The sequence below is a fragment of the Nothobranchius furzeri genome, chromosome 1, assembly GCF_043380555.1.
Source record: "Nothobranchius furzeri strain GRZ-AD chromosome 1, NfurGRZ-RIMD1, whole genome shotgun sequence".
Taxonomy (NCBI): Eukaryota; Metazoa; Chordata; class Actinopteri; order Cyprinodontiformes; family Nothobranchiidae; genus Nothobranchius; species Nothobranchius furzeri.
This window is the reverse complement of record NC_091741.1, coordinates 96,147,183-96,217,813: the sequence shown is the minus strand read 5'-3', so window position 1 is coordinate 96,217,813 and position 70,631 is coordinate 96,147,183. Positions and strand designations below refer to the sequence as shown.

General features: G+C 42.3%; 4 protein-coding genes across 11 annotated transcripts; all 4 read left to right on the top strand.

Moving 5' to 3' along the window:
* Positions 1–1,596: 1,596 nt before the first annotated feature.
* Positions 1,597–5,659, top strand: LOC139061562 (T-cell surface antigen CD2-like). Its single transcript, XM_070552141.1, has 4 exons — positions 1,597–1,801; positions 2,853–3,173; positions 3,307–3,564; positions 4,299–5,659. Exons 1-4 carry the CDS (start codon positions 1,753–1,755, stop codon positions 4,475–4,477), a joined length of 807 nt encoding a protein of 268 aa, XP_070408242.1. The 5' UTR covers positions 1,597–1,752; the 3' UTR covers positions 4,478–5,659.
* A 13,597-nt stretch (positions 5,660–19,256) lies between these two features.
* LOC107375226 (contactin-1) lies at positions 19,257–35,430 on the top strand. Of its 5 annotated transcripts, XM_070555458.1 has the most exons (6): positions 21,390–21,827; positions 22,115–22,232; positions 22,380–22,570; positions 23,475–23,633; positions 23,743–23,838; positions 26,774–28,584. In XM_070555458.1, the coding sequence occupies exons 2-6, from the start codon at positions 22,118–22,120 to the stop codon at positions 27,089–27,091; spliced, it is 879 nt and encodes a 292-aa protein (XP_070411559.1). In that variant the 5' UTR covers positions 21,390–21,827; positions 22,115–22,117; the 3' UTR covers positions 27,092–28,584. The 5 variants fall into 5 exon arrangements, with proteins under 5 accessions (XP_070411551.1, XP_070411566.1, XP_070411556.1 ...); XM_070555450.1 differs by lacking the exons at positions 21,390–21,827; positions 22,115–22,232; positions 22,380–22,570; ... (1 more) ...; positions 23,743–23,838; positions 26,774–28,584 and adding exons at positions 19,257–19,484; positions 29,391–29,711; positions 29,845–30,102; positions 30,175–30,378; positions 30,591–35,430; XM_070555455.1 differs by lacking the exons at positions 21,390–21,827; positions 22,115–22,232; positions 22,380–22,570; ... (1 more) ...; positions 23,743–23,838; positions 26,774–28,584 and adding exons at positions 19,262–19,484; positions 29,391–29,711; positions 29,845–30,102; positions 30,175–30,294; positions 30,591–35,430.
* Positions 35,431–46,192: 10,762 nt separating this feature from the next.
* Positions 46,193–49,989, top strand: LOC139072165 (T-cell surface antigen CD2-like). 3 transcript variants are annotated; one of them, XM_070555472.1, is made up of 5 exons: positions 46,193–46,853; positions 48,089–48,409; positions 48,543–48,800; positions 48,873–49,076; positions 49,289–49,989. In XM_070555472.1, exons 1-5 carry the CDS (start codon positions 46,793–46,795, stop codon positions 49,465–49,467), a joined length of 1,023 nt encoding a protein of 340 aa, XP_070411573.1. In that variant the 5' UTR covers positions 46,193–46,792; the 3' UTR covers positions 49,468–49,989. The 3 variants fall into 3 exon arrangements, with proteins under 3 accessions (XP_070411573.1, XP_070411582.1, XP_070411574.1); XM_070555473.1 differs by having other exon boundaries at positions 46,205–46,853; positions 48,873–48,992; XM_070555481.1 differs by lacking the exon at positions 48,873–49,076 and having other exon boundaries at positions 46,200–46,853.
* An 8,216-nt stretch (positions 49,990–58,205) lies between these two features.
* LOC129162832 (T-cell surface antigen CD2) lies at positions 58,206–61,854 on the top strand. Of its 2 annotated transcripts, XM_054739002.2 has the most exons (6): positions 58,206–58,402; positions 59,227–59,547; positions 59,681–59,938; positions 60,011–60,130; positions 60,327–60,431; positions 61,336–61,854. In XM_054739002.2, the coding sequence occupies exons 1-6, from the start codon at positions 58,336–58,338 to the stop codon at positions 61,518–61,520; spliced, it is 1,056 nt and encodes a 351-aa protein (XP_054594977.2). In that variant the 5' UTR covers positions 58,206–58,335; the 3' UTR covers positions 61,521–61,854. The 2 variants fall into 2 exon arrangements, with proteins under 2 accessions (XP_054594977.2, XP_054594978.2); XM_054739003.2 differs by lacking the exon at positions 60,011–60,130.
* The last annotated feature ends 8,777 nt before the right edge of the window (positions 61,855–70,631 follow it).

Genomic DNA, 70,631 nt, shown 5'->3' with positions numbered 1-70,631 from the left:
GGCCGGGTACTCCGACTCTTTGTTTTAACCGCCATGAAAGATCCTTCGAACCGTTCTTTGTCTCACCCTTCACCTAAGACCAATTTGTCATGGGAGACCCTACCAGGGGCACTAAGTGCCCCAGACAACATAGCTCCTAGGATCATTAGGGCACTCAAACTCCTCCACCACGATAAGGTGACGGTTCAAGGAGGAGTATCTATATCTATAAATCTATATCTATCTATCTATCTATCTATCTATCTATCTATCTATCTATCTATCTATATATATATATATATATATATATATATATATATATATATATATATATATATATATATATATATATATGTGTGTGTGTGTGTGTGTACATATATTTTTTTACCAGGTATAAACGGTTGTGATAACTTCCTGTCATCTGTCTGCATGTGTAATTCTGAGTCTGATCAGAATCAGGGACAGATTCACATGTTTACCAGCTGATCCAGTAAAACCATTCTAAAGGAAGTTCTGGTTGGCCTGCTGTTGAGGCTGTTAGGAGTGTCTTGAGGTGAAATATTCAGTTTTACATGTTTTCTTCATCCTGCTTTTGCTTTCTGACAGTTTTCCATTAGCCATGTGGTTGGAGTTTCTAGAAAACATTTCAGTGTCCTCTTTAATCTCTTTTGTTTTGGTCAATCATGACAGAAGTCATGCAGAAAAATATATTTGCTAAATTCAAAGAGAGAAAATGAATTGTTGCACAAAGCTGAATGGTTGCATCCTATAATTTAGATCAAAGTTCAGCAAACATGAAACATTTCCTGTATGTATGTAAAGTGTGTAACCCTCTCCGGCTCAAAATAAGTTTAGATAAAAGGATGAACAACTAAGTCCTTCAGGGGTACTTCTGAGTTTAAAACGCTCATGAAGTACGTATGTGGAGTAACCAGGTAGGTAGGTTTTAACGTTGCAAATTTGCAATGCCTGCCTCCAGAGGGTTAAGTAAGTATTTAAGTTCCTGATTAGCAGCAGTAACTCCTGCATGAGGTGAACATCTATGTGTGTTCACACAGAGCTGTTTCATGTGGTTTTAGCTGCAAATGATAAAAACTTTTAGTAAAGTTCCTCTTTAGAAGCTGAGCGTTTCTCACATCATCCTCCTTCATCTGTCTTCTGTTAGAGGAGATCACTCAGTACTGAACACTGGGAAGGAGGACTTCCAGAATATTCCATAAACCAGAGCAGCTTTTATTGACTCTGGCTTATTACATTTTACATTCAGTATAAATGTCCTGACCCTAAAGTCCTGCATCAGCAACAACAAGACCTGTTTAACAGCAGAGGAAACCTGAGTTCTGCTGTTGCTGCTAGTGAGGCTCAACGTTTCTCCACCTGATGTTTATGAAGGCCACAGTCAGTGATAAAAGTACCAGCTCAGTGGCCTAGTAAAAATCTGCAACGCCTGCCTCCAGAGAGTGAATGTGGTCCTGAGCACCATCTGAGGAAATTCAACAAACTCAGTTTCATGCTGTTATTGGTTCAACGTTTCTACAAAGGGATGTTCTGCCTACAGACTCTCAAAGACACTCTGCTAAACGTTTCCTATGTTAAATCACTTCCTTTGCTGTAGCCTGAGAAGTGAATACAGATGAAAACTGTCTGGTGAAGGTTTTCACACATTCTGCTCTGAGGCGGATCGCTAACAGGACCCGCTGCAGGTTGATCAGGCTAAAACATCCATGTTTGCTCTCAGAAATAATTCAGAACCAGTCTGAAAGCTGAGCAGACATGGAGGCTGGACTGCTGCTGCTGCTGATGATGATGGGGGTCTTTCAGGGTGAGATTTAAGCTGTTTCACATTTAACTTTCTTAACTTTGCGTTTAATGATTCATCAAGTTAAACTGTAAATTTAATGAAATATTTTGGGATCTTTTCTAACATAAAACAGGCTCCATGCATCATGTTATTTATTAAAATAATGTTCTTTTTAATTTTTGTGACTTTATCGTAAAATGTCTTTAGTGTAACTGCAGCCTGTCGCTCCTGTTAAAGGTTTGATATCTGGTATGTTCACTTTACTTGTGTAAAAACTAACCTAAGACCCACTAGGGATTGATTCTCACCAGTAGTACACCAGCAGGTGGAGCAGCTGGTCACTGCTCTCTACCGTCCTGTCAATGGTGTCATCTTTGTCCTTTTCCATCAGAATCTTGTGTTTGTTAAAGTGTGTGTGAATGGATGAATGACTGGTGTGTTGTAAAGTGTCTTGGGGGTTGTGGAACTCTAGCAGGCCATTTACCATTCATTAAGATTATTTCAAATAGTTATTCAGTCTCTAAATTTGGAAACTGATTTGTGTAAAATATTGTTTTTGACATCAGGATCGAACTCTACTCCAAATCTGGCCTCAGTCACAAGATATTATAGTCACTGAATGTGTTAACATACAGCATTTCATTTTCTTTTTAGTTTGGCTAGCCTATTATTATTACTATTATTATTATTATTATTACTATTATTATTATTATTATTATTATTATTATTAGTAGTAGTAGTAGTAGTAGTAGTAGTAGTAGTAGTAGTAGTAGTAGTAGTAGTAGTAGTAGTCATAGTAGTAGTAATGCCATTGCTATTGTTCCAGCATCATATCAGAAACTAACAGCAGCAGAAAGTTATGAACCTATTGTTGAACCCTAACTGGTATTTTAATCCTTATTGATCTGATGAATAAAAGGTTTATTTGGTCTAATAAAAATGTTAGTTTCAGCAAAATCAAGTTTCAGTATTAGATAAATGTGACCAGTGTGTTTCCTATCATTGTAAAAGTTAAATCACAAACAGATTCATTTTCTCATGAATTAAATATTTATTAATTTTTTATTTCCAGCTGTAGAAACTTTCTGTGACGGCAGACAGGATGGAGCTCAGTGTGTCGGAGCTTTAGGAGGAGCTGTGGATATCCAGCTGGTGGACAACGCTGCAGAGATACCCAGATTAGACTGGAAAAAGGATGGCTCGTTTATAGTCCTGTGGATAAGTAACAATAATAAAACTATCATAAGGGACAACAGAGTCACTTTTATTCCCAGTACTGGAACAGTTAGGATCAATAACCTGATCAGGCAAGACAGTGGACAATATGAACTTCAGAACTTTAATTCAAACAGAAGTTTAAAAGCAAACAGGACTCTACTGTTGTCTGTTGAAGGTAAACAACTTTTTAGACCTTTTGAAGTAAATCTTAAACTACTAATCTGCACATTTTCTTCTATTTTAGTAAACCAGATTAAAAAGCAACCATCTTCCTATAATAATATTCATTCATCCCATGATTCTCTCAGCTGGTGTGTCGTCTGTCCAGCTGGTCTCCGAGTGTTGGTCCCAGGGACAGATGCAGGTGTCCTGCTCCTCTGAGGAAGGGGACAGTCCTCAGTACAGCTGGACTCTGGATGGACACACACTGACAGACTCTGAGCTCTTCTCTGGAAATAGTCAGACTAACATCATCGTTCTGAGACAAAATATCTCGGGACGTCTGGTCTGTTCAGTCAGGAACCGAGTCAGTGAGTCCTCCAGAGAAAAGGACATATCTACCTGTGGTGAGTCACAGCATCATGGGGAAGAGTCTTGATTTATTTTAGACTGATAATTATCATTTTATTTGCTCCCAGTCTTCATTTTCATTAACTGCACTTCCAATGGGACTCACATATCTGAGTGGGTGTTTAGAGAAAATAACACTCTGTGTGTAGAACCAACACCAGCCCCTACAGCAGTAACACACACTGGGGGTAAGGAGACAGAGTTAAATTATTTATCCACTATTAACTCGTCCTCCAATCAAACTGACACTCAGGATCTTGTTTAAAGACCCACTTTTACACTTTGGCTTTTAGACAGTGACTCGTTAGTGTTTTATTGTGTTATTGTTTTAATGTGCTCTTATTATTCATGTTTTCTCTGCTTTTAATTGAGATTTTTATCCTTTGTTTTAGCTCCTTGTAATGGGTGTGTTTTGTTTTAGCCTGTGCAGCACTTTGGGCAGCTCCCATGCTGCATTTTAAATGTGCTATATAAATAAACTATGCTATGCTATGCTATGCTATCTCTTTTGGTTCTTTAGTAAGTGAAAGCTGACTCTGCTGCTAAGGGTTGAACTGGATTTATTAACTCAGTAAAAACTGAATGAGTTTTTGTAAAGGTGTTTAAGCTAGAAAACATTTTAACAGTAATTATAAAAGCTGAGTCTCAACATGGACTTGATTATTCCAAACCCCATAAACATGTTTCTATATATTTTTATGTAATTTGTTGTTATTGTGTCTCTGAACAGGGCCTCCTTCACCTTTACTCATATGTGGATTACGATTTCTCCTGGTTGTTCTCCTGCTCCTCAGCATCTGTCTCTATTTCACGTGGAGGAAAAAGAAAGATGAAAAAGATAAAAGTTCTGCAGACTCAGAGGATCGAGACAACTCTGTGATGATGGTTGAAATGAGTTCTGCTTCTTAAAGAGCAACAGTGTCTTTATGGGTGTGAGAAATGATGAGGCCAACATTTGTAGAACTATTGATTGTAATTAACTTTTCTTTTATCTTTTGCAAAATTCAGCAAGTTTTATGCAGAAAATTTGATGTGATCCAGAAACACCTAATAAAGGGTGGTTAGCCAAGCAGGACCTGCTTGTGGCTGTGTCCACGCTGTGTTTTATCAGTGCTAACGTGTGTTTGCTATGAGTACAGATTGTTCTGAGTTTAAAGGAGGACTTCTGCACAAATGAGCTTTAATTAATGAGGCTCCAGCTATTTGATTTTTTCTAGCGTGATAGAAGTGAATGATTTCACCTTATTGTAGTTTATTTTTTGCATTTCTATTTTTGCGTTTATTTTTACTTTAAAACTATTACTTGGGCAGCAGAAGCATCACTATAATAATAAAAAAGGCTGATTTGCTACCATGTTTAGTTTTGTATCTTTAAGACAGGAACTGCATCTTTTCGGTACATATTAAAAACCTGTCAGTGGTGACTCTGATGTCTTAAGTTTATTTTCTGTTTACTCTGAAATTTTAAAGGTAAAGTCCCATTAGTTGTCACACACACTGATGTGTGTGCAAAGTTTTTTCTCCACAGTTGACCCATCCCCTGGGGGGGCGGTGAGCTGCAGACACAGCTGCACTTGGGAACCATTTGGTGGTTTAACCCCCAATCCAACCGTTAATGCTGAGTGTCAAGCAGGGAGGGATTGGGTCCCATTTTTTAAAGTCTTTGGTGTGACCCGACCAGGAATCAAACCCTGATCTCCCAGTCCCAGGGCGGACACTCTACCACTAGGCCACTGAGCTGGTACTTTTAATAATAATAATAATACTAATACATTTTATTTCAACAGCGCCTTTCTGAACACTCAAGGACACTTTACAGAGATAAAATACACAACAAACAAGTACAGAACAGCTCCATAGGCATGCTCGCTCCCATCCGAGAAGGTTATGGCTGTTGGATCACCGCTGAAATGCAATGGGGTTAAAGCTCTGTCAAACTGAATCTTATTGAGCTGAGTATATTCTTCAAACAGCCTAATTGCATCCTCTCTGAGATGATCAGAGAGTGCTAAATCCCAGGTATCTTTAACCTGATTACCGGTGAGTCTTGCCTCCTGGAATGCTCTCCGCACCAGAATCGCTCCTTTCTGCATTGCGGGCGCTACCAAGCCGATTGGGTCATACATATTTGGCTGAGAAGCTCCCGCTGTGTCAGTGGGTTTGGCGTCTGATCTCTGACTTCACTTTGAGTAAGATTTTTCCCCAATCTCAATTTTTTCTTTCTTTTTGAAAAATTGATGCTGACCATCACTGACTGTGGCCTTCATAAACACCAGGTGGAGAAACGCTGAGCCTCACTAGCAGCAACAGCAGAACTCAGGTTTCCTCTGCTGTTAAACAGGTCTTGTTGTTGCTGGTGCAGGACTTTAGGGTCAGGACATTTATACTGAATGTAAAATGTATTAAACCCGAGTCAATAAAAGCTGCTCTGGTTTATGGAATATTCTGGAAGTCCTCCTTCCCAGTGTTCAGTACTGAGTGATCTCCTCTAACAGAAGACAGATGAAGGAGGATGATGTGAGAAACGCTCAGCTTCTAAAGAGGAACTTTACTAAAAATGTTTATCATTTGCAGCTAAAACCACATGAAACAGTTCTATACTTTATTGATGAAACTTCCTCTTATTTTTGAGTTTCTTCTTCTTTCCTCTGTGCTATAAATATTTCAAGAGAATAACTGAAGCTTTTACCGTCAGAACTTGTTCACTTCAGAAAAGGCAATACTCAATTTTAAGCTAAATATTCTTTTAAAATATTTACTTGGATTGAAACTAATATTCTGTTGTCCTTGAAATGCTGAGAGTAAAAGCAATTCATAAGAGTGTTTGTTGTAAGTTAGAAATAAAGATTGATTCAAAGAAAAGGAAAACCTTCTCAAGAAAATATGTAAATTTAAGTAAAAATACTGATAACAGCTTTAAGAGTTAGGACATGAAGCAGTGGAAGAAACATGAACAGCTGCTTTAGAATAACTCATAGACCCCCCCCCCCCCCTAATTTTTTTTCATTCGATGCACTTATAGATGTGCATCTCCTCCATGACAGATGACAATGACAGCAGCTTATGTCGTGTAATATTATGATGTAACACCCCTACATCACCATGTCATTATTTATTAAACACCAATTCAATCCTAAACATAACAATGTGAAACAAACTGAGCACAGCCCTTGAATAAACACCCCACGGCTCCACTATAGAAACATGTAGTCTGTAGTTCATTTGTGTCTGGTTAATCTGTCTGACTCGTTTAATTTCCTGTAGAGTCATGGGGAGCTGCCGTCTCAGCAGATTTCGGACTGGGACATAACAGGTTTCCTGCCCCTCACAGGAACACACCAAGGCAAAGAACACACTCACACACACAAGGGGACAACTTTACCTGACATGTATATTTTCTATTTCCTGGGAGGCAACTGGATCACCAAAACCCAGTTAAGCATGAACTAACTGCAGATGGATGAGGAAAAATCTAAGTTGTGTTTACTCTAAAATAATTTTGTCATTTATTTCCACTCATAACAAATTAAACAAACTCCTTTTGTCACCCCACAACACATTTGCTCCTTTTACAGCATATTTAGCTTCTTAGAGTTACATTCATGGCAGAATAACAGAGATGCACCTAAGCAGAGGTAGCAGGTATAGCTTTGCTGCTCTCTGCACTAAACTTGCATTTAACAGAAACTGGTTTAGTTAGAAAACTGTTTTTCACTTTAGAAGCATCATTTAAACATTTTAATCATGGAACCATCATGGTCTTCAAATCTAATGATTTTTCTTTCTTTTGGGAGAAATTAACTCATCCCTTTGAGACAGCATAAACCTGCATAAACCCTAACCTCGTTAGAAGCTTCTCCTCTATAGAAAAAGATGTGTCACTTGAATGCACCACGGCTGCTCCTTCAGAAGAGTTTAGATGAAACCAAAACCTAAGATGAAATCAAAAGATTCTATCAACTATATAATTAAAAGAAACATATTTGCCTTGCAGCAAGAAGGTCCTGGGTTCGCTACCCAGCCTGGGATCTTTCTGCATGGAGTTTGCATGTTCTCCCTGTGCATGCGTGGGTTCTCTCTAGTCCCGCTTCCTCCCACAGTCCAAAAACATGACTGTTAGGTTAATTGGTCTGTCTAAATTGTCCTTAGGTGTAAGTGTGTGTGCGTGTGTGCTTGATTGTTTGTCCTGTGTGTCTCTGTGCTGCCCTGCGATGGACTGGCTCTCTGTCCAGGGTGTACCCCGCCTGATTGCCCATTGACCACTGGAGAGAGGCACCCCCCCCCCCCCCCCCCCCCCCCGCAACCCTACGTGGACAAGCGGGTTCAGAAAATGGTTGGATGGATATTTGTCTCCAAAGCCAGAAGCGTGCAGCCACTGTGAGTGTGTGTGTGTTTGTCCGAACTGAGTTCAATCACTACATCAATCAACTGATGGCCATTAAATTAGGGTGATCAAACGTCCTCTTTTCCCAAGACATGTCCACTTTTCACTTTCTGTCTGGGGCGTCGGGGCTGGGTGGATGTGTGATTAGCATTAAAGATTGGCTACATACGTAACAAATGATCAACAATATGTGATAATTCCATATAAATATGAAATATCAATTTGACTGATCTTTAAATGTATAATCAGAAGATTATATTTTCTTTTGCTTATTCAGGGACCATAAACACTCTTCATATTAATTCAGACAGAGTCAAGCATATAGTTTATAAAAATTTATTTATTTCTATTTCCCAAAACTAATGATTATACAAGACAAGTGTAACAGAATGAAATAACTGTTTTTTCCCCTCCTCTGACACAGGACTAGTCTGCATGAGGTATGGTCTCAAGGTCTCATGCACTCGCTTCTAACCTGCTTATTTTCAGCTCAACAGAAGAAAGAAGAATGGACACTTTTCTTTTAATTAATCAAAGAACTCTATTTTAAAGCTAATCCAACCAAGCGTTAGTCAATAAAGATGTGACCGATCTGTGAAATCAAAATATTAATTACTTCATTATAATCCTATAGAATATAAAGGTACTATGACTTTAAATGTTCCAACAGGACTGATTTCACGTAGCGTTAAAAGACATGACACATTACTTTCACTGATCCAATCAGAATCTGACAGATGTGACAGAGGCGTGGTTTTGATGGTGTCTGGGAACTCTTCAACTTTTCATTCGACCATAAACCATAACATCTGAAGTATAAAACTATGCCACATCATCTGTTTTTATTTTATTTTTTTTTATTTTTTTTACCGTGTCCTGTCTGGTTATGAAGCAAACAGAATTGATGTCTGAATGCTGGTAACAAGCCTTACAGATTTACTCTCAGGTGGAGCATCAAAGCATCTGCTTTTAATGTCACGCCTGATACTTAAAACTTTATTGTTATTGTTTTTGAATGCTTTGTAATTCCGACCAGACACAGAGTCAGAGGTGAAAGAGAAAGGAAAAGACAAAAGGTGGGGAGAGAGGGGGAAGGGGGTGGGGCATCCACAAAAATAAACAATAATGAACAAGAGTCTGCTTGTAGACCTGCAGAAAGAGACAAGAAAAAAAAGCAAAAAAAAAAGGGACACAATAACAATACAACAAGATCAAGCTATCACTGCGTCAACTTGTTGAAGAAATATATAATCAACATTGTTTAACTGAACAATCACATGATAATAAATCACAGTTCATTAAGTGCAGTGGCGGCTGGTGAAAAATATTTTTGGTGGGGCTGTGCTATTTTTTTATTTTTAAACAAACTTGTGCTTTCTGAGCTTTGTGCACAACTTCACTATTTCCTGAATTAAGCACAGCTCTTTTATTTCCTGTCTTACATCATTGGACAAACTGATTAATCCAGGTGTGTCTGACTATTGGCACGCTGCCTTGCAGACCAAGGTTGAAAAATACTGCATTAAATTGCACATAAAATAACACGACCATAAATGGTAAATAGGCAATGCAAGAGGCAAGTAACAAAAACATTTTGTTTAATTTCAACATTTGAGTGAACACCAAAAATTATGAGCAGGTCACTGTTACAGTAATGGTAGTAAACACCACTTAGACAAAATGCCAGAAATTTACACTGTTAAATATTTCTGGAGTGTTGTGCCAAGGTCAACTTTATACAAAGATCAAGTGGATGCATTTGTGTGTGTGTGTGATACCTCATTTGTACAGAAATTTTGCCCTTCTGTCCTTCTGAGTGGCAAAGCTCTCGATTAGCTTTTTATTGAAGTCAGGAATGTTTGTGACAAGCTTTTTTTTCCATGGAGAGCATGGCGAGAGCATTCAGCCCATCCTGTGTCATGGTGTTCCTCAAGGAAAGTCTTAATCCTCTTTAAAGTAGAAAAGCACCTTTCTGATTCGGCTGTGGTCATGGGTGTGGTGACAAGAACCTTCTTTTGCATGGCTCAGGATGGTGTGAAAAACCTGTCATATGATAAATAAAAAACAACAGATAAGTACATAGGAAACACATTTATAGGAAATAATGTCATCAGTATCCTCTTACAAATGTCATATTTCCCAGTTTTTGGGACAATAAAACATTTCTGATTCTCAATCAGATGTTTTTACATTTGAGGTAAAAACATCTAATTGAGAATCAGAAATGTTTAATTGTCCCAAAAGCTGGGAAATTTGTTTGCTGCAGCAGAAGTGTAACAAGTAAAATGGAATCAGATTGATGTATGTACAAATTTACATGAAATACACATTTACGTGATTAAATATGTATAATAAGTATGTGTGTCGAAATTAGTTTTTACAGTTATTGCACATTAAACATGTTATTAAACAAATGTCCCGGTTTGTGGGACAACCAAGGATTTCTGATTCTGATTATCTTGTTCACAGAAATGTAATGTACAGCTTACCTCTGCACCCAGCTGCTGTTGTTCCCTGCATGGCAACGTTAGCTCTGCTGCCTAGCATGGCTAGCTTCACCGTGTTGTTGTCCATGTGTGCCCGGGATGACTCGTGTTTCTTCACCTTCTCAGAAAAATGTTTCATGTCTGTAACTCCTGACTCATCCATGCCTTATCTGTCCCAGCCGTTTTGAATAACAAACACGGAAAGCAAAATAACGCATTAGCGTGATTGCATCCAGCTAGCCAAGCCTTCCTGGTGTACCAATTTCGGGAGAAGCCTAGTGTGTACAGTTTACCTCTCTCCTTCTCCTGCTGGCTTATCTTTACGTCGGGCTGATCTGGTCCAAGCTCTTTGACATTAAGTTTTTCCACCATAGTTCTCCTCTCAACGGATACTGGAGGAGACCGAACTGAATTGAGTGGCTGCTGAGATCCGGTATCCATGCTGGTTGTAGGCTCACTGGCGGCGTCCATGTTACATCTGCGTCATGACCAAAAACGACTCTGCCGAGTTCTACCGGACACCAACGAATCCTTTGGCGGTAGCTCCATCGCCCATCATGCTTCTGAAACGTTCTGAAACAACGTCGACGCTGATTGGGTACATTCCCATTCCTACCCTTTGATATTCTTGTCAGCAATTGGACAGCTGGTCTCGTCCTGTTTGGGCGATTGAAAAACAGCACACAGCCTCCACCGCTCGGCAGAGCTCGGCAGAGACCGGCAGAGACCAATATATATATATATATATATGATTTATTTTTGTTACAAAACACACAATTAACTTAGAATATGTGATTATTGTTAATTTTATTTATTTATTTTTTAAAATAAAAATTAAAAACACGGAAAAACTGGGAGGGCGGCGCCCTATCGCCCTCTACTGGCCAGCCGCCACTGATTAAGTGCCCACCATAGCCTTAAGACCTGTGTTGAACGTGCCCAAGCCCATACTTTTGAGAGCACCATGTGAGCACCTGTGTGTGTACACGCGCTTGTTTATGTAAGGTTTCTCTATAGGAGCATCCAATAGAGAGTGTGAGGGACCACAGATCTGCCCCCTAAAGATGTGTAGGAGACGAGGGGAGCTCTGAGTCCCAGAAATCCAGTCGCTGCCCCAGAACACAAGAACCCCAAGGAGACTGCAACCAGAAAGGCCCCCATCCCCCTCGAGAGGCACAGAGGATCGCCCCGGGGGGGGGGGCACAACCAGCAGAGTCCCGGGAGATATCAGCGGCAAGCCCACAGGCCCGCCCGCAGCCTCCCACCCCCTAGCTGGCCAAGCCCAGGACCCAGCGACCCGGGACCCAGGGCGACCACCCCCGCCGGGGACCCAGCAGAGCCCAGGGACCCAGATCCCACCAGACAGCCACCGGGATTGATCAGGCAGACGCCAAAAATCTTAAACCCCCTGACCCGGGAGCCACAAACATTCAGGCAGACCAAGGCACCGCACTCCACACCAGGTGTGGCAGGGGGAGGGGAGACGAAGATCTATATCATCAAAAGAAGTCCCAGGAGAAGGGAGGTGTCAAAGGCCCCACCTGACATATGCAGTCATACACAAAGACAGTCACACACTCCCTCCCTCATGCTCACACATACACATACAACCAAAGACTTACAAAAATGCACCCCGGACACCCACTCATGCTCCCCATACACACCCTATTCACTCTGGTCCCAGTACTGCTGCACATGGGGTACAACCATTACCGGTTACCAGAGTTTGACCCTTTCTGCACGGGTGCTGATGAGCAGGCTCCCCCGCCCAATGCTGAGCACAGCAACCCACCACCCCAGGCCCCAACCAGATGGCCAGATCTCCCTCCTAGCCTCCAGCCCCAGGAAGCCAAGTGACAACAGAGGTGTGCTAAGACCCGTAGTCTCCCTCCGCCTGCTCCAATATAGTGTTAGTGTGTGTTGATGAGGTGTTTTCCATGGCTGTGGTGAGCGGGCAGTGTGGGCATTGTCTGGCCTGTGCCAGCTGATGCCACCGCACCACCCTTCTTGCACCCACAGCCCTTGGTGTCTAAGTGCAGTTTTCAATTGGAAGTGGGCACCGGCACTCGGGATGAGGCTGAGAAATTCCCCTGCCAACTGCCATTGAATGTGCTCACTCCCATGGCCCTAAGTGTGTGTTTGTGTGGAAAGTCGTTGGTGAAAATGTTTAAGGTGCAAATAAAATTGGGGGGGAAGGTTGCCACAGGAATGCAGAAATGGGGTCCATACCCACACTCCTTGACTTGTCCACCCCCCAAGGTCCTGTGTGCATGTTTGTGTGATGATGTGAGGGAGCAGGAGGAGAAAAATGTGCGGGGATAGGGAGGAATGGCTGGTTGGGCTTAGTCCTCCAGGGAGCTAGCTCCCCCACTGGCCCTAATAGGCACCTCTGTTGTCAAAATGCCACCCAGGGCATGGAGACCCCAGCCCATCTTGCCAGGACCCAAATTAGCTGCATTGCAGAGCTTCACGGAGTCCGAGGGCACCAACCCAGCCCCACCCCAGCAGAAAATCTACACCCATCCCTGCATTTGCACAACTTCCAGAATATATAAGACATAGGACATCCAGGTAAGGTTGGGTCCTCCCCCTCCTGGACCTCCCCCTCCCCTGTGATGGGACAGCAGAGGAGCCAACATCTACCTGAGGCCCCTGAACCCGGGCCAGACACTGTTGCATGTTCCTGCCTTCTTCTTGGCAGCATACATGTCAGGACCTGACCCCCAAGACCCCGCCCAGATCCCCACATGGGGCCGGCCACCCCTACACCCTGAGCCCCCAGGCCCCCGCCCAGGGCAATGCAGCTGCCAGGCAGCGACCCATGGCTGCCGCCAAGACCTCCAAGGGGCCCCACTCACAACCACCAGTAGTCCACCCCCCGAGGCAACCCAAGCACCTCCAGAGGGAGGCAACAGCCCCCCATTCCCAGACACCCCCAGTGAACCCACCTCCAGGGAACATCCAGATACTCCAAACTCTGACCCTCCACCCCCTCACCCACATCATACCGCAGGACAATATCAATGGTCCCCCATCATCGCTATGTGATGGAACCGATCAAAGGAGCCCATAGAGATTTATTTAAAGTGGAAGCAGAGGCTAAATCAAGTGTAATATGATCTGACAAAAGATTTCTATACTGGTTAATGCAGAGAGTTTCTCTATTTTTCCCAATTCAAGAGGATAGTTTTCTTAGCGATGCATATGGCAGTCAGAACCACGTGAACCAAAGATGTTTCAATCAGGACATCGTCCAGGTTTCCCAGTAAACAAAGAGAGGGGGAAGTTGGGATATGATATTTCAGACATTTTGACAGATCCTCTCATACTCTACCCCAAAATTCCTGGACAGGTGGACAGGACCACAGTGCGTGAATGTAATTGTCAGGAATTTTGTTTGTGCAGTCTGTACATGTGTCAGATGACACAAACCCCATCTTGAACATCCGATGACCTGTATAGTGTACTCTGTGTAGAATTTTGTACTGAATTAATTGTAAATTGGGGTGTCTGATCATTTAAAAGTTTTGAAACAAGTTTGGGACCAGAAGTTCTGGTCAAAGCTGACTGATAGATCCACCTCCCACTTTTCGATAGGGATTGCAATTCTATCGTCTATTTTGGACAATGTCTTATAAACTTTAGACAGTAGTTTGGGGGGTTTGAGATTATAGAAGTCTAATACCCTTGGTGGTGTTTGTAATTCTATTTTATTGAGCATATTTTTTTGTTTGACTACAGATTTAATTTGGTGATATTTTAAAAAGCTGTTCTTATCCATTCCAAATTGGGAGACTATTCGATTAAATGTGATAAAGTCCAATCCTTCATATATTTGTTCCAGGTATAGGATCCCTTTATTTTTCCAGTCCAGAAGGTTCATCATTTGGTTATTTTGCAAAAGATCAGGATTATTCCAGATAGGTGTGCATCTGCATGGTATTAGTGAGACGCATGCCAACGGATAAACTTAGATGCAAACAAGGATTCCAGCTTCCTGTCATGACCAGGAGATATCTCAAGACTAGATGGGTCATATTGGAGCTAAGCTATGACTTCCTGATTCCCAGAGGTCCATGTCCATCCCGACCTCGTGACCCCCTGGATCTGAACGGGGTTTTCATACAAGGGTGCGTAGACTTGGCACAGATTGCGTCAGATGGTTTTTATAAACAAATCTCTAGCTTATCAAACCATACAGCTAAATTGATTTTACAACCCAGACTCCACAAATTCTCAGATACTTAAGAAAGGTTTTGCTAAAACATCTAGCTTCCATTCCATCATTTCACACATCACATTAAATCACTTCATCTCAATTCCATCATTCTTACCTTGTCTTGTATAATCATTAGTTTAGGGAATTAGAAATAAATACAGTAAATCCTCTAATATTGGTCTGTATTCAATTAACTGCCGGGTATCATATTTTGGCCGGTGTCTGAGTCGGCAGAGGTGAATAATGGCCGGTATTTTATTGTGGCCGGGTGGAATGTGGTAACAAGCAAGTACCACAGGGGGGGCGGTTGTGTCATCCGTCTCACTTTTGATTTGCCAGTGACAGACCGCGATTTGGCAGGTGCGGAGACGAAGAGGAGGCGAAAATTTGATATCAAGTTCAAAGAGAATGTGCTGATTATGCTGCAGAACACTGGGGAGCAATAGGGGTTGTATGAACTAGTCGACTTCATTAACTTTTTGTTTGAATGCTGAAAAGCATTCAAACTATTGTTTTCCTGTTTCTCTTTATTGTTTGAATGCTGAAAAGCATTCAAACTATTGTTTTCCTGTTTTTCTTTATTCTTCTGCTTCTTATTCTGCTTCCGTGCACTTTTTGAACCTCTTCTTCTCCTTCAAATTTTGAGCTATTTCAACTATTTTATATCAAAAAGTTCAGCTCGTTAAGCTCTTTCCGGCTATTACTTTTGGCATTGATATCTTTCATATTTGTCAAGTTATTGAGCTTTTTCTGCGAAAAATTTCCCATTGAAATGAATGGGATTGGTCAATTTTCAGCAAATTCCTATCACTTTTTTGACCTCAAACTCTATTGGGTTCCTTTTAACTTAGAGACTTCATTCAAAGTTTAACAAACTCTCAAGACTTTCCTGTTTAACATATTAAAGAGGCTTTTTGATATCTTTTACGGTTTCTAAAATCGCAGGTAGAAGTTGAGGTACGACTTGAAATTTTCAGAAAAATTCACAAAAGTTATAATGGGGAGAGATGGGAGCAGTGACCCTCCCTTGCTCCATTCCCGGCGTTGTCCTGAGAGAACCGTAGGTCCGATTGAAATGAGACACACACTGGCTTACAGCTAACGAAGATACCTTCGATTTGAGCTATAATTCATGACTGTACTCAAAACATTGTGGCCGTACGGTTCATTTGTTTGAGAAAATTCAAATTTAAAAAAAGGTCTCTGCCCACTCTCACTTGAAAATTCCCCACTCTAAGTTTTGAACTTCACATCTTCTGTTAACAGCTCTTCACTGCGCCCAGACCGTTTGGACACCCAAAACAAATTATAACTCAAAAAGTAGGAATTTTTGTCAGCTTTTCAGAATGGGTTTCATTTTATCTGTAAGTGTTACCATTCTTTCGCTACAAGCCTCAGAAGGAGGAGAGAGCCAGATTCTCGCTCATTGAAACCCATGTTAAAGCAACAAAGATTTTCTCCTCAAAATGGCTTCAGACACCTAAACGTTTCTCGTCATAGCTTCTAGACAATTCATGGTAGGCAAATAAAAATCGGCACAGATGATCATCAAAGTCTTCTACCACTCACGCATTTTGAATTTTTCAAATCGGTGCAGTACTTTTCGAATGGTGATGAGAAGTTTGACAGGTCCAATTTCACTTCTGAAGGACAGATTTCAAGGGTTCTCTCATTAACAGGAGCATAAGCGGAGATCCCGGGGGGACGGGGGGGAAGCGTCCCCCCTCACACAAAGTTGCCCCCCCCCCCGCAAAAAAAAAGTTATTGTAAATGTATAAATGCTACCAGTAAACCTGTATTGTCTTCTAAAACCACAACGTAAAAGTTAGTCTGCAAATACAAAACAATGTGTTTTTAATTGTTGAGAAATTATAGTCGTCCCCCCCCCCCCCCCCCCCCCCCCCAATTTCTCAAGTTGGTACGGTCAGTCCACACTCGCTGTTTCCAACGGGCGGGGCTGCCGGCTTTGCCTCGCTCACAGCTTCAAAGCAGCCCGCAGGCTCACAGGAAGCGGGAATCAAAAAGCCAGCGGTTTCCAGCAGTAAGTCAATTATCTCACGCTTGTTCTACAAACTTAAATGTGTATGTCAAATGTGGTCATAAATGATGCAGGAAGATGAGAGACACAGGACAGGAAAATAGTTCAATAAAAACAAGAAAACAAAACAAAGTGTTGAAAAGTAAAATGTAGGTAGATTTATGTCCACTACACACATGTAATATTTATACATTTGATACAATTCAGATCACCTTCAAAACTCAGTCACACACCCAGGGCCGTTTCAAGACATTTTGGAGGCCAAGGCAAAATGACCCCCCCCCCCCCCCCCCCACACACACACACACACAAAATAACATACAAGGGAATTAAAGAGAATTTAAGGTGAAGCGCTTGCACATACTGTGTTATTGTGTGGTATGTTCTGTGTGTAGAAACACGTTCAATTTGATTGACCGTCAGAAGGTGGGAAAGTGCCCCGCTCCCACCCAGCCCCCGATTGGTTGAGAGAGGTCAGTCATCTTCTGGCTAAATGGAATTACACACCCACACAAGTGAAACATCAAATCGATCTGCTAGGCCTAAGCAATCCATCCATCCATCCATCCATCCATCAAACCAACCAACACACCAAACAACCAACCAACACACCAACCAACCAAACAACCAGCTCTATACACTTAAAACTCTATACACTTACAACTAGCAGCAATGCTGACATTTTAACACTAGTCAGAAGGCAGGAACCGCCCCCTCCTCCTCCATTGCTCTCTCATTGGCTGAGAGTTTTCAATCGTCTTCTGCCTAAAAGGAAATGTGCACCCACACGTATGGTACATCAATTCAACCTGCTTGGTCCCAGGAGTCTTGTATTAACTTGATATTGTGCTCTGCTTTCCATGGCAACGTGCTTAGCAACAACATTTAACAACATTTTAGACACACCTGTATCAACATACTTTAATATAGAAATGTTATTCAAAGTTTAAATGACTCATGTGTTATTGTACATAGCTTTATTAATGCAGACTTCTGTCATCTGTTACCATGGCAACACAAGGAACTACACATCAGTTTAACCAAGTCTCATAGGAATGAATATAAAAAGAAGAATATAGAGCCATTAACAGACTCCTGTTTTTGAATTGTTTGTACTTAAAACTAGAAATAGGTTCAATTTCATTGACCGTCAGAAGGTGGGAGAGTGCCCCGCTCCCTCCCAGCTCCCTTAATGGTTGAGAGAAGTCAATCATCTACTGGCTAGTTGAAATTACACACCGACGCATGTGAGACATCAAATTGATCGGCTTATATATATATATATATGTGTGTGTGTGTGTGTGTGTGTGTGTGTGTGTATATATATATTTTTTTCTTACCAGGTATAAACGGTTGTGATCACTTCCTGTCTTATCTGTATGCATGTGTAATTCTGAGTCTGATCAGAATCAGGGACAGATTCACATGTTCACCAGCTGATCCAGTAAAACCATTCTAAAGGAAGTTCTGGTTGGCCTGCTGTTGAGGCTGTTAGGAGTGTCTTGAGGTGAAATTTTCAGTTTTACATGTTTTCTTTATTCTACTTTTGCTTTCTGACAGTTTTCCATTAGCCATGTGGTTGAAGTTTCTAGAAAACATTTCAGAGTGTCCTCTTTAATCTCGTTTCTTTGGTCAATCATGACAGAAGTTATGCAGAAAAATATATTTGCTAAATTCAAAGAGAGAAAATGAATTGTTGCACAAAGCTGACTGGTTGCATCCTATAATTTAGATCAAAGTTCAGCAAACATGAAACATTTCCTGTATGTATGTAAAGTGTGTAACCCTCTCAGGCTCAAAATAAGTTTTGATAAAAGGATGAACAACTAAGTCCTTCAGGGGTACTTCTGAGTTTAAAATGCTCATGAAGTACCTATGTGGAGTAACCTGGTAGGTAGGTTTTAACGTTGCAAATCTGAAACGCCTGCCTCCAGAGGGTTAAGTAAGTATTTAAGTTCCTGATTAGCAGCAGTAACTCCTGCATGAGGTGAACATCTATGTGTGTTCACACAGAGCTGTTTCATGTGGTTTTAGCTGCAAATGATAAAAACTTTTAGTAAAGTTCCTCTTTAGAAGCTGAGCGTTTCTCACATCATCCTCCTTCATCTGTCTTTTGTTAAAGGAGATCACTCAGTACTGAACACTGGGAAGGAGGACTTCCAGAATATTCCATAAACCAGAGCAGCTTTTATTGACTCGGGTTGAATACATTTTACATTCAGTATAAATGTCCTGACCCTAAAGTCCTGCATCAGCAACAACAAGACCTGTTTAACAGCAGAGGAAACCTGAGTTCTGCTGTTGCTGCTAGTGAGGCTCAGCGTTTCTCCACCTGATGTTTATGAAGGCCACAGTCAGTGATAAAATTACCAGCTCAGTGGCCTAGTAAAAATCTGCAACGCCTGCCTCCAGAGGGTGAATGTGGTCCTGAGCATCATCTGAAGAAATTCAACAAACTCTGTTTCGTGCTATTATTGGTTCAACGTTTCTACAAAGGAACGTTCTGCCTACAGACTCTCAAAGACACTCTGCTAAACGTTTCCTATGTTAAACCACTTCCTTTGCTGTAGCCTGAGAAGTGAATACAGATGAAAACTGTCTGGTGAAGGTTTTCACACATTCTCCTCTGAGGCGGATCACTAACAGGACCCGCTGCAGGTTGATCAGGCTAAAACATCCATGTTTGCTCTCAGAAATAATTCAGAACCAGTCTGAAAGCTGAGCAGACATGGAGGCTGGACTGCTGCTGCTGCTGCTGCTGATGATGATGATGATGGGGGTCTTTCAGGGTGAGATTGAAGCTGTTTAACATTTAACTTTCTCAGCTTTGTGTTTAATGATTCAACAAGTTAAACTGTTAATTTAATGAAATATTTTGGGATCTTTTCTAAGATAAAACAGGCTCCATGCATCATGTTATTTATTAAAATAATGTTCTTTTTAATTTTTGTGACTTTATCATAAAATGTCTTTAGTGTAACTGCAGCCTGTCGCTCCTGTTAAAGGTTTGATATCTGGTATGTTCACTTTACTTGTGTAAAAACTAACCTAAGACCCACTAGGGATTGATTCTCACCAGTAGTACACCAGCAGGTAGAGCAGCTGGTCACTGCTCTCTGCCGTTCTCACTCTAAAAACCTCAACTACAGTTTTGTCATTATAACACATATTTCTAAGTTAACTGAGCATTTTTTTTCTAAAATAGTTTCACTGAATTAAAATATTAAGTTCACAAATTAGTTGTCCATTTAAACTCAATTTTTCAGTTGAGACAACTTTAGGTAATGAGTGGTGCATCCAGAGAAGCAACTAAGGGCCCCACACATGGTAAACTTTGTTGAAGTATTGGAAATCATGTAATTTATCCATGGGAATACAATGAATACTTACATTTATATCTTTGCATTTGTATATATTTGTGTTTTTATGTGTTTGTAAACATTTTAGTTTAACATGCCAATCTGGTGCCATTAATGTTAAACTGACTGTGTAAAGTAATCTAATAAACAATAATTCATCTTAAAAAAAAGTCAAGTTTCAAACATTGGCAGAAATTTGTTTTTAATAAATCTTAATAACATTAACTAAAGTACTTCAAAGCTTTTGAAAGTTTTTGTAACTTACACTCATACCAATTTTTAACTTCTTACTTTTAAAAAATAAAGCATAAATGTATTTTAATGATAAATGTGTTATTTCTTAGAGTTAAACTATGTATAATTTTACTCATTTTCTTAATGATGTGAATCTGCACCTAAAATAATTATCTTCTCACAAAGCGCTCTCAAAACATTTGATTTTTGTATAGCTTTATGTGTATTTGTATAATTAATCCCCCTTAATGATTGTTCACATAAATGTACTCCACTGAATAGCATATTTTGTTTGTTTTAACGTTGTTTAATCTATTCGTACTTTGTTACGTTATGGTTTTGAAATAAATCAATAAAAAACAACGGAAACAGTTTTGTTTTAGAGAGAAACGAAATGCGATTCGGACGCCCGATCGATAGGTGGCAGACAGTTCGAGAAATTCAAGAATTTAGAGACAGTCGTCATTTCCGGAAGCTGGGTTAGCGCGGGACAGAGCCGGTGTCGGTACCGGAGCGGAATTTGGACGAGAAGCACAGCACGTTGGTCTGAATGTTCCGCATGTATGCTGTTTGATCAGGTAAGCCTCTTTATGATATAAACGTTATTTTGCTGGTTGCCGCTCAAATGCCTTAAGTATTTAAACACATTGGTATATTGACAGAATTGGACTTTCGTACTGGTCGAGGCCAAGCTAGCAAAGGCTAATTCTTGTGTAAGTGAAAGTGTGTGCTTGCTCTGGCATTCTACCATCTAAGTCTACTCTATTTTTTTGACTGGGAAATGCTTTTATTTTATTTTTTTTTTAGTCCCCAGCGTCCAACTTCATTGGTATTTATCCTCATATATTTCGTTTTATGTCGCCATCTGTCGAGATTAACCGTTGTGCGCGCTCATTTTCCCTAGTGGATGGCGCCACACATTTTTGTGGAACACGGACATAAAAGTGTCTAGAGCCCTTTTCAGATAGACATTCTGGAACATTTGTGGACAATTCAATCCGGTTTTTAACCGGAACTGTGTTTTCAGACACACCACTTTTGTACCGGAACTTGTCCTTTCGGCTGCGTTCACACAGCAGGGAAAAGTTCTGACGGCGGCGGGGGGGGGGGGGGGGGGGGGGATCGGACTCATGTTAAGAAGAAGAAGAAAATATCATTTCTATAGCGCCTCTCAAGATAAAAATCACGAGGCGCTTAAGCATAATTCTGCGCACACGAAGACGCATAAGAGACCTGGATGATGAAGCTCAGTGGTTAAAGGAATCACTGAAGCGGTGTAAAGCGCGCCGTCGCGCGTCTAGATGGTACCGTTTTTCAGAATCATCAGTATTCTTGTTCATTCTTCAGCCAAGGTGTCTTTCTTGTGCAGAAAACTCATGTCACGGTACATTGAACATTCCAGATGCTATGAAGTATCTGAAACAACTGACATTGAAATTCTTGAGGAAGAAGATATTAATGATATCCATCCTCTTACGTCTTATGTTATTCAGGGAAAAGCTGTTGTCTCCCTGAAGAAGTTCCTCCTCCACCTTTAAGGTAATAATAATAATAATAATAGGGAACAAAAATGTAGTAATTGATTGTTTGAGATGGTGAAATGCTAATTGACTTATATTTGTTTAATGGCTTCCAGAGAAATTCACTTGTGCACACATTACCCACGAAATATTATATTGTTTGTATTAAAGCAGAGTTACATGACCAGTTGTCGTCTATTGAGCATAACTCTTTACTGGTACTCCTCTTGCAAACCTTCATGAATTTTTTTGTGACGTATTTTGTTATAATTTACTTTTTTTTTTCTTCTTTTTTTTGCGTTGCAGATCATGCTGTTTCGTGTCATTGTGTCACCAGACAACATCAGAAGGGTGGATATTTCGGAGAGCCTGTGTTCAGTAGAACATTTAAAGAACATTCTTCAAGAACGCCTTGAACTTGCAGGTGATATTTTGATTCAGTTTGAGGATCCTGATTTTGGGAATGAACTGTGCAATTTAACAGACATTAAAGAACTTTCTAAAGACAAAGCAGTACTGAAGATTCTGTATCAAGGAGCAATCCAACAAAGAGATGAATCTGCATCCTCAGTTTCTTCCACGCCATCTTTAAATGACTTACTTCCATCAACCAGCACAAGTCGGAGTTCAACCCTACATCTTACACAGCGAGACAGTGGAATGGAAAATACTTTTTCCATGAGGAGGAAGGAAATAGTGGGAAAACAACCCTTTGTCTCTGATGTGATGAATCGATGGCTTGCGCTGTTCTTTGAAGAACAGGTTTGCATTTTCCAATGTGTTGTATTTGATATTTTGAAGGAGCACTATGTAAGAATTCTACTGTCTAATAATCACAAAACAGTCTAGTGCCTTAATCATGGTGGAAACAGATTTCCTTTAAAGCCAGCTGGAAGGTTGTCAGACCTTTTCTTTCAAAACAAAAAGGGAGATGTAGTAAATATTTAGTAGAAGTTTGTAATGTTGCTGTGCCTCTGGCGAGCTAACGCTGCAGAACAGACATTTGTAATTTGGTACAGTCAAAAGCTACAAAGTTTTTTTTTTTAAACAAAATCAAGGAGTGACCCAGAAGCAGGCTAGAGGCTAACGTTGAGGTAACAATGCTAATAGTGTATAATAAGCAACTGTTATGCTCTAAAAATATTTCAAGCTACTTTTTAAATGACAGACAACTGAATTTTACAGTGAAATGTGTGTCAAATTAATCAGTTAATCAGTCAAAGTTTATTAGCGCACTGAGTCCAGAGTAAAAACAAAAATAATTCAATTATGGCATTTTACATCCTTTAATGAGTCGTTCATTAAAGGCAGCTAACAGCAAGAAGAAGGAAAAACAACACTTACTTTAATGCTGGATAAATATTACAGTAAATGCTCTACACCGTAAAACACCCAAGCGTGGTAACACCTGATATAATAATGTACGTCTATTATTTAAAATCTGGTGCTGATTTGTAACAGCCATGAAATTCAGAACAACAATGAGATAGTTAAAAATTTGCTTAGAAAAAAGTCCTGCAGTAACCACATTTTACCACTAGATGTTTGTCTTATGTTATTCTTACATAATGCACCTTTAATTATGTTTTCTGTTTAAGTGCAAAAATTGTGGTACATTTAGCATATTTTATGTGATAATGTTTTAATGAGCACTATTACCTCAAAGATATGTGCTGAGTTTTTTCGAGTTACCCGGGTGGAGCTGACGAAGACCTTCTTGTCATCTCTGGATGAACACTCTGCACAACTCATAAAGCTGTACAGATCGCGCTCTGGAAAACTTGACAAGGAGCTCAAGAACCTTCTAGATATATTTGATGAGAAGGTAAAGATGTCTATGAACTGTTATTTCTGATAAACATACTGTGGGAGACCAGCTTTAACTGAGATTTTTCTAATTACTTATTTAATTTTCTCATGTAACTGTCTTTCAGACGACCGATGTACTTGAATACAGAAAGTCTACAGCTCTTCGAGGTCTGCCTCTATATTTGAAGGAACAGTCTGATGGGTTTCTAAAAACGTGTATGGTAAGGTATAGTGCTATTGCTGTTTAGATATCCTTAAGAAAAGCCTAAGTCACTGTCTTGTCTCTATGTTCATGACCATTTACATTAGGAGATTCTCACTGAAGGCATCAAAACTATAAATGAACACATGTGGAGTTATGTACTTAACCAAAAAAGTGCAAAACCTAAAAAAACATGTTTTATAATTTATTTTCTTTCAAATAGCCATCCTTTGCTCTGATTACTGCTTGGCAAACTCTTGGCATTCTCTTGATGAGCTTCAAGAGGTAGTCCTTCCACACAGTTGGAAAACCATTTCAGCAATGGGTCATCTTTTCAGGTTTCTTTGTTTTCCTCCACAGCACCTAGATTACCACATAGTGCACCAGTAAAATGTGTTCAGACTGCAGTGCGCACATTTAACGAAGCTTCGAATAAGTAAATAAATAATCAAGGAATTTAACGAAAGGAATCATTTGAAGATTCGTTTCAGCCCTATTCTTGGCATCAAAATGTGTCTTTAAAATTCACTGACATCATATGTGAAATCCATGGCACAAAACAAGCGGAATTAGAAAAAAGCATTTTTAGTCCCGTTGACTTGCATTCATTTTTTCATTCTTCTGGTGAGCCATGATGTGTAAATGACTTAAGCCTAATTTATACTTTTTCGTCTGCGTCGGGACAGATGCATGCAATGCCATTATCCGTCCTTTTGAGGGCTCTCAGCTCACAAGGACAAAGTTGAGCTCTCTTTTTCTAAACATCTGTCTGACAAGACAGAACGCAAGCTTGTGATTGGTCAGGACACCACTGTCATCATTAGCGCCGTCATTATCCCCTCAAAAACAAAAAGAGAGCCTAACATATCTAGCTTGAAAAATACCTCATGGTAAAACTCTGCAAATATGAATGTTTTATACACCTGTGACTGGAGGAGTGAAAATATGTGCAGCAAGCATTTGATTTGTGAACGGAAACAATGGGAAATGTGAGTATAGAGGTGGAGGAGAATAAGACCCAAATTTGTCTGTGTTAAAAAGTCTCAGAAATACAAAAAACACAATAGTAACTGCACTACTTTGGGCCGGATACATCACAGGATACCACAGAACAGTGCTAAGCCCTCTGTTGTCTTGGCGAGGAATAGCTTTGCAACATTCCCTAGGAGAGGGAGAAGTTTAGGGGCAAAATATCTCTGTCCGTGCGTGCGTGTCTCTTCCTCGTGGAGCTGAGTATAAACCAGGCGTTCGGCTCTCAATGGCTTGTCTATATTGCACACACGCACACACACCACCCATTGTTTGGTTGTTTTCTGAACACATCATAATAAAGATTTGCTTTTACCGTTTTTGCTGACAAGTTTTAGCTAACACTATAGCCTTCCTCTGACTGGTGTCACTTCCTTAATTTATCTGTGGGCAGCGGAGGACTATGTTGCCCTCTGCTGCCCACACCCTCCTTGCTAATGCCAATTGGGGCTTGCATATTAGCATGGGCTCCATCCCTCTCCACTATACCCAGCCTGGCCGAGTTGATTACACACACATCCTTCGGAAGGCGTACATTACTGAGCATATAGATGGTCTCCGAAATTTGTGCGGAAATATCAGCAATCCATTAGCCTGGCCTGCCATACTCATCCTCTGATTAATTCTGCACAGAGAAAGAGTTTGGTAACTCACAGGCAGAGAGGCACATGAGGGGCGGGACTAGGCAGCTCAAAAATAACCAATCAGAAAAAAGACATAAATGCCAACTGTACAGCACGACGCCAGGGGCGGATGTAGGACTGAAGAAGATCCGGGGCTTAACACACACACGCACGTGTGCGCGCACACGCACGTGCGCGCGCACGCGTGACACGCACTAGTCAACATCATATATATATATATATGTCTTGTACCACATAATTTTTAATCTGAAGCTACATATTCAGCATTTTCAGGGCAGAGTATTGCTCCTGTTAGTGTTTAGTGTGAGATGATAGTAAATATTCCCTTTCTTTCTCCAACAACTTTACCTGATAGTAAGCTAACTTTAGGCAAACCAGCAGCACAACAAATATTTTCAAATAAGACTCACAAACCTGAGTCAACACCAGTATCATCAAAGCTGGGGTTCTGTCGTTGTACTTTTGGTCTAAAAAACGTCCTTATGTCATCTTCACTCATGCGTTTCAGGCAGAGAGTGTAGAAGAAGCCGGCTGCTGAAGGGCTTCTTCTTCAGTGGTGGAGGCCCAGGCAGGCTGTATACAAACTACTGCCAGCTGCTCCCTCTCTGTTGGACTTTGGTACTGCATGTTACTTCCGCGTTTGAGATCCGGGGCTTCAGCCCAAGTAGCCGGGCCTAACGCCGCCCCTGCACGACGCTGTAATTTTTTAGCTGTAGTAAAAAAAAATTAATTAAAGGCATCTGACAACGGCGTAAACATCTTTTAAATCTTTTTTTTTTTTTAGAAGAAATGCTTTCAGCGCTTCTACTTGTGGTTTTAAAGACATTCAAGTCATTTAGAACAGAGGAAAGAGCTGCCGGTATGAGAAACTGCGCGTCGCTATGTGTGATGTAGGGATGGGTACAGAATTCGGTACTTTTTAAGGCACCGACCGAATTCCACAGTACCGACCGAGCACCGATTCACTTCATTTGAAACGGTGCCTCGTTTCGGTACCCATCCTTCACAACGAGAACTTGCCTAGACAGCAATAGAGGGTGACTTTGTCCTTCGCTGCCAACCCAAAGCCAAACAAAAAAGTTATGAATCTTTCCAAATCTGCCTCTTTTATATACTACATTCAGAATTTCATGACAGAAATCTGCCTGATTTATTTTGTGGAATGTTTAGTTTTTTATTTTTAGGTATTTTTATCCAAAAATAATGGTTGATGTTCCTTTATTTTAAAATTAAAAGAAATTAATGTCTTTTTTTTTTTCTATTTCTTTGTTTTTTCTGTAGGATACTGACCCAGTGGATGTGGCTGTCCAAGGCATGGAACTTGGTATTCTCACGGTTGTCGAAGATGATGTTGCAACAGTTAACTCATTTCCAACAACAAGAAGCATCGCCCTGATTATTGAGGAGCAGATTGTCCTTGATGACATCAGCAGTTTCCCAACTGCATTTGCACTTCTCTTCGGCCTCATATATGCTCTTAACCTGGACTATCCAAAGAACTTGAGGTACACTTTTGAGGCCATTCAAAAGGTTTTCCTCAGTCTGGGAACCGACTGCTCAGCCAGAGTCCAGGCCCTAAAGAATAGTTTGCTGAAATAAAGATGGTGTTTTCTCCTACTCTGGTGAGTGCTGAGAAGGTAAGAGACGGCAAGTTGTTCTTCAATGTTAAACGTTGCTAAAGCATTGTTTAGAATGTTTTCATATAAAAATTTAATGAATGTTGAAATGGCTTGTTCAGGGGTGGTTATTTGTACATAATAAGTGTTCTCTCCTCTACGAGTTTCTTAATCTCCACCAGCCATACAGATTCTAAAGACTGGCAGGTGCCAAGCAGTCTTTTTTTTATTATTATGTTTTTTTGTGTGTAAGTTGTTTAACAAATGTTAAATGTTTCAAAAGCAGTATTTTAAATGCTTTTAAGTGAAGATTTTCTGAATGTTAAAATGGCTTCTTCAGGGATTACTGTTGTACAGAATTGTACAGCTTTTTCTAATACTTTTTTACATGTCAAAGTTATCCAAAACAATATTACAAGGTAGCCACTATACTGAGCTCTACAGAAGTTTATAACACTGTTATCAATTATTTTTCTTTGTACTTCAGAGTACAATATCCAGGATGAGATGAATATTTTTCAGTGTCATTGTTGTGGCATATTTTCGTTTATGGTAAGGATATATATATATCTTCCATGAAGTGCCTTTCATGTGCATTTCATGTTTTATTTTTCTGTAATCTCTTATGGAATTTTATTTTCCATTTTTTTATTTTATTACATTGTCCACAGAGGAAATTAACTACCATTGGAAGATTGATAAAAAGAATAACTTTTATTTTGATGTTGCAATGTTACAAATAAATGTTTCCCTACACAAGATGCTTTTGATGTGGTATGTTACTTCCAAGTTTCTATTTAAAGAATGGGCAGTTGAATAAACTTAAAAGGTAAGGCAGTCGAGTAAACTTAGAAAAGTAAGGCAACCAGCTGCACAGCTTTTTTGAGTAGACTCAACAAAGGGTTTTTTGTTGTGTGAACAAGAACTAAATTGTTAATTGAACTGTCATTCTGAAGTTGAACAAATCTAAAATTGCTCTTCAGCTCTACTTCTGTTTTTAAGTTGAAGCAACCCATGTTTTTAGTTAAAAGTACTGAAGAAAAATTTGAGACAACATGTTTACATATGTTGTCTCAACTTACCTGAATGAGTATATATGAGTTGAAGCCTTAAGTTTGACCAATTTAAAACTTTATGTCAAATGTACTCATATAAGTAAGTTAAGGCAACAAATGTAAACATGTTGTCTCAACTTTTTCTTCAGTACATTTAACTAAAAAACATGGGTTGCTTCAACTTAAAAACGAAAGGAAAGCTGAAGAGCTATTTTAAATTTGTTTAACTTAAGATTGATACTTCAGTTTACAGTTTAGTTCTTGTTCACACAACAAAAAAAACGTTTGTTGAGTCAACTCAAAAAAGCTGTGCAGCTGGTTGCCTTACTTTTTTAAGTTCGTTCAACTTTTTTTTTTTAGAGTGCTGTCAATGGTGTCATCTTTGTCCTTTTCCATCAGAATCTTGTGTTTGTTAACCCTCCCACTGTCCTAATGGGTGACCCCGCGAGGAAAGTTGACCAGTGAGCAGGGTTGATGGTTTATCCCTTGAGGTCCACATGGCAGGGATGAGGAGTGAGCACCACCTCACCCCTGCCACGTGGACCTCAAGGGATAAACCATCAACCCTGCTCACTGGTCAACTTTCCTCGCGGGGTCACCCATTAGGACAGTGGGAGGGTTAAAGTGTGTGTGAATGGATGAATGACTGGTGTGTTGTAAAGTGTCTTGGGGGTTGTAGAACTCTAGCAGGCCATTTACCGTTCATTAAGATTATTTCAAATAGTTATTCAGTCTCTAAATTTGGAAACTGATTTATGTAAAATATTGTTTTTGACATCAGGATCGAACTCTACTCCAAATCTGGCCTCAGTCACACGATATTATAGTCACTGAATGTGTTAACATACAGCATTTCATTTTCTTTTTAGTTTGGCAAGCCTACTATTATTATTATTATTATTATTATTATTATTATTATTAGTATTAGTAGTAGTAGTAGTAGTAGTCATAGTAGTATTAATGCCATTGCTATTGTTCCAGCATCATATCAGAAACTAACAGCAGCAGAAAGTTATTAACCTATTGTTGAACCCTAACTGGTATTTTAATCCTTATTGATCTGATGAATAAAATGTTTATTTGGTCTAATAAAAATGTTAGTTTCAGCAAAATCAAGTTTCAGTATCAAATAAATGTGACCAGTGTGTTTCCTATCATTGTAAAAGTTAAATCACAAACAGATTCATTTTCTCATGAATTAAATATTTATTAATTTTTTATTTCCAGCTGTAGAAACTTTCTGTGACGGCAGACAGGATGGAGCTCAGTGTGTCGGAGCTTTAGGAGGAGCTGTGGACATCCAGCTGGTGGACAACGCTGCAGAGATACCCAGATTATACTGGAAAAAGAATGGCTCGAAGATAGTCCAGTGGATAAGTAACAATACTAAAACTATCATAAGGGACAACAGAGTCACGTTTATTCCCAGTACTGGAACAGTTAGGCTCAATAACCTGATCAGGGATGACAGTGGACAATATGAACTTGGGGCCCTTGATTCAAACGGAAGTTTAACAGCATGGAGGACTCTACTGTTGTCTGTTGAAGGTAAACAACTTTTTAGACCTTTTGAAGTAAATCTTAAACTACTAATCTGCACATTTTCTTCTATTTTAGTAAACCAAATTAAAAAGCAACCATCTTCCTATAATAATATTCATTCATCCCATGATTCTCTCAGCTGGTGTGTCGTCTGTCCAGCTGGTCTCTGAGTGTTGGTCCCAGGGACAGATGCAGGTGTCCTGCTCCTCTGAGGAAGGGGACAGTCCTCAGTACAGCTGGACTCTGGATGGACACACACTGACAGACTCTGAGCTCTTCTCTGGAAATAGTCAGACTAACATCATCGTTCTGAGACAAAATATCTCAGGACGTCTGGTCTGTTCAGTCAGGAACCGAGTCAGTGAGTCCTCCAGAGAAAAGGACATATCTACCTGTGGTGAGTCACAGCATCATGGGGAAGAGTCTTGGTTTATTTTAGACTGATAATTATCATTTTATTTGCTCCCAGGCTTCATTTTCATTAACTGCACTTCCAATGGGACTCACATATCTGAGTGGGTGTTTAGAGAAAATAACACTCTGTGTGTAGAACCAACACCAGCCCCTACAGCAGTAACACACACTGGGGGTAAGGAGACAGAGTTAAATTATTCCTCCACTATTAACTCATCCTCCAATCAAACTGACACTCAGGATCTCCTTTGGTTCTTTAGTAAGTGAAAGCTGACTCTGCTGCTACGGGTTGAACTGGATTTATTAACTCAGTAAAAACTGAATGAGTTTTTGTAAAGGTGTTTAAGCTAGAAAACATTTTTAACAGTAATTATAAAAGCTGAGTCTCAACATGGACTTGATTATTCCAAACCCCATAAACATGTTTCTATATATTTTTATGTGATTTGTTGTTATTGTGTCTCTGAACAGGGCCTCCTTCACCTTTACTCATATGTGGATTACGATTTCTCCTGGTTGTTCTCCTGCTCCTCAGCATCTGTCTCTATTTCACTTGGAGGAAAAAGAAAGATGAAAAAGATAAAAGTTCTGCAGACTCAGAGGATCAAGACAACTCTGTGATGATGGTTGAAATGAGTTCTGCTTCTTAAAAAGCAACAGTGTCTTTATGGGTGTGAGAAATGATGAGGCCAACATTTGTAGAACTATTGATTGTAATTAACTTTTCTTTTTTCTTTTGCAAAATTCAGCAAGATTTATGCAGAAAATTTGATGTGATCCAGAAACATCTAATAAAGGGTGGTTAGCCAAGCAGGACCTGCTTGTGGCTGTGTCCACGCTGTGTTTTATCAGTGCTAACGTGTGTTTGCTATGAGTAAAGATTGTTCTGAGTTTAAAGAAGGACGTCTGCACAAATGAGCTTTAATTAATGAGGCTCCAGCTATTTTATTTTTTCTAGCGTGATAGAAGTGAATGATTTCACCTTATTGTAGTTTATTTTTTGCATTTCTATTTTTGCATTTATTTTTACTTTAAAACTATTACTTGGGCAGCAGAAGCATCGATTTGCATGACTATAATAATAAAAAAGGCTGATTTGCTGCCATGTTTAGTTTTGTATCTTTAAGACAGGAACTGTAGCTTTTCGGTACATATTAAAAACCTGTCAGTGGTGACTCTGATGTCTTAAGTTTATTTTCTGTTTACTCTGATATTTTAAAGGTAAAGTCCCATTAGTTGTCACACACACTGATGTGTGTGCGAAGTTTTTTATCCACAGTTGACCCATTCCCTGGGGGGGGGGGGGGGGGGGGGGGGTGAGCTGCAGACACAGCTGCACTTGGGAACCATTTGGTGGTTTAACCCCCCAATCCAACCCCTTAATGCTGAGTGTCAAGCAGGGAGGGATTGGGTCCCTTTTTTTAAAGTCTTTGGTGTGACCCGACCAGGAATCAAACCCTGATCTCCCAGTCCCAGGGCGGACACTCTACCACTAGGCCACTGAGCTGGTACTTTTATCACTGACTGTGGCCTTCATAAACATCAGGTGGAGAAACGCTGAGCCTCACTAGCAGCAACAGCAGAACTCAGGTTTCCTCTGCTGTTAAACAGGTCTTGTTGTTGCTGATGCAGGACTTTAGGGTCAGGACATTTATACTGAATGTAAAATGTATTAAACCCGAGTCAATAAAAGCTGCTTCTTTCAACCCACCTCTGGTTTATGGAATATTCTGGTAGTCCTCCTTCCCAGTGTTCAGTACTGAGTGATCTCCTCTAACAGAAGACAGATGAAGGAGGATGATGTGAGAAACACTCAGCTTCTAAAGAGGAACTTTACTAAAAGTGTTTATCATTTGCAGCTAAAACCACATGAAACAGCTCTATACTTTATTGATGAAACTTCCTCTTATTTTTGGGTTTCTTCTTCTTTCCTCTGTGCTATAAATATTTCAAGAGAATAACTGAAGCTTTTACCGTCAGTAACTTGTTCACTTCAGAAAAGGCAATACTCAATTGTAAGCTAAATGTTCTTTTAAAATATTTACTTGGATTGAAACTAATTTTCTGTTGTCATTGAAATGCTGAGAGTAAAAACAATTCATAAGACTGTTTGTTGTAAGTTAAAAATAAAGATTGATTCAGAGAAAAGGAAAACCTTCACAAGAAAATATGTAAATTTAAGTGAAAATACTAATAACAGCTTTAAGAGTTAGGACACGAAGCAGTGGAAGAAACATGAACAGCTGCTTTAGTATAACTCACAGACCCCCCCCCCCCCCTAAATTTTTTTCATTCGATGCACTTATAGAAGTGCATCTCCTCCATGACAGATGACAATGACAGCAGCTTATGTCGTGTAATATTATGATGCAACACCCCTACATCACCATGTCATTATTTATTAAACACCAATTCAATCCTAAACGTAACAATGTGAAACAAACTGAGCACAGCCCTTGAATAAACACCCCACGGCTCCACTATAGAAACATGTAGTCTGTAGTTCATTTGTGTCTGGTTAATCTGTCTGACTCGTTTAATTTCCTGTAAAGTCATGGGGAGCTGCCGTCTCAGCAGATTTCGTACTAGGACATAACAGGTTTCCTGTCCATCACAGGAACACACCAAGGCAAAGAAGACACGCAACCATTCACACACTCACACACACAAGGGGACAACTTGACCTGACATGTATATTTTCTATTTCCTGGGAGGCAACTGGATGACCAAAACCCAGTTAAGCATGAACTAACTGCAGGTGGATGAGGAAAAATCTAAGTTGTGTTTACTCTAAAATAATTTTGTCATTTATTTCCACTCATAACAAATTATACAAACTCCTTTTGTCACCCCACAACACATTTGTTCCTTTTACAGCATATTTAGCCTCTTAGAGTTACATTCATGGCAGAATAACAGAGATGCACCTAAGCAGAGGTAGCAGGTATAGCTTTGCTGCTCTCTGCACTAATCTTGCATTTAACAGAAACTGGTTTAGTTGGAAAACTGTTTTTCACTTTAGAAGCATAATTTTAAACATTTTAATCATGGAACCATCATGGTCTTCAAATCTAATGATTTTCTTTCTTTTGGGAGAAATTAACTCATCCCTTTGAGACAGCATAAACCTGCATAAACCCTAACCTCGTCAGAAGCTTCTCCTCTATAGAAAAAGATGTGTCACTTGAATGCACCACGGCTGCTCCTTCAGAAGAGTTTAGATGAAACCAAAACCTAAGACGAAATCAAAAGATTCTATCAACTATATAATTAAAAGAAACATATTTGCCTTGAGGCAAGAAGATCCTGGGTTCACTTCCCAGCCTGGGATCTTTCTGCATGGAGTTTGCATGAAGTGTGCAGCCGCTGTGTGTGTGTGTGTTTGTCCGAACGGAGTTCAATCACTACATCAATCAACCGATGGCCATTAAATTAGGGTGATCAAACGTCCTCTTTTCCCAAGAAATGTCCACTTTTCACTTTCTGTCTGGGGAGTCGGGGCTGGGTGGATGTGTGATTAGCAATAAAGATTGGCTACATATGTAACAAATGATCAACAAGATGTGATAATTCCATATAAATATGAAATATCAATCTGACTGATCTTTAAATGTATAATCAGAAGATTATATTTTCTTTTGCTTATTCAGGGACCATAAACACTCTTCATATTAATTCAGACAGAGTCAAGCATATAGTTTATAAAAATGTATTTATTTTTATTTCCCTAAACTAATGATTATACAAGACAAGTGTAACAGAATGAAATAACTGTTTTTCCCCCTCCTCTGACACAGGACTAGTCTGCATGAGATATGGTCTCAAGGTCTCATGCATTCGCTTCTAAACTGCTTATTTTCAGCTCAACAGAAGAACGAAGAATGGACACTTTTCTTTTAATTAATCAAATAACTCTATTTTAAAGCTAATCCAACCAAGTGTTAGTCAATAAATAAGATGTGACCGATCTGTGAAATCAAAATATTAATTACTTTATTATAATCCTATAGAATATAAAGGTACTATGACTTTAAATGTTCCAACAGGACTGATTTTACGTAGCGTTATAAGACATGACACATTACTTTCACTGATCCAATCAGAATCTGACAGATTTGCCCGAAGCGGGCAAAAACGTGATTCATCAAGAGGATCGCTGTCGTCTTCGCCGTGTCATCAGGTGCTGGCAAACATTCAACCCATTTGGTGAATGCACAGGTGACAGTCAACATATATCTACTTCCCCTGGTGGATTTGGTCAGAGGCCCCACCCAATCGAATTGCAAGTCCGACCATGGAGTGGTCGGCCCTCTTTCCTGTAGGGGGAGCTCTGTGCGTAGGGTTGGACCGCTGGAACTGACAACAAACCAAGCAACGCTCAACGTGGTCCGAGATGCCACGACGCATCCCCGGCCAATAAGCAACCTGGCTCAGGGCACCGAACGTGGCCTTGACACCTCTGTGACCGGCCGAGGGAGAGTCATGAGCCTGCGACATCATGCCTCTCCTTAGCGGCTTTGGTGTAACAAGGACAGGTGGGAAAGGAGGCTTGGCGGCGTGCATCAGCAGCCCTTCGACCATCCTCAGCGTGGACCACACGCGAAAGAGAGACCGAAGCTCAGGAACGGAGTCAAGCTCGATGGAAGTCAGTAGCTGGGTCTTAGGATCAGAAATGTACTTGATCATCCTGCTGATAGCAGGGTCCCGGGATTGAAGACTGACAAGATCGGTACCCGAATAGGCAGGTCTAACGGACACCGCACCTTTAGTTGGTTCCGAGGAGGACGCGTTAGCGGCCTGAGCTCGAGTAACAGCACACACCTGGGGTTGATCAGGGAAAGGCCACAACCGTCCCTCAAGCCACCTGGGGTCGAAAAACCACATGGGACCATCGGTCGCGCCCCGTTTGGCCAAAGAGTCTGCAAGATCGTTCAACTCCTTTTCTGGACCGGGTGCGCGAGAGTGACCTTTGACTTTACGCCAGTAAACGTGCATGTCAAGTGCAGTCACCAGAATGTCACATGCCCTGAAGAGGGTCTGATGTTTGACGGGCTTCCAGTTAGAGGTCTGGAACCCGTTACTCTTCCAAGATGGTAGATGACATATGAAACTGAGACGTGTGTAGTCCGAGTCAGTGCAAATCACCAGTTCACAGAAGCCACGGTCCCTAGCGCTGCGTAGCACAATCACGATCCCCGCTACTTCAGCAAACTGTGAGGTCCTCTCACCCATAGAGTAACATTGGGACTCCCTCTGGTCACCGTCTACCCAGACGACACCTATGCCCGCTCTAGGTGCAGGACCGTGCCGAAAAGCTGCCATCTACGTACACGGTCAGCAAATCCGCACAGAATGACTGGTCGTAGTAGTGGTGGTTGTGGTTTAGAAGAGTCTGAGAGGGGCTGGCTGGCGGGACTGACGCGATGGCGTCGTCCGAGCAGTGTTGGCACGCAGCCAAACCCATGCCAAGAGGGCTACGTCGGTTCTGGGCGTAGCGCACCTCGATGTCGAAGCTTTGAAGAGCCAGCAGCCATGACGCGATCCGCGCATTGGTCACCACACCACCTCTGATGCACTGACTGTTAAGGAAGGTCACTGGCTGGTGCTGTGTCTCAATGATGATTTTCTGGCCGCCAATGTAGTTCACAAAGTACTTAACTGCCCACATGGTGGAAAGCAAAGCTTTTTCACAGTCTGAGTACTTCAACTCAGGCCCAGACAAGATCTTACTAGCATAGGCTACCACACGCCTGTCGCAGTCATGAACTTGGTAGAGACTAGCACTCAAACAGTGAGCCGAGAACCCAACCTCAAGGTGGAACTCCTTGTCACAGTCGGGGAGCGCCAAGCACGGAGCCGAGCACATCGCGGCCTTCAGGTCATCCATGGCCTGCTGGTGCTGCTCTGCCCACTCGAATGCCACATCCTTCTTCAACAAACTAGTCAGAGGTCGTGCTATGTCAGCGTAATGTTCCACGAACTGACGCGAGTAGTTGCAGACCCCCAAGAAGCTCCGAAGTTCGGAGACGTTTGTCGGAGGTGTGATGGTGGCAATGCCCTGAATTCTGCCAAGTTGAGGCTGCACTCCCTGTGGTCCCACCAGGAGGCCAACGTACTGAACTTGCGACCTGCACCATTGTCCTTTGACGAGAGAGATCTTTGCACCTGCCGCCGCGAGCTGACCCATGACATGGTCCAGCTCAGACAGGTGGTCATCTAATGTACGCTTACGAATAAGAATGTCGTCGACAGATGAGGGTCCCTCGCTCTCGAGCATCGGGGCAGGCTTTGTTCAAGAAGATGTTGAACTCAGCAGGTGAGTTGGAATAACCAAAAGGACACCGAGTGAAGGTGTACTGCCAGTTGGCAAAGGATAAGGCAAGTTTGTGATGGTCCGATTCGTGGACGGGAATCGTCCAAAATCCGGACGCAATGTCAAGTGTGGAAAAGTACTTAGCATCTTTCACTCTTGGAAGCTCCTGCTCTAGGCGTGCCATAGGCCACCTAGACAAGGGAACCTGTTTGTTGAGTTGCCGGTAGTCAATGGTTAGTCGCCACTTACCATTAGGCTTCTGTACCGGCCACAACGGAGCCGAGTAGGTGCTGTTGCAGGGTCGAATGATCCCGTTAGCCAAGAGGCTGTCAATGATTTCCTGGACTGGTCCTTGGGACGCCAGGGGAATCTTGTATTGCCGCACAAAGGTCGGCGGTACATCTGGCCTTGTAGGAATCCGGACTTCATGGATAGTGGTTAGACCACAGTCCAAGGAGTCAAGTGAAAGAAAATCCTTGTACTTTAGCAAAAGTTGTCGTAGTTTGTCTCGCTCGACCTCGTTGGTGAGAGCATCAGCTTGGTCTATTACATTCTCAATCTGGGACAGAACTTCAGGGGGCTTTCCGGGTGGCTTTGAGCGTGGTGGTGAGCCCGTAGTCGCGGCCTCACCCGAAAGACTTGCCACAGAGTAGCGGAAGTCCGTGTCAGGCGGCGGTTTGTACGGCTTAGGCTTTCTCACACGCGCAAACAGTTGTCCAGACTTGTAGCTAATTTTAGAGTTAAGGCGTTGGAGACAGTCCAACCCTATGAGCATGGGAATGGTCATATTTTCATCGATGTACACGGGGTGTTTTAAGGACATGGCTCCTATCGAGATTTTCACCTCAGTCTTCGAAGACGCAGTCGCTGGAGCACCACTGAAATCAGTGAAAATCATCGAGACTGGAATGAGTGTGGGGGGTGAGAGGCCCTCCCCCCTTTTTTCGCACATGCTGTTGCAAAAACCTCCGCTCATGAGCGTAATGTCCGAACCTGTGTCTAGCAACGCGACACAGCGATGTCCCTGATGTACAGTGACCTCTACTGCGGGCCTACCAGACCCCTTCCTCACGACCAGAGGTGCGAGCAAAACTTTGTCAGCTACGGCGATAGCGGTACCGGGGCCGTCGTCCATGGGTGCATCGCCTAACATCGCCATGGATGGAACGACCGGTGAGGTGTTGTTGTTTTCCTTTGAGGTGTTGTTGTTTTCCTGTGAGTCAGAACCTGTGAAAACATCAGCCTGCAGCATCTTCGTCGCATCTGGCGGCTTCTCGGCCAAACACGGGGTCGCTGCCCGTGTCGCCTGAAAATCACGCACAGAATGTTTGACGCCCTTGACGTCCTGCTGAAGAGCGCAGATCATGTTCATCATGTTCCTCATCTCAGTCATCATCGGTAGGAAAGCGCTCTGCATCGCCGCCTGAAGTTGTGACGGAAATTGCATTGTTTCCTCTGAGCCCATCTTCCAATTAGTAATTTGTTCTTTAATTTACTAATTTTTCAGAAACACCCTTACCTGTAGACCTATTAGAGGATTAGTTACAGGGAAGCTTGGCTTTTGAATGAATATTTGGGGCAAAATCGTGTAGTAATGCCAAAAATATCATTCTCTTTTGACCTACCCAAGATGGCCGGTCGAGCTACGTGCCAGGTTACCTAAGATGGCGGATTGTTGCGCATGCGCTGTCCGTCACTCAGCGTTTATCCCCGTAGCAGAATCACGATTCTACACACCGGAGCGTTTTACAAGAAGCACCGCTAATGTAACCAACTGTACTTTGTACCGGAAGGTTTGGCGGATTTTAGGACGCAGAATCGCTGCGTCGGAACGGTTTGACAGCTTATCGGGACGCGTTCCCGTGTCTAAACCGAGGTGGCTAGGCAGCTCTTCGGCTAAGCTAGCGAGTGTCCGGAGCGACCAGGACAAAATTGCCCGATTAACCAAACGTGCCTTAGCGACGAGGTAATTAGGGACTTTAGCGTCTGCCCTCTGGGGTGCAGATGCGCTCTTCGGTGTCTAACGTCAGCTTATAGCGAATAATATTAGCAAGTTAAGCTAACTATTATGCTTGCGAGGTTACCGGTAATGGACAGACGCGGATCAGACGTCTGCCGAACGGAAGTAACTTCCGACGGGGATAAATCTATCTCCGATTTCACAAATATGTGCGCACAGTGTCACAAACACAGCGACAAATAATAAAACAGACAGTTTTCAACGTACCAAGACAGGAAAAATATACCTTCATATGTAGGCCTCAAAATGGCCGCTAGTGCACGTCAGCTTTAAGGTGTTTTGATGAAACAGCGCCTCCTGTGGAGGGTGATGAATGGGCAACCCCCTTCAAGATAAAAGCTCTGCCTCAAGCTGAATGTGAAAAGCTCACTTTTTTGTTTTTGTTTCGAACTCACACTGAACGAAATCCCAAATATGTCTCAAAATCGGCACAAAGTGTAATAAACTGTGCAGATATCAGGCTAGGCTCGCCAAAATGTAGTGATCTGTAGTTTGTATATTTATACACTGTAATTAGATCTAAATATTATAATCAGAAGTGGTTGTTTTTATCATCAGGGAGTTTACTTAAACACTCTGTATTGACTGAGAGACAAGAAAAGAGAGAGTTGGGATCGTTTAAGAATCTTTAATTTCTATAATTATAAATTCTTACAATCTACCAGGACTAATTCTGTGATGGATGCATATGGATCTGAATGTTATCATGTTGGTGTGTGTGTGTGTGTGGGTTCAGGATCTCTAGGCTGACGTAGCGAATCTGGTTGTTATGACTAGGCTACCACAAGGCTTCAGAAGCTGATGACATGAGCAGCCATTTTGCCGTAACCACGTACCATGTGGAGCCTCCCGTGTTCGATCAGGAAATGCCAGGTCCTCGGACCTTCAGATGTGCTGGAGCTGGTGAAACAGCGGTCGCAGCACTACAAAGCCCGTCTGCGGGTCGACTCCGGTAGCAGCGGCAGGCGTCAGCGAGTTCAGCTCTTATTTTGAAGGGACGTCGTCTTGTTGTTCAAACGACGGAAATCTCCAGCTTGACAGTTGTCAGCTTAAAGTAGAAAGTGCATCTGGCCAGGCTGCACCTCTCTTTTGCGGTGATGGATCGAGAGCTGGTTGAAAACTACGTTGAGAGTATGATGTAACTCCTTTGGAACTCAGATCGAACAGAGCTGAGGTTAAAATGGAACTGAATATAAAATGGCGTTGCCTTGTTTTATATCCCCTAGTTGTTAACAAATCTTAGTAAACCGGATTGGACAACTTCATTAAACAACCCAGATTCTGCCCTACGACAGACGAAAGTTCTGATTGGTTGAGAACAATGTGTCATGCGTTTCCATGTTAATGTAGATCAGTCTGTCTGGTGCAGTCCTGTTTATTCATTAAACGCATAACTCATGACATCTTTATTTCACAGATCATTCACCTGATTATTATTGATCAACATATGCTTTGATTAGCTTTATCACAAATAAAGTACTTTGATTAATTAATGGAAAGCGTTCTTCTCTTCTTCTGTCTCTTCTCCTGGAATGTAAACATACTGAAACCAGCATCCGACCTTGGCGATTCCTACACGTTGTTACTGTGTGCAGGGGCAGCTGTTAAGGGCAGACAATAGGATCTTAATAGCGCTACAGAGGCGTGGTTTTGATGGTGTCTGGGAACTCTTCAACTTTTCATTCGACCATAAACCATAACATCCGAAGTATAAAACTATGCCACGTCATCTCTTTTTATTTTATTTTTTTATTTTTTTTACCGTGTCCTGTCCGGCTGTGAAGCAAACAGTATTGATGTCTGAATGCTGGTAACAAGCCTTACAGATTTACTCTCAGGTGGAGCATCAAAGCATCTGCTTTTAATGTCACGCCTGATACTTAAAAACTTTATTGTTATTGTTTTTGAATGCTTTGTAATTCCGACCAGACACAGAGTCAGAGGTGAAAGAGAAAGGAAAAGACAAAAGGTGGGGAGAGAGGGGGGAAGGGGGTTGGGGGTCCACAAAAATAAACAATAATGAACAAGAGTCTGCTTGTAAACCTGCAGAAAGAGACAAGAAAAAAAGAAAAAAAAGGGACACAACAACAATACAACAAGATCAAGCTATCACTGCGTTAACTTGTTGAAGAAATATATAATCAACATTGTTTAACTGAACAATCACACGATAATAAATCACAGTGCATTAAGTGCCCACCATAGTCTTAAGACCTGTGTTGAACGTGCCCAAGCCCATACTTTTGAGAGCACCATGTGAGCACCTGTGTGTGTACACGCGCTTGTTTATGTAAGGTTTCTTTATAGGAGTGTCCAATAGAGAGTGTGAGGGGCCACAGATCTGCCCCCTAAAGATGCGTAGGAGACGGGGGGGAGCTCCAAGTCCCAGAGATCTAGGCGCTGCCCCAGAACACAGGAACCCCAAGGAGACTGCAACCAGAAAGGCCCCCGTCCCACTCGAGAGGCACAGAGAATCGTCCCGGGGGGCCACAACCAGCAGAGTCCCTGGAGATATCAGCGGCAAGCCCAGAGGCCCGCCCACAGCCTCCCACCCCCTAGCTGGCCAAGCCCGGGACCCAGCGACCCGGGACCCAGCGACCCGGGACCCGGGGCGACCACCCCCGCCGGGGAGCCAGCAGAGCCCAGGGACCCAGACCCCACCAGACAGCCACCGGGATTGATCAGGCAGACGCCAAAAATCTTAAATCCCCTGACCGGGGAGCCACGAACATTCAGGCAGACCAAGACACCACACTCCACACCAGGTGTGGCAGGGGGAGGGGAGACAAAGATCTATATCATCAAAAGAAGTCCCAGGAGAAGGGAGGTGTCAAAGGCCCCACCTGACATATGCAGTCATACACAAACACAGTCACACACTCCCTCCCTCATGCTCACACATACACATACAACCAAAGACTTACAAAAATGCACCCCGGACACCCACTCATGCTCCCCATACACACCCTATTCACTCTGGTCCCGGTACTGCTGCACATGGGGTACAACCATTACCGGTTACCAGAGTTTGACCCTTTCTGCACGGGTGCTGATGAGCAGGCTCCCCCGCCCAATGCTGAGCACAGCAACCCACCACCCCAGGCCCCAACCAGATGGCCAGATCTCCCTCCTAGCCTCCAGCCCCAAAGAGACTGCAACCAGAAAGGCCCCCATCCCCCTCGAGAGGCACAGAGGATGCGGCAGCATACATGTCAGGACCTGACCCCTAAGGCCCCGCCCAGATCCCCACATGGGGCCGGCCACCCCCACACCCCGAGCCCCCAGGCCCCCACCCAGACCTGCCAAGGGTCAATGCAGCTGCCAGGCAGCGACCCATGGCTGCCGACAAGACCTCCAAGGGGCCCCACTCACAACCACCGACAACAGAGGTGTGCTAAGACCCGTAGTCTCCCTCCGCCTGCTCCAATATAGTTTTAGTGTGTGTGTTGATGAGGTGTTTTCCATGGCTGTGGTGAGTGGGCAGTGCGGGCATTGTCTGGCCTATGCCAGCTGATGCCACCGCACCACCCCACTTGCACTCACAGCCCTTGGTGTTTAAGTGCAGTTTAAATTGGAAGTGGGCACCGGCACTCGGGATGAGGCTGAGAAATCCCCCTGCCAACTGCCGTTGAATGTGCTCACTCCCATGGCCCTAAGTGTGTGTTTGCGTGGAAAGTCGTTGGTGGAAATGTTTAAGGTGCAAATAAAATTGGGGGGCAGGTTGCCACAGGAATGCAGAAATGGGGTCCATACCCACACTCCTTGACTTGTCCACCCCCCAAGGTCCTATGTGCATGTTTGTGTGATGATATGAGGGAGCAGGAGGAGAAAAATATGCGGGGATAGGGAGGAATGGCTGGTTGGGCTTTGCCTTCCAGGGAGCCAGCTCCCCCACTGGCCCCAATAGGAACCTCTGTTGTCAAAATGCCACCCAGGGCATGGAGACCCCAGCCCATCTTGCCAGGACCCAAAGTAGCTGCATTGCAGAGCTTCACGGAGTCCGAGGGCACCAACCCAGCCCCACCCCATTAAAAAATCTACACCCATCCCTGCATTTGCACAACTTCCAGAATATATAAGACATAGGACATCCAGGTAAGGTTGGGTCCTCCCCCTCCTGGACCTCCCCCTCCCCTGTGATGGGACAGCAGAGGAGCCAACATCTACCTGAGGCCCCTGAACCCAGGCCAGGCACTGTTGCATGTTCCTTCCTTCTTCCCGGCAGCATACATGTCAGGACCTGACCCCCAAGGCCCCGTCCAGATCCCCACATGGAGCCGGCCACCCCCACACCCCGAGCCCCTAGTCCCCCACCCAGACCCGCCCAGGGTCAATGCAGCTGCCAGGCAGCGACCCATGGCTGCCGCCAAGACCTCCAAGGGGCCCCACTCACAACCACCAGTAGTCCACCCCCCGAGGCAACCCAAGCACCTCCAGAGGGGGGCAACAGCCCCCCAGTCCCAGACACACCCAGTGAACCCACCTCCAGGGAACATCCAGATACTCCAAACTCAGACCTTCCACCCCCTCACCCACATCATCCCGCAGGACAATATCAATGGTCCCCCATCATCGCTATGTATTGGAACCGATCAAAGGAGCCCATAGAGATTGATTTAAAGTGGAAGCAGAGGCTAAATCAAGTGTAATATGATCTGACAAAAGATTTCTATACTGGTTAATGCAAAGAGTTTCTCTATTTTTCCAATTCAAGAGGACAGTTTTCTTAGCGATGCATATGGCAGTCAGAACCACGTGAACCAAAGATGTTTCAATCGGGACATCGTCCAGGTTTCCCAGTAAACAAAGAGAGGGGGCGGTTGGGATATGACATTTCAGACACTTTGACAGATCTTCACATACTCTACCCCAAAATTCCTGGACAGGTGGACAGGACCACAGTGCGTGAATGTAATTGTCAGGAACGTTGTTTGTGCAGTGTGTACAAGTGTCAGATGACACAAACCCCATCTTGAACATCCGATGACCTGTATAGTGTACTCTGTGTAGAATTTTGTACTGAATTAATTGTAAATTGGGGTGTTTGATCATTTAAAAGTTTTTAACAAGTTTGGGACCAGAAGTTCTTGTCAAAGCTGATAGATCCTCCCATTTTTCGATAGGGATTGCAATTCTATCGTCTATTTTGGACAATGTCTTACAAACTTTAGACAGTAGTTTGGGGGGTTTGAGATTATAGAAGTCTAATACCCTTGGTGGTGTTTGTAATTCTATTTTATTGAGCTTAATTTTTTGTTTGACTTCAGATTTAATTTGGTGATGTTCTAATAAGCTGTTCTTATCCATTCCAAATTGGGAGACTATTGGATTAAATGTGATAAAGTCCAATCCTTCATATATTTGTTCCAGGTATAGGATCCCTTTATTTTTCCAGTCCGGAACGTTCATCATTTTATTCTTTTGCAAAAGATCAGGATTATTGCAGATAGGTGTGCATCTGCATGGTATTAGTGAGACGCATGCCAACGAATAGCCTTAGATGCAAACAAGCATTCCAGCTTCCTGTCATGACCAGGAGATATCTCAAGACTAGATGGGTCGTATTGGAGCTAAGCTATGACTTCCTGATTCCTAGAGGTCCATGTCCATCCTGACCTCGTGACCCCCTGGATCTGAATGGGGGTTTTCATACAAGGGTGCGTAGACTTGGCACAGATTGCGTCAGATGGTTTTTATAAACAAATCTCTAGCTTATCAAACCAGACAGCCAAATTGATTTTACAACCCAGACTCCACAAACTCTCAGATACTTAAGAAAGGTTTTGCTAAAACATCTAGCTTCCATTCCATCATTTCACACATCACATTAAATCACTTCATATACATTCCATCATTCATACCTTGTCTTGTATAATCATTAGTTTAGGGAAATAGAAATAAATACCGTAAATCCTCTAATATTGGTCTGTATTCAATTAACTGCCGGGTATCATATTTTGGCCGGTGTCGGAGTCGGCGGAGGTGAATAATGGCCGGTATTTTATTGTGGCCAGGTGGAATGTGGTAACAAGCCAGTAACACGGGGGTGGGGTGGGGGGGGGGTGGGGAGGGTGGGGGGTGCGGGTGGGGGTTGTGTCATCCGTCTCACTTTTGATTTGCCAGTGACAGACCACGATTTGGCAGGTGCGGAGACGAAGAGGAGGCGAAAATTTGATATCAAGTTCAAAGAGAACGTGCTGATCATGCTGCAGAACACTGGGGAGCAATAGGGGTTGTATGAACTAGTCGACTTCACTATAGTGACTTTTTATAACTGTCATCAACTAGTCGCTGTCACATGATAATGACCAGCAAGATGCAGCCCTCGGAAAAGACAGCAGCCTGCAGTCAGCAGGTGACAAGCTCCTGCGCATCGGGGGGGGCAACTCGATGTGCCAGAGCGTCGGTACTGACACCCGCCGTAAAACGGACATTTAACCAAATAGTGACCTTTTCCCTCTTGCAATTTAACCTTCCCCTCACCCCATCCTAACCTTAACCAACTTGCGCATGCAAAGCTCTGATAGTTGACGCGCTCCAGACATCTGCGTCCTGAGCACGGCCACGGTAACATTATCAAATTAGGTGTTGCCACTTCAAAAACTAATTTAACACGCGATTGTTCATGTCGGCTCATTTCCTTTTATGTTTTCTGTCTTTTATTTGCGCCTGATGCATTTTGCTGCTGTGGAGAAACTCAAAAACAAGAGGAAGTTTCATCAATAAAGTGTATCTATCTATCTATATCTATAAATCTATATCTATCTATCTATCTATCTATCTATCTATCTATCTATCTATCTATCTATCTATCTATCTATCTATCTATCTATCTATCTATCTATCTATCTATCTATCTATCTATCTATCTATATATATATATATATATATATATATAAATATATATATATATATGTGTGTGTGTGTGTGTGTGTGTACATATATTTTTTTACCAGGTATAAACGGTTGTGATAACTTCCTGTCATCTGTCTGCATGTGTAATTCTGAGTCTGATCAGAATCAGGGACAGATTCACATGTTTACCAGCTGATCCAGTAAAACCATTCTAAAGGAAGTTCTGGTTGGCCTGCTGTTGAGGCTGTTAGGAGTGTCTTGAGGTGAAATATTCAGTTTTACATGTTTTCTTCATCCTGCTTTTGCTTTCTGACAGTTTTCCATTAGCCATGTGGTTGAAGTTTCTAGAAAACATTTCAGAATGTCCTCTTTAATCTCGTTTCTTTTGGTCAATCATGACAGAAGTTATGCAGAAAAATATATTTGCTAAATTCAAAGAGAGAAAATGAATTGTTGCACAAAGCTGAATGGTTGCATCCTATAATTTAGATCAAAGTTCAGCAAACATGAAACATTTCCTGTATGTATGTAAAGTGTGTAACCCTCTCAGGCTCAAAATAAGTTTTGATAAAAGGATGAACAACTAAGTCCTTCAGGGGTACTTCTGAGTTTAAAACGCTCATGAAGTACGTATGTGGAGTAACCAGGTAGGTAGGTTTTAACGTTGCAAATCTGAAACGCCTGCCTCCAGAGGGTTAAGTAAGTATTTAAGTTCCTGATTAGCAGCAGTAACTCCTGCATGAGGTGAACATCTATGTGTGTTCACACAGAGCTGTTTCATGTGTTTTTAGCTGCAAATGATAAAAACTTTTAGTAAAGTTCCTCTTTAGAAGCTGAGCGTTTCTCACATCATCCTCCTTCATCTGTCTTCTGTTAGAGGAGATCACTCAGTACAGAACACTGGGAAGGAGGACTTCCAGAATATTCCATAAACCAGAGCAGCTTTTATTGACTCGGGTTGAATACATTTTACATTCAGTATAAATGTCCTGACCCTAAAGTCCTGCATCAGCAACAACAAGACCTGTTTAACAGCAGAGGAAACCTGAGTTCTGCTGTTGCTGCTAGTGAGGCTCAGCGTTTCTCCACCTGATGTTTATGAAGGCCACAGTCAGTGATAAAAGTACCATCTCAGTGGCCTAGTAAAAATCTGCAACGCCTGCCTCCAGAGGGTGAATGGGGTCCTGAGCATCATCTGAGGAAATTCAACAAACTCTGTTTCGTGCTATTATTGATTCAACGTTTCTACAAAGGGATGTTCTGCCTACAGACTCTCAAAGACACTCTGCTAAAAGTTTCCTATGTTAAATCACTTCCTTTGCTGTAGCCTGTGAAGTGAATACAGATGAAAACTGTCTGGTGAAGGTTTTCACACGTTCTCCTCTGAGGCGGATCACTAACAGGACCCGCTGCAGGTTGATCAGGCTAAAACATCCATGTTTGCTCTCAGAAATAATTCAGAACCAGTCTGAAAGCTGAGCAGACATGGAGGCTGGACTGCTGCTGCTGCTGCTGATGATGATGATGATGATGGGGGTCTTTCAGGGTGAGATTGAAGCTGTTTAACATTTAACTTTCTCAGCTTTGTGTTTAATGATTCAACAAGTTAAACTGTTAATTTAATGAAATATTTTGGGATCTTTTCTAAGATAAAACAGGCTCCATGCATCATGTTATTTATTAAAATAATGTTCTTTTTAATTTTTGTGACTTTATCGTAAAATGTCTTTAGTGTAACTGCAGCCTGTCGCTCCTGTTAAAGGTTTTATATCTGGTATGTTCACTTTACTTGTGTAAAAACTAACCTAAGACCCACTAGGGATTGATTCTCACCAGTAGTACACCAGCAGGTAGAGCAGCTCGTCACTGCTCTCTACCGTCCTGTCAATGGTGTCATCTTTGTCCTTTTCCATCAGAATCTTGTGTTTGTTAACCCTCCCACTGTCCTAATGGGTGACCCCGCGAGGAAAGTTGACCAGTGAACAGGGTTGATGGTTTATCCCTTGAGGTCCACGTGGCAGGGATGAGGAGTGAGCACCACCTCACCCCTGCCACGTGGACCTCAAGGGATAAACCATCAACCCTGCTCACTGGTCAACTTTCCTCGCGGGGTCACCCATTAGGACAGTGGGAGGGTTAAAGTGTGTGTGAATGGATGAATGACTGGTGTTTTGTAAAGTGTCTTGGGGGTTGTAGAACTCTAGCAGGCCATTTACCGTTCATTAAGATTTTTTCAAATAGTTATTCAGTCTCTAAATTTGGAAACTGATTTATGTAAAATATTGTTTTTGACATCAGGATCGAACTCTACTCCAAATCTGGCCTCAGTCACAAGATATTATAGTCACTGAATGTGTTAACATACAGCATTTCATTTTCTTTTTAGTTTGGCAAGCCTACTACTATTATTATTATTATTATTATTATTATTATTATTAGTAGTAGTAGTAGTAGTAGTAGTAGTAGTAGTAGTAGTAGTAGTAGTAGTAGTAGTAGTAGTCATAGTAGTATTAATGCCATTGCTATTGTTCCAGCATCATATCAGAAACTAACAGCAGCAGAAAGTTATTAACCTATTGTTGAACCCTAACTGGTATTTTAATCCTTATTGATCTGATGAATAAAAGGTTTATTTGGTCTAATAAAAATGTTAGTTTCAGCAAAATCAAGTTTCAGTATCAAATAAATGTGACCAGTGTGTTTCCTATCATTGTAAAAGTTAAATCACAAACAGATTCATTTTCTCATGAATGAAATATTTATTATTTTTTTTATTTCCAGCTGTAGAAACTTTCTGTGACGGCAGACAGGATGGAGCTCAATGTGTCGGAGCTTTAGGAGGAGCTGTGGACATCCAGCTGGTGGACAACGCTGCAGAGATACCCAGATTATACTGGAAAAAGAATGGCTCGAAGATAGTCCAGTGGATAAGTAACAATACTAAAACTATCATAAGGGACAACAGAGTCACGTTTATTCCCAGTACTGGAACAGTTAGGATCAATAACCTGATCAGGGATGACAGTGGACAATATAAACTTGGGGCCCTTGATTCAAACGCAAGTTTAACAGCATGGAGGACTCTACTGTTGTCTGTTGAAGGTAAACAACTTTTTAGACCTTTTGAAGTAAATCTTAAACTACTAATCTGCACATTTTCTTCTATTTTAGTAAACCAGATTAAAAAGCAACCATCTTCCTATAATAACATTCATTCATCCCATGATTCTCACAGCTGGTGTGTCGTCTGTCCAGCTGGTCTCTGAGTGTTGGTCCCAGGGACAGATGCAGGTGTCCTGCTCCTCTGAGGAAGGGGACAGTCCTCAGTACAGCTGGACTCTGGATGGACGCACACTGACAGACTCTGAGCTCTTCTCTGGAAATAGTCAGACTAACATCATCGTTCTGAGACAAAATATCTCAGGACGTCTGGTCTGTTCAGTCAGGAACCGAGTCAGTGAGTCCTCCAGAGAAAAGGACATATCTACCTGTGGTGAGTCACAGCATCATGGGGAAGAGTCTTGGTTTATTTTAGACTGATAATTATCATTTTATTTGCTCCCAGGCTTCATTTTCATTAACTGCACTTCCAATGGGACTCTCATATCTGAGTGGGTGTTTAGAGAAAATAACACTCTGTGTGTAGAACCAACACCAGCCCCTACAGCAGTAACACACACTGGGGGTAAGGAGACAGAGTTAAATTATTCCTCCACTATTAACTCGTCCTCCAATCAAACTGACACTCAGGATCTCCTTTGGTTCTTTAGTAAGTGAAAGCTGACTCTGCTGCTAAGGGTTGAACTGGATTTATTAACTCAGTAAAAACTGAAAGAGTTTTTGTAAAGGTGTTTAAGCTAGAAAACATTTTTAACAGTAATTATAAAAGCTGAGTCTCAACATGGACTTGATTATTCCAAACCCCATAAACATGTTTCTATATATTTTTATGTGATTTGTTGTTATTGTGTCTCTGAACAGGGCCTCCTTCACCTTTACTCATATGTGGATTACGATTTCTCCTGGTTGTTCTCCTGCTCCTCAGCATCTGTCTCTATTTCACTTGGAGGAAAAAGAAAGATGAAAAAGATAAAAGTTCTGCAGACTCAGAGGATCGAGACAACTCTGTGATGATGGTTGAAATGAGTTCTGCTTCTTAAAAAGCAACAGTGTCTTTATGGGTGTGAGAAATGGTGAGGCCAACATTTGTAGAACTATTGATTGTAATTAACTTTTCTTTTTTCTTTTGCAAAATTCAGCAAGTTTTATGCAGAAAATTAGATGTGATCCAGAAACACCTAATAAAGGGTGGTTAGCCAAGCAGGACCTGCTTGTGGCTGTGTCCACGCTGTGTTTTATCAGTGTTAACGTGTGTTTGCTATGAGTAAAGATTGTTCTGAGTTTAAAGGAGGACGTCTGCACAAATGAGCTTTAATTAATGAGGCTCCAGCTATTTTATTTTTTCTAGCGTGATAGAAATGAATGATTTCACCTTATTGTAGTTTATTTTTTGCATTTCTATTTTTGCATTTATTTTTACTTTAAAACTATCACTTGGGCAGCAGAAGCATCGATTTACATGACTATAATAATAAAAAAGGCTGATTTGCTGCCATGTTTAGTTTTGTATCTTTAAGACAGGAACTGTATCTTTTTGGTACATATTAAAAACCTGTCAGTGGTGACTCTGATGTCTTAAGTTTATTTTCTGTTTACTCTGATATTTTAAAGGTAAAGTCCCATTAGTTGTCACACACACTGATGTGTGTGCGAAGTTTTTTATCCACAGTTGACCCATCCCCTGGGGGGGCGGTGAGCTGCAGACACAGCTGCACTTGGGAACCATTTGGTGGTTTAACCCCCCAATCCAACCCTTAATGCTGAGTGTCAAGCAGGGAGGGATTGGGTCCCATTTTTAAAGTCTTTGGTGTGACCTGACCAGGAATCAAACCCTGATCTCCCAGTCCCAGGGCGGACACTCTACCACTAGGCCACTGAGCTGGTACTTTTATCACTGACTGTGGCCTTCATAAACATCAGGTGGAGAAACGCTGAGCCTCACTAGCAGCAACAGCAGAACTCAGGTTTCCTCTGCTGTTAAACAGGTCTTGTTGTTGCTGATGCAGGACTTTAGGGTCAGGACATTTATACTGAATGTAAAATGAATTAAACCCGAGTCAATAAAAGCTGCTTCTTTCAACCCACCTCTGGTTTATGGAATATTCTGGAAGTCCTCCTTCCCAGTGTTCAGTACTGAGTGATCTCCTCTAACAGAAGACAGATGAAGGAGGATGATGTGAGAAACGCTCAGCTTCTAAAGAGGAACTTTGCTAAAAGTGTTTATCATTTGCAGCTAAAACCACATGAAACAGCTCTATACTTTATTGATGAAACTTCCTCTTATTTTTGAGTTTCTTCTTCTTTCCTCTGTGCTATAAATATTTCAAGAGAATGACTGAAGCTTTTACCATTAGTAACTTGTTCACTTCAGAAAAGGCAATACTCAATTTTAAGCTAAATATTCTTGTAAAATATTTACTTGGATTGAAACTAATGTTCTGTTGTCATTGAAATGCTGAGTAAAACAATTCATAAGAGTGTGTTTACTCTAAAATAATTTTGTCATTTATCTCCACTCATAACAAATAAAACAAACTCCTTTTGTCGCCCCACAACACATTTGCTCCTTTTACAGCATATTTAGCCTCTTAGAGTTACATTCATGGCAGAATAACAGAGATGCACCTAAGCACAGGTAGCAGGTATAGCTTTGCTGCTCTCTACACTAAACTTGCATTTAACAGAAATTGTTTTAGTTGGAAAACTGTTTTTCACTTTAGAAGCATCATTTAAACATTTTAATCATGGAACCAGCATGGTCTTCAAATCTAATGATTTTTCTTTCTTTTGGGAGAAATTAGCTCATCCCTTTGAGACAGCATAAACCTGCATAAACCCTAACCTCGTCAGAAGCTTCTCCTCTATAGAAAAAGATGTGTCGCTTGAATGCACCACGGCTGCTCCTTCAGAAGAGTTTAGATGAAACCAAAACCTAAGACGAAATCAAAAGATTCTATCAACTATATATTTAAAAGAAACATATTTGCCTTGAGGCAAGAAGATCCTGGGTTCGCTTCCCAGCCTGGGATCTTTCTGCATGGAGTTTGCATGTTCTCCCTGTGCATGCATGGGTTCTCTCTAGGTACTCCCGCTTCCTCCCACAGTCCAAGAACATGATGTTAGGTTAATTGGTCTGTCTAAATTGTTCTTAGTTGTAAGTGTGTGTGTGCTTGATTGTTTGTCCTGTGTGTCTCTGTGTTGCCCTGCGATGGACTGGCTCTCTGTCCAGGGTGTACCCTGCCTGGTTGCCCATTGACCGCTGGAGATAGGCACCAGCCCCCCGCGCAATCCTACGTGGACAAGCGGGTTCAGAAAATGGATGGATGGATATTTGTCTCCAAAGCCAGAAGTGTGCAGCCACTGTGTGTGTGTGTGTTTGTCCGAACTGAGTTCAATCACTACATCAATCAACCGATGGCCATTAAATTAGGGTGATCAAACGTCCTCTTTTCCCAAGACATGTCCACTTTTCACTTTCTGTCTGGGACGTCGGGGGTGGGTGGATGTGTGATTAGCATTAAAGATTGGCTACATATGTAACAAATGATCAACAAGATGTGATAATTCCATATAAATATGAAATATCAATCTGACTGATCTTTAAATGTATAATCAGAAGATTATATTTTCTTTTGCTTATTCAGGGACCATAAACACTCTTCATATTCATTCAGACAGAGTCAAGCATATAGTTTCTAAAAATGTATTTATTTCTATTTCTCTAAACTAATGATTGTACAAGACAAGTGTAACAGAATGAAATAACTGTTTTTCCCCCTCCTCTGACACAGGACTAGTCTGCATGAGGTATGGTCTCAAGGTCTCATGCACTCGCTTCAAACCTGCTTATTTTCAGCTCAACAGAAGAACGAAGAATGGACACTTTTCTTTTAATTAATCAAAGAACTCTATTTTAAAGCTAATCCAACCAAGTGTTAGTCATTAAATAAGATGTGACCGATCTGTGAAATCAAAATATTAATTACTTTATTATAATCCTATAGAATATAAAGGTACTATGACTTTAAATGTTCCAACAGGACTGATTTCACGTAGCGTTAAAAGACATGACACATTACTGTCACTGATCCAATCAGAATCTGACAGATGTGACAGAGGCGTGGTTTTGATGGTGTCTGGGAACTCTTCAACTTTTCATTTGACCATAAACCATAACATCCGAAGTATAAAACTATGCCACGTCATCTCTTTTTAATTTATTTTTTTATTTTTTTAACCGTATCCTGTCTTGCTGTGAAGCAAACAGAATTGATGTCTGAATGCTGGTAACAAGCCTTACAGATTTACTCTCAGGTGGAGCATCAAAGCATCTGCTTTTAATGTCACGCCTGATACTTAAAACTTTATTGTTATTGTTTTTGAATGCTTTGTAATTCCGACCAGACACAGAGTCAGAGGTGAAAGAGAAAGGAAAAGACAAAAGGTGGGGAGAGAGGGGGGAAGGGGGTGGGGGGTCCACAAAAATAAACAATAACGACCAAGAGTCTGCTTGTAGACCTGCAGAAAGAGACAAGAAAAAAAAAGCAAAAAGAAAAAAGGGACACAACAACAATACAACAAGATCAAGCTATCACTGTGTCAACTTGTTGAAGAAATATAAAATCAACATTGTTTAACTGAACAATCACACGATAATAAATCACAATGCATTAAGTGCCCACCATAGTCTTAACACCTGTGTTGAACGTGCCCAAGCCTATACTTATGAGAGCACCATGTGACCACCTGTGTGTGTACACGCGCTTGTTTATGTAAGGTTTCTCTATAGGAGTGTCCAATAGAGAGTGTGAGGGGCCACAGATCTGCCCCCTAAAGATGTGTAGGAGACAGGGGAGCTCCAAGTCCCAGAGATCCAGGCGCTGTCCCAGAACACAGGAACCCCAAGGAGACTGCAACCAGAAAGTCCCCCAACCCCCTCGAGAGGCACAGAGGATCGCCCCGGGGGGCCACAACCAGCAGCCGGCAGAGTCCTGGGAGACATCAGCGGCAAGCCCACAGGCCCACCCGCAGCCTCCCACCCCCTAGCCGGCCGAGCCCGGGACCCAGCGACCCGGGACCCAGGGGCGACCATCCCCGCCGGGGACCCAGCAGAGCCCAGGGACCCTGACCCCACCAGGCAGCCACCGGGATTGATCAGGCAGATGCCAAAAATCTTAAACCCCCTGACCCGGGAGCCACAAACACTCAGGCAGACCATGGCACAACCCCTCACACCAGGTGTGGCAGGGGGAGGGGAGACGAAGATCTATATCATCAAAAGAAGTCCCAGGAGATGGGAGGAGTCAAAGGCCCCACCTGACATTTATATATATATACATATATATATATATATGTATATATATATATATATATATATATATATATATATATATATATATATATATATATATATATATACACATACATATAAAACTATGCCACGTCATCTCTAACGCCATTTCAAAGCGTTCTAGAGAAAGCTTCGGAGTGGCCAATCCGTAACTCTCCTCCTCAACCAAAACAACAACGACAAGCTGGAAAATTTGTTGTTATTCCAACTGCTGCAACGGTTCCTTTCAGAATAAAAGCTGAACCATCAAGACCCAGACCTAGTCAGACGCCATTAAATTTGTCGTGACCCGGGAGCATCTCACAGACTGGTCTGGTCGGCAACCGCGGCTTTTCCTACCGGCTGCGGTTCAGAAAAGGTCAAGCTGGACTTTGACATTCCTGATCTAACGGGGGCTTCCACGAAGGGTAGGTAGACCGGCAAATGGCGTCGAATGTGTTTATGAATCTCCTAAACAAAGCTTAACGCAAAGACATCCCCTTCAGGTCCCATCAGAACTAATTGCTTCTTCGGATTTGCTGGTTCTGAGCAACATCACACGTCATCATTCACTGTCTCATCCACCTTAGTTACACCATACATTTAGTGCTTAAAGTCAGTCTAGTTTAATTTGTTAGTAATAAAATTCTTAACTTTTAAACGACTCTCTCTCTCTTCTGTTGTCTCTGAGTGAATATGAAGCTGTTATCTAATCCCTGCATTAAAAAGTTCCAGTCTTCTGGTTTAAACAACCTCACAGATCCGTAAGGTTGATTTCATATTTCCTATGGAATCCTACGCCTTATGGCTTATTAAATAACATGTAATTTAATTCATTACACAAGGTATGAATGATGGAATGGATATGAAGTGATTTAATGTGATGTGTGAAATGATGGAATGGAAGCTAGATGTTTTAGCAAAACCTTTCTTAAATATCTGAGAGAGTTTGTGGAGTTTGGGATGTAAAATCAATTTGGCTGTCTGGTTTGATAAGCTAGAGATTTGTTTATAAAAACCATCTGACTCAATCTGTGCCAAGTCTATGCACCCTTGTATGAAAACCCCCGTTCAGATCCAGGGGGTCACAAGGTCAGGATGGACATGGACCTCTAGGAATCAGGAAGTCATAGCTTAGCTCCAATACGACCCATCTAGTCTTGAGATATCTCCAGGTCATGACGGGAAGCTGGAATGCTTGTTTGCGTCTAAGGCTATTCGTTGGCTCTTAGAAGAACCCTTTTGTCTGATATCACCAAGCGTTGCAGAGAGGTTTTGACCTGAAGTAAAGAGATAGGATGGTTTCAAAATGCTTGTTCCAGAATTGGCTGGTTCGAGGGTCAGCTAGAAACTGAATTAATCCAGTTCATAAAAATTAGAGCTCGCTCTCTGATCCACCTGATTGAACCTCGTGGAGATTTCTTTGTTAGGGCATCAATTTTAGTTTTTGGGATGCCAATTCTTGTGTCCCGAAAAGTCCCACAGGCTCCAAACCCCGTGTCATAAAGGCGGTGAAACAGAGCTGGGCTGGTGTAAAAGTTATCACAGTAAATAAGATATCCAGATCCCAGGTAGGCTTTGTGGATGAAAGACATCACAGCATCAAATGACAGCCCTTTCCCACTATTCAGAGAGGACCTCCCTGTGTAGATGCTGAAGTCAACAGTGTAGCCTGTGTTGTCAGAAACAACAAAAAGCTTTATACCCATTTTGGCCTTATTTTGGATGTACTGCTTCATGGCAATCTTGGCTTTGGTGGCAACCATACGCTCATCCACAGAGAGGTTTTGCTGGGGTGGTACACAGGGTTGCAGGCTACACATAAACTGCCTTACAGGGGGCGCATTCTGTGAAGTCATTGTCATCTGAGCCTTTTTTGCTGTCATTGAGGGCATCTTCCACAAGGTCACTCATATGAATATTCCAAGTAATGGTGAGGAACCAGTCTCTGGACATGATCTTGGGAGGATATGGCACGCCAAAAATCTCTGACCTTTGGCATCTTTAAAATCCCCACATACAGTGTTATCCCGATGTACTGATACATCTCAGGATCCGTCGCCTCAGTCTATTATAATTTTTGGCTGCAGCAATAATTTTTTCTGCATTTTTATTAGTGTTGGCACACAGAGTTTTTGATATCAGCCCTGTCAACATACATCTTGAACAGCTCAGATGGAGAAGGATTGTTCACATGTTCTGTAACAGGTGGCTGTGTACCTGGCCTTTCTTTGGCAGGATATGTGGTGGAGGATGTGAGAAGTTGTCAGGGTCCTTTTCACTTTTCCAGGCAGCTTCATGAAAACAAACAGTCTCTGACTTGGAGCGCTTGCCTCTCTTTCCTGGAGGGCCTCTCCTCTGACTCCTTCCTCTTCCTCTGCCTCTCTCTGGTACCCAGGAAGCCTCAGAGGTGCAGGAGACCTCAGTTTCCTCTTCAACTTCATCACAACTGCACACAGAAAAGAGCAAAACTGTTCAGCAGTATTTGTAGCAAATGTTTCAGTAGTATTTAGTTTTCTCTTTCTCTCACTAATAATAACAATTATAATGAATATTTCATGAATTTATACATACAGGTCGTACGACGAATCAACTCCTTTGATAAAGTCAGCTTTCTCCCCACTGCCAGCAGAATCTGGGGCGGATGAGGAAACGGAAACTACATCCTCATCCGGCGCTGTACGCCTCGAGGAATTTGTCCGCAGTTCATCAAAACGTTCGTAGTGGTGTGTTGGGAGTTTGTAGTGGGTGTGTGATGTGTGTAGGATGTGTTTGTCTAAATGTATTATTGCAAAAAAGCACAAGAAAAAGCCGAAAGACTGGGACTACAAATAGAACTACGATTCGCGGGGAAATAACGTCAAAACAGGTGATTGGGTGAGTGATAATCTGTGACAGTTCACGTTGATGACTTGAAGATGTTTATTCAGGCGTGTGAAGCCCTGTGAGCTGCAGCTCAGAACGATACAGTGCAGGCATCGTCTGGCCTACGCCAGCTGATGCCACCACATCACCCTACTTGCACCCACAGCCCTCTGTGTCTAAGTGCAGTTTAAAATTGGAAGTGGGCACCGGCACTCGGGATGAGGCTGAAAAATCCCCTTGTCAAATGCCGTTGAATGTGCTCACTCCCAAGGCCCTAAGTGTGTGTTTGCGTGAAATGTCGTTGGTGGAAGTGTTTAATGTGCACATAAAATTGGGGGCAAGCTGCCACAGGAATGCAGAAATGGGATCCATACCTGCCCCCCTGACTTGCCCACCCCTCAAGGTCCTATGTGCATGATTGAGTGATCTCCTCTAACAGAAGACAGATGAAGGAGGATGATGTGAGAAACACTCAGCTTCTAAAGAGGAACTTTACTAAAAGTGTTTATCATTTGCAGCTAAAACCACATGAAACAGCTCTGTGTGAACACACAGATGTTCATCTCATGCAGGAGTTACTGCTGCTAATCAGGAACTTAAATAAATACTTGTGTGTGTGTGTGTGTGTGTGTGTGTGTGTGTGTGTGTGTGTGCGTGCATGCGTGCGTGCGTGTGTGTGTGCGTGTGTGTGTGTGAGAGAGAGAGAGATAGAGAGAGCACAGAGAGATTTTGCACAAGCTGCAGCTGAGTTGTCGTTCATTAGAGAAGAATAGTTAATAGCTGATGTTGATATTTGCACCTAAAATACCTGAAAGGTTTGTTAAAATAAAAGTAATTTTTATTGTACTTATTTTACATTATATGTATTGAATGTGTTAATATTATAAAGTAATTTTAATACCAGCTTGTTTTTTTCTTTTTTACTCTTCCTGTAGTTGGAGGTTTCCATCAGTTTAACTCTCCATCAGTATCAGGATGAATCTGGCTCCCCCTGCCGGTAAACATGCGTTACTGTTTGTTGTTGTTTCAAAATAAAATAGTGATTTTATGTCCCAAAATAAAAGACTAAAAACTGACAATAAACCGATTTAAATCATCAATGTTTTATTGTAAATATGATTGACTACTATGCATTTAAATGGACCACTATTCAAACATCACATTAATTTTCTATCATCGTTCTCGATCTGTTGTTTAGTTTAAACGGGAGAAAGGTGACATTCCTCCTTACACCTGGTGTTTTCCCTTAAAACCTTAAATAAGTTTATATTCATCTCACAATTGTTTACCACCCACTCTTACTGTAGTGTTCTTTTGCTGTCTTAGTTTATCTGAATATTTGCTGCAACAATAATTTCTCTAACCTGAACATTATCAGATAAACATGATTAGTGATGCAGACACTGAACATGATTGTCTTTAAATAAATTCAGTATTTTAGTCCAAATTCTTTTCATAACCTGTGTAAATTTTTCTCTCATCTATCAGACACACAGATGTTGTCTTTTGTTGTCAGAAAAAAGGAAGTAAAACTGAAATCACTTCCTTTGCTGTAGCCTGAGAAGTGAATACAGATAAAAACTGTCTGGTGAAGGTTTTCACACATTCTCCTCTGAGGCGGATCACTAACAGGACCCGCTGCAGGTTGATCAGGCTAAAACATCCATGTTTGCTCTCAGAAATAATTCAGAACCAGTCTGAAAGCTGAGCAGACATGGAGGCTGGACTGCTGCTGCTGATGCTGCTGCTGATGATGATGATGATGATGGGGGTCTTTCAGGGTGAGATTTAAGCTGTTTCACATTTAACTTTCTTAGCTTTGTGTTTAATGATTCAACAAGTTAAACTCTGTTCATTTAATGACATATTTTGTAATCTTTTCTAAGATAAAACAGGCTCCATGCATCATGTTAATTATTAAAATAATGTTCTTTTTAATTTTTGTGACTTTATCGTAAAATGTCTTTAGTGTAACTGCAGCCTGTCGCTCCTGTTAAAGGTTTGATATCTGGTATGGTCATCCTGGGGCTGCTGCAGAATCAAGACGGTTTATCATTAAAAAGGATTTAGGTGTAATATAAACTTATTTATTTCAGTCTCTAAATTTGGAAACTGAATTGTGTAAAATATTGTTTTTGACATCAGGATCGAACTCTACTCCAAATCTGGCCTCAGTCACAAGATATTATAGTCACTGAATGTGTTAACATACAGCATTTCATTTTCTTTTTAGGTTGGCTAGCCTATTATTATTATTATTATTATTATTAGTAGTAGTAGTAGTAGTAGTAGTAGTAGTAGTAGTAGTAGTAGTAGTAGTAGTAGTAGTAGTATTAATGCCATTGCTATTGTTCCAGCATCATATCAGAAACTAACAGCAGCAGAAAGTTATTAACCTATTGTTGAACCCTAACTGGTATTTTAATCCTTATTGATCTGATGAATAAAAGGTTTATTTGGTCTAATAAAAATGTTCGTTTCAGCAAAATCAAGTTTCAGTATTAGATAAATGTGACCAGTGTGTTTCCTATCATTGTAAAAGTTAAATCACAAAAAGGATTCATTTTCTCATGAATGAAATATTTATTAATTTTTTTATTTCCAGCTGTAGAAACTTTCTGTGACGGCAGACAGGATGGAGCTCAGTGTGTCGGAGCTTTAGGAGGAGCTGTGGACATCCAGCTGGTGGACAACGCTGCAGAGATGCCCAGATTAGAATGGAAAAAGAATGGCTCGATGATAGTCCAGTGGATAAGTAACAATAATAAAACTATCATAAGGGACAACAGAGTCACTTTTATTCCCAGTACTGGAACAGTTAGGATCAATAACCTGATCAGGGATGACAGTGGACAATATAAACTTCAGAACTTTAATTCAGATGGACGTTCAACAGCAAACAGGACTCTACTGTTGTCTGTTGAAGGTAAACAACTTTTTAGACCTTTTGAAGTAAATCTTAAACTACTAATCTGCACATTTTCTTCTATTTTAGTAAACCAGATTAAAAAGCAACCATCTTCCTATAATAATATTCATTCATCCCATGATTCTCTCAGCTGGTGTGTCGTCTGTCCAGCTGGTCTCTGAGTGTTGGTCCCAGGGACAGATGCAGGTGTCCTGCTCCTCTGAGGAAGGGGACAGTCCTCAGTACAGCTGGACTCTGGATGGACACACACTGACAGACTCTGAGCTCTTCTCTGGAAATAGTCAGACTAACATCATCGTTCTGAGACAAAATATCTCAGGACGTCTGGTCTGTTCAGTCAGGAACCGAGTCAGTGAGTCCTCCAGAGAACAGGACATATCTACCTGTGGTGAGTCACAGCATCATGGGGAAGAGTCTTGATTTATTTTAGACTGATAATTATCATTTTATTTGCTCCCAGGCTTCATTTTCATTAACTGCACTTCCAATGGGACTCACATATCTGAGTGGGTGTTTAGAGAAAATAACACTCTGTGTGTAGAACCAACACCAGCCCCTACAGCAGTAACACACACTGGGGGTAAGGAGACAGAGTTAAATTATTCCTCCACTATTAACTCGTCCTCCAATCAAACTGACACTCAGGATCTCCTTTGGTTCTTTACTAGGTGAAAGCTGACTCTGCTGCTTAGGGTTGTGTCTCTTTATGTCTACATAAAAACATGTGAACTTCCTTATAAATCAAACCTGTGCATCTCCTGTGTTTTACTCTGCAGCAGAGCAGTGGCCCGTCATGGTCGGTGTTCTCTCAGCTCTCGCGTTCTTCTTGGTGGTCGGTGTAGCTGTGATCTGTTGCCAGAAGAAAAAACAAAAACCTAAAGGTACAAAAAATATAACGGCTTCATAAACTTTGTAGTTGACACGTTTGATGGATTATGCCTCACCCCCTGGCCACGCCCCTGAACCCAACAGATGGCCACACCCTGATACCTATCTCAGGCCCTGTCCACACGTAGCCGGGGATCTGCCAAAACGTAGATATTTTTCTACGTTTTGGCCTGTCATCCACACGAAAACGGATCTTTTTAAAAACTCCGGCCAAAGTGAAGATCTGCGTTTTCTCCGTTTTGGGTGTCTGCGTGTGGACGGACAAAACCGTAGTTTTGAGGTCAGCAACGTCACTTTCCGCGACAAAAAAATGCTGACATCACGTGTGCGACCTGTGTTTACACTAGCCAACAGCATGGATGCCCTCAGATCTGCGCTCGCTTTATCAATAGTCCAAGCGCTTTTTGCTTGTTTGTTTTTGCAAGCGGAATTACTGCTCCTTGCGGAAGACCACAGACGAAGGACGAGGTTAAGAACAGGGGAAGTACTGCCGCCTACAGGTCTGGCATGTCCTTAACAACGTATTTATCCGGGTACGTGTGGACAGAGTTTTTTTTTTAAACGAGGTGGTGTGGATGCAAGTTTTTGGAGGGGCGGATATTCGTTTAAAACAACCCGGCTATGTGTGGACTAGGCCTCAGTTATTGGGATTGGGCTGCATGTTCATTACTATAAGGCTTAAAAATGTTTATATGGTCACCTGTTTGAGTCTGATAAGTGTTTGGTATAGGAGGGAGGAGCAAGGGGCTTGGTTTAATCCATCAAATTTATCAATTAAAGTGTGACAGAAGCTGTTATGTCTTATCTCTGGTACAGTTTAGATTTGTTTTCTGTTTTTCAGATGAATTTAAAAAGTGGCTGTTGAGTGTTTTAACTATTTTGACTCCTTTCCTGCAGAGGAGGGAGAAGAGCAGGAGATGACCTACGCTGACGTCAGGATCGTGCAGCAGCAGAGGAGGCAGGTGGAGCAGTATGTACAGGAGGAGGGGGTGGAGTACGGACAAGTCAGGTTTACAAACAGACCTGGTCGTTCTGAGCCAGCAGATAATAATTTGTACGCACAAGTCCGTAAAGGCAGGTGATCTGATGTGTTCAGGTTCAAACATCTCAGTATGGAAAGGTTTTAAATTGTACACTTTTATTCTGGCATATTTTTTGTTTTCATAGTTCTTTATTGTAATTATGACCTATTTCATCTTGTATGATGTTTCAGCTTTTATTTTATAATTTACACATTTTAATTTTTGTCAAACAGCTAAAGACACATAATCCTGATTTTAAAGAGAGAAACAGCAGATTGTACATGAACCTGCTATGCCTACTGGTAACGTAATGCAGTGTGTTGCAGTTGAACAAACAAACTGTATAAATAAGTTGAATTTACTGGAAATAAAATGTATTTATTCAACAGATGGAGATAACTGTCTTGGATTACATGATTAGTCATATGTTAGTCAGCCTTTTCCATCAGGCCATCAGACTGCTGAACACTTCGCAGACACCTCACCCTCACTACTGAAACTCCAACATTACACACTCCATACTGTACATTAATGCCACTGTTTTGCACATACCAACCACTGTATATTTATATCTCTTATCTTATTGTTTACTTTATTCATTTGTATACTTAGATTAGCCATTTTTAAATTTTACTTGTTTTTACATTACTGTATTTTTGCACAACGCTGTTGCTGTGAAGCTCGCACACAAGAATTTCACTCGCATGTACTGTACCAGTGTACCTGCACATGTGACGTGACAATAAAAGTGATTTGATTTTATTTGATTTGATGTCACATTTACTTATTCATAATCGGTTGTTACACGTTTATTTGGTTTGACAGAGAAAAACAAAACAATGTTTCATGAGCAGTAATCAGTAAACACAAAAAGTTTCCATGATGTTAAAATGCTGTTTTTTTTTATCATAAGGTCTAAACGTGGACTTTTACAAGCTGATAAGTGATGAGTATATCCCAGAGTTCCTTAAGGCTCTGGATGTTGTCTACAGTATCGCATGTACATTGGGGGCAGTTCCACTGGACTGGCAGACCTGGGTGGTGGTCCCCTATTTAAAATGGGGGGCCGCAGAGTGTGTTCCAACTACAGAGGGATCACACACCTGAGTCTCCCTGGTAAGGTATTTTCAGGGGTTCTGCAGATGAGGGTCAGAAGGATTGTTGAACCTCAGATTCAGGAGCAACTACGTGGTTTTCGTCTTGGTCGTGGAACACTGGTCCAGCTCTATACCCTTAGGGGGTCCTAGAGGTACCAAGTCCTCTGATACCGGCTGTTACTGTAGGTCCCTGTATGACCGTGTCAGAGCTTGGTCCACATTGCTGGCTGTGAGTCAGGCTCAATCCCAGTGAGAGTTGGGCTTCGCCAGGACTCCACCGATTTTGTTCATAACGTTTATAGACAGGATTTCTAGGTGCAGCCAAGGTGTTGAGGGGTTCCTTTTTGGTGGCCAAAGATTGAAACTCTGCTTTTTGCAGATGATGTGGTCCTGTTGACTTCATCAGGACCTGCTGCCCCTCCATGTTGAGAGGAGCCAGTTGAGGTGCACAGATAGGGTTAGATAGGGTTAGGTTACACAAATTATTGCAAGCGCCTTAACTAGAACTCAGTCAGTTTGTGTAATTTCATCCAATGGTTTACGTAAAAACTAACACTTTTATATATGTGATTGAAGCCATTATGCAGTGGAACGCTAGCAACAAAGCTCTGCCTGATCAACACTATAAATGATAAATTATCCACACTTGTATAGCGCCTCTCAGAGTAAGGACTCCAAAGCGCTTTACACTACAGTGTATCATTCATCCATTCACACGCACATTCACACACTGATGGTGATAAGCTACGATGTAGCCACAGCTGCCCTGGGGCGCACTGACAGAAATGCCCCACTATTTAATTCAGTCATTTGTTATTCTCCCAATCAATTACTAACCAAAACCTCATGCTTTATGTCACATATGTCAGAGTCAAGGCCCGCGGGCCAGATGCGGCCCATGGAGCATTTTTATGTGGCCCGCGAGATAAATATCAAAATATATTAAAACTGGCCCGCTGGCCGATTTTACCGCAAAGACTTAAACTCCCATGATGCTTTGCGGCGTCAGCGCGGAGCCCACGCGCCCCCTCCTTTGTGTTTTTTTCAGCGCCTGCTGCCGGTGTCAGCAGCTCCGCTGTCTCGGACAAACTAAACACTCCTCTCACTCAGCGCCGAGTTCACTCAGCTATTTTCTGACGTTGAAGCCCAGAAACAGAGATTCTAGCCTCTCAGTAATGTGTTCACGACTGAAAGAGAAAGTTTTCCAACTAACGTCCAGACAGAGCTGATATAACTCCAGCAACACGCTCAAACCAGCACGGCTCTGTGGTTGTGTTTCATCCCCGACACACAACAACGTGGTCAAGCTGCTCAGACATGTTCATCAGCACAAACCTATGTGAGCACCTGTTGTCATCTAATGTTGTCATTATTATGATGAAGATGAACAAAACAACAGGAGTCTCCTCCTCAGCGCGCCTGGGCTCAGGCATCTAGTTAGAATGCCTCTTGGACGCCTCACTGGTGAGGTTTTTCAGGCACATCCAACCAGAAGAAGACCTACAGGAAGACCAAGGAAACACTGGGGGGACTATGTCTCTCGGCTGGCCAGGGAACACCTTCGGATTCCCCTGGAGGAGCTGGTCCAAGTGGCTGGGGAGAGGGAAGTGTGAGCCTCCCTGCATAAACTGCTGCCCCTGCGACCCGACCCTGGATAAGCGGCCAAAAATTAATGAATGGATGGATGGAACTGAGTATAGCAAATACTTAAAATCTTTTATTAAAAACATCAATGAAATAAAAACTTATATTCACTCATTCACTATATCTGACTAAGAAACAGCTTTATTTCAGGTGTAAAATAATCTGTATTCGATCTAGTATCTTCTAAGGTCCTAGAACCCCCAAAGGTGCTTTACAAGCCAAAAAAAATCATTCTGTGTACCCCCCCCCCCCCCCCCACACACACACACACACACATGCAAACACGCACACACTCACACTCAAATCTAATAATATCTCAGATTTTTAGGTAAATGTTTTTGCATTACATTTTTGCTTAAACAATCTAAACAAAAACAAGATAGACCTGTAGAACTGTATCCGGGTATATGCAGAACAATGTGTTTATGTACCTTCTTCTTCTGAGAGTTTGAAGAAGTGAAAGGAGCAGATGCTATCTTCTGGCTTTAATATTTAGCATATTCTGTTTTACAGGAAACAACGTGTCATCTAACAGGAAGCGTGGGAGATTTTAGATGCCATCTTTGGTTCAGGCAAGTCAGCTTTATTTATAGAGCACATTTCAAACACAGGGGCAATTCAATGTGCTTTACAATTAGCATGAAAGGTGGTTTAATGATTTTCTGGTTTTCAATGTGTGTTCAAAAATGGGCTGCCACCTTACCGTGGTGGAGGGGTTTGAGTGTCTCAATGATAGGAGCCAAGTTGTCTGAGGCTTTCTGCCTCTGGTAGGGTCACCCATGTCAAACAGGTCCTAGGTGAGGGATCAGACAAAGAGCAGCCCGAAGACCTTTTATGAGGATTTATATAAATGGAAACCGTGTTCCTTCACCTAGACGTGGGTCACCGGGGCCCCCCTCTGGAGCCAGGCCTGGAGGTGGGGCACATTGGCGAGCGCCTGGTGGCCGGGCTTTCACCCATGGAGCTCGGCCGGACACAGCCCGAGGAGGAAACGTGGGCCCCCCTTCCCATGGGCTCACTACTCGTTGGAGGGGCCAAAGGGGTCGGGCACAGTGTGTGATGGGTGGTAGTCGAGGGCGGGGACCTTGGCGGTCTGATCCTCGGCTACAGAAGCTGGCTCTTGGAACATGGAATGTCACCTCTCTGGTGGGGAAGGAGCCTGAGTTGGTGTGTGAGGTTGAGAGGTTCTGACTAGATATAGTCGGACTCACCTCAACGCATGACTCTGGCTCTGGAACCAGTTTCTTTGAGAGGGGTTGGACTTTCTGCCACTCTGGAGTTGCTCCCACTGAGAGGTGCCGAGCAGGGGTGGGCATACTAGTCCCCCCCCTGGACTTCTGTGCCAGTCATGGATTGTCCATGATGAACACCATGTTCAGACATAAAGGTGTCCATGTGTGCTCTTGGCACCAGGACACCTTAGGTCGGAGCTCGATGATCGACTTTGTTCTTGTTTCATCTGACCTGCGGCCGCATGTCTTGGACACTCGGTTGAAGAGAGGGGCGGAGCTGTCAACTGACCACTACCTGTTGGTGAGTTGGCTCAGATGGTGGGGGAGGATGCTGGTCAGACCAGACAGGCCCAAACGTATCGCGAGGGTCTGCTGGGAACGTCTGGCAGAGTTTCCTGTCAGAAGGAGCTTCAATGCCCACCTCCGATAGAACTTCCAAAATGTTCCGGGGGAGGCGGGGGACATTGAGTCTGAATGGACCCTGTTAAGTGCCTACATTGCTGAGGCGGCCGACCGGAGCTGTGGTCGCAGGATCGTCGGTGCCTGTTGTGGTGGCAACCCCCGAACCCGCTGGTGGACACTGGCGGTTAAGGATGCTGTCAAGCTTGAGAAAGAGTCCAATCAGGCCTTTCTGGCCTGTGGGACTCCAGAGGCAGCTGACGGGTACCGGCAGTCCAAGCGGAACGTGGCTCGGGTGGTTGCCAAGGCAAAAACCCGGGCATGGGAGGAGTTTGGTGAGACCATGGAGCAAGACTTCCGTACGGCTTTGAGGAGATTCTGGTCCATCATCCAGCGCCTCGGGGGGGAAAGCAGCGCGCTACCAACACTATCTATAGTGGGATGGTGTGCTGCTGACCTCTACTCAGGACGTTGTGGATCGGTGGACAGAATACTTCGAAGACCTCCTCAATCCCACCAACACGTCTTCCAGTGAGGAAGCAGAGTCTGGGGACTTTGGGTTGGCCTCTCAAACTTCTGGTGCTGAGGTCACTGAGGTGGTTGAAAAGCTCCTCTGTGGCGAGGCTCCAGGGGTGGATGACATCCGCCCGGAGTTTCTCAAGGCTCTGGGTGTTGTGGGGCTGTGTTGGCTGACGTGGCTCTGCAATATCGTGTGAAAATCGGGGGCAGTCCCACTGGACTGGCAAACCGGAGTGGTGGTCCCCTTATTTAAAAAGGGGGACCGAAGGGTGTGTTCCAACTACAGGGGGATCACACTCCTGAGCCTTCCTGGTAAGATCTATTGGGGGGTTCTGGAGAGGAGGGTCCATTGGATTGCTGAACCTCAGATTAAGGAGGAAAAATGTAGTTTTCGTCCTGGCCGTGGAACACTGGACCAGCTCTGTACCCTAAAGCTTGGTTTATGCTTGACGCATTTACTTTCCGCTTGGTGATGCGGCTCACAGATGGAACGCACTTCATAACTTGCAGCATTTATGGTTCATGCGGCTTTTCTCTGCGGTGAGCCAATATTCTCCCAAACTGTGTGGGGAAGCATGGAGCTCTACGGCATGCATCCAACACTACACCATAGTAGAAGTAAAAATTATTGTTGTTTACAACATGGCATTCCAGCATTTTTTAACAGCGTCCTAATCTTTTCCGACAGTGCGAGTTATTTCTCTCCAAGAATCATTAACAACATGTTGATCACGGTGATCTCTGAGAGCTGAATCATACAAATGTCTGTATTTATGAACCTCTGCCATACTAGTTCTTGCCAGTCCGCCATGTTTTTCCGCCTCTAACCGTCCGCATGGTTAGAAAATTCCCTGGGTGCGCGGTGTGGAAAGATTGGTCCGTGCGGAGGCACGGTGGAGGGGCGTGGTTGTTAAAATGACGCAATTTTGCCACGCGGAGCCGTGCGAACCTCGCGGACGCGTCAAGCATAAACCAACCTTTAGGGGGAGCCTGGAGGGTGCGTGGGAATTTGCCCAACCAGTCTACATGTGTTTTGTGGATTTGGAGAAGGCGTTTGACCGCGTCCTTCAGGGGGCCCTGTGGGGAAGGGGGGTACTGCGGGAGTATGGGGTACCAGGACCTCTGATATGGGCTGTTAGGCCCCTGTATGACCGGTGTCAGAACTTGGTCCACATTGCCGGCAGTAAGTCGGGCTCGTTCCCAATGAGAGTTGGACTCCACCAAGGCTGCCCTTTGTCACCGATTCTGTTCATAACTTTTATGGACAGGATTTCTAGGTGCTGCCACGATGTGGAAGGCATCCGTTTTGGTGGCCTGAGGATCAGGTCTCTGCTTTTTGCAGATGATGTGGTCCTGTTGGCTTCATCAGAATGTGATCTTCAGCTTTCGCTGGAGCAGTTCGCAGCCGAGTGTGAAGCAGCTGGGATGAGAATCAGCTCCTCTAAATCTGAGACCATGGTCTTGATTCGGAAATGGGTAGAATGCCTTCTCCGGGTCAGGGATGAGGTCCTGCCCCAAGTGGAGGAGTTTAAGTATCTCGGGGTCTTGTTCACGAGTGAGGGAAACCTGGAGCGTGAGATCGATATGCGGATTGGTGCTGCATCTGCAGTGATGTGGGCGTTCTACCGGTCTGTCGTGGTGAAGAGAGAGCTGAGTCAGAAGGCGAAGCTCTCGATTTACCAGTCGATCTACGTTCCTACCCTCACCTATGGTCATGAGCTTTGGGTAGTGACCGAAAGAACGAGAGCGCGGATACAAGATGCTGAAATGAGTTTTCTCTGAAGAGTGGCTGGGCGCTCCTTTAGAGATAAGGTGAGAAGCTTGGTCATCCGGGAGCGGCTCGGAGTGGACCCGCTGCTCCTCCACATCGAGAGGAGCCAGTTGAGGTGGCTCGGGCATCTGGTCAGGATGCCTCCTGGACGCTTCCCTGGTGAGGTTTTCCAGGCATGTCCAACGGGGAGGAGACCTAAAGGTAGACCCAGGACACGGTGGAGGGACTATGTCTCTCACCTGGCCAGGGAACGCCTTGGGATTCGCCCGGAGGAGCTGGCCCAAGTGGCTAGGGAGAGGGAAGTCTGGGCCTCTCGCCTTAGGCTACTGCCCCTACGACCCTACTCCAGATAAGCGGATAAAAATGGATGGATGGATGGATGGATGGATGGATGGATGGATGGATGGATGGATGGATGTTAAAAAATTGCTGGATTTCTTTTGGGTAAAAATATTCCATCAGAACTAAAGTGGACCCATTTGTATCTAAAAACGTGGTTAAAATAATTGTTGATGCTGTTTTTTAGTGTCTGTGCAGCAGGTGAAGGTAGAATCCATGGTTAGACTGCTGTTCAGGTCAATCCAGATGTTTGCTCTTTGTGCATCTGTCACACAAAACTAGACTTTATCTGGGCCTCCCATGTTTAACCAGAGCAACAAAGTATGTTAAACTAAACTATTAGTTCAATTAAACCAATAAGAGTCATTCTGACTCCGACTGAGAACAGAGTTCGGCATCTCTGAAAAGCCCCGTTTGCTCTTAGATGTGAAGATTTAGATGATTAGCTCTTAGTTTCCATGTTCAGGTAAAAACATTTCTGTGTCACTGTGCTCAAGCTTCTTTAAAAATAACTGGAAGTCATGAGAATTGTTTTATGTTTTACATTAAGACATAAAGTGAAATAGGATGAACTGCAGCTACTCAGCCAAATCTTTAGCCCCCAAGTTTTGTAATAACATGAATCAATGAATGACCAATATTTAGGTAACTTTGAGTTAAAACTCTAATTGTGTCATTAAGATAAATGTAAATCCTTTTTACTCTTTATTGATTTGCAAACTAATCCCAAGAGTGTTTCATGGATACACTGAAACAGATCTATGATCATTGTGCCTATTTTTAAGTGGAACTAAAATAATATTTCTCTTTTTTCCTGATTATCTAAAATTGTTTATAAAATAGAAAAACTTATTTTTGCATGTTGGTTTATTGAAACCAAAATGCATGAAACAGTTTTGCTTTGAAAGACATTTGAAGCTAAAATGTTCCCACTTGAATAAACATTAATTAAACCATCTGATTGAAACTACACGTTTTACTGATTTACACATTTTCTCTATTAAATGCAGCATTAATCTGTGTTATTAAGCCTTCAAACGTCCCTGACAGCTTTGGTCGGCTGCTCCCTTTAGAGATAATTCCATCGCATTAGCAGGTTTTTCCTCAGACGTTTGGAAATTTACGTGTTGTGTGTTTAATGAGCGACAGGTTTTGTTTGCTTTGATATCTCCAGGTTAAAGGTTAACAACCGTTCAGCTGACTTACAGCGCCATAAAGTCCCTTTATGATCCAAGATAGCGTAGCTTCCTTAAACTATTGACAAAGATCCTTTTATTTAGTTCACTCCAAACGCTAGAATAATAACTTAAACATGAAAGTACTTTAGTCTAAATCAGCTGTACTTAGTATTTATTCATAAACACAGAAATACAAAAAGATTCAAGCGCTGAAGCTTCTGGGGTTCAGAAGTGTTTTTGTTTTTCTTCCATATGAACTTTATAATCGCTGAGACACTTTCATGTGACACACTTCCTTTTCGTGCTAAAGTCAAACTATAAAAGGAACACAGATGCACTTCAGGTTTTTAACAAGAAGTAAAGTTTTCTTTTAACCGATCAAAGAAAAAATGTTTTACTTGATTCAATTTGTTTCATTTAAGCCTCTTATTCATAAACTGGACTCGTGCTAGGCTCTAATTTCCTTAATGAACACATTAATCTGATGCTCTCTGCCTCTCTAAATACTTATTAGTGACATAAACGTATTATTCTCCTCACCACATACGTTTCAGTACACTGTGGAACAGTAGCGGCCTACAGACGCCAACCCTGTGGTCTGAACTAATGACACAGAGAACATAAACAGTGCATTAAAGCCCATCTGAGCTGTTTTTATATATATTTTATAAACAGCTTGTGCCTAAACTCAAACACTTTGAGGTTTTAACAGAAACAGAACACACAAATCGATTGTTTGTAACAGAAAATGTACAAGTTGATCGATTCATTTTGGAAAAATAAAGTTTATTTTACACCATGGTGGCCATTTGTTTGCTTCATTCTCTTTTTTATAGCTCAGTAAGTGTGAAAAAAATTTTCACACTTGGTTAAGATTCTCATCCTTGGGTCTAATTCAGAGATCCGTAGAACCAGCGTTATCTCGTCTTCCAGTCCTGCGTTCGGGGCCACGGTGACTCGGCGTCACATGTTGCACACTTGAGCAATCACTT

Bases quoted from the DNA above. Each gene is read 5' to 3' on its own strand.
- LOC139061562 (XM_070552141.1), top strand. From the start codon at position 1,753: ATGGAGGCTGGACTGCTGCTGCTGCTGATGATGATGGGGGTCTTTCAG. The intron at 1,802-2,852 runs GTGAGATTTAAG...TTTTATTTCCAG, and splicing joins GATGATGGGGGTCTTTCAGG to CTGTAGAAACTTTCTGTGAC. The intron at 3,174-3,306 runs GTAAACAACTTT...TGATTCTCTCAG, and splicing joins TCTACTGTTGTCTGTTGAAG to CTGGTGTGTCGTCTGTCCAG.
- LOC107375226 (XM_070555450.1), top strand. From the start codon at position 19,424: ATGGAGGCTGGACTGCTGCTGCTGCTGCTGCTGATGATGATGATGATG. The intron at 30,103-30,174 runs GTGAGTCACAGC...ATTTGCTCCCAG, and splicing joins AAAGGACATATCTACCTGTG to GCTTCATTTTCATTAACTGC. The intron at 30,379-30,590 runs GTAAGTGAAAGC...GTCTCTGAACAG, and splicing joins GGATCTCCTTTGGTTCTTTA to GGCCTCCTTCACCTTTACTC.
- LOC139072165 (XM_070555472.1), top strand. From the start codon at position 46,793: ATGGAGGCTGGACTGCTGCTGCTGCTGCTGATGATGATGATGATGATG. The intron at 46,854-48,088 runs GTGAGATTGAAG...TTTTATTTCCAG, and splicing joins GATGATGGGGGTCTTTCAGG to CTGTAGAAACTTTCTGTGAC. The intron at 48,410-48,542 runs GTAAACAACTTT...TGATTCTCACAG, and splicing joins TCTACTGTTGTCTGTTGAAG to CTGGTGTGTCGTCTGTCCAG.
- LOC129162832 (XM_054739002.2), top strand. From the start codon at position 58,336: ATGGAGGCTGGACTGCTGCTGCTGATGCTGCTGCTGATGATGATGATG. The intron at 60,131-60,326 runs GTAAGGAGACAG...TTTACTCTGCAG, and splicing joins AGCAGTAACACACACTGGGG to CAGAGCAGTGGCCCGTCATG. The intron at 60,432-61,335 runs GTACAAAAAATA...CCTTTCCTGCAG, and splicing joins GAAAAAACAAAAACCTAAAG to AGGAGGGAGAAGAGCAGGAG.